This window comes from Ricinus communis, chromosome 2 (assembly GCF_019578655.1).
Source record: "Ricinus communis isolate WT05 ecotype wild-type chromosome 2, ASM1957865v1, whole genome shotgun sequence".
Classification (NCBI taxonomy): Eukaryota; Viridiplantae; Streptophyta; class Magnoliopsida; order Malpighiales; family Euphorbiaceae; genus Ricinus; species Ricinus communis.
This window is the reverse complement of record NC_063257.1, coordinates 5,640,857-5,711,001: the sequence shown is the minus strand read 5'-3', so window position 1 is coordinate 5,711,001 and position 70,145 is coordinate 5,640,857. Positions and strand designations below refer to the sequence as shown.

Here is a 70,145-nt window from a genome sequence, read left to right as displayed (position 1 = left end):
GATGATTTTAAATCTCATAAGCTAATTATGATATATTTTCTATTAAGGCAGTAACTTATTAGGAATGAAATAAATTACACGTGCAACTCAAGTAAAATTGGAAGAAAAATTGCAGTACAATGTATGGGGAGAAGTCATTTAGTTGGTGTGGAAGATGAAATTATCAGTCGGAAGAGACTGTCTGAATTGAATTGATTACAATTTTACTTTCGAGAGTGCATGGCATGAGAGAGGCAATCTCAATTGGTATGGCAAAGACAGTTGTATATGAAGTTAATAACATTAATTATGGAGCTGTTAGTATTAGGGAAATAATAATGGGACTATTGAGACGTGTTATCTTCTTCGAGCAAAGTCAGTGAACATTACTCTTCTGACCCCTTTTTTGACTTTTTGCAATTGGCCAATGGCCACAGCTTCGCGTCCAACAACTATCAAACTTAATCTTTGCCATTAGTTTTAGTTGACAAGTTGCTAGGTCGGCTAACTTTAATTTGCATAGCATTTAGCAATCATTTCTCAAACCTATTTCTAAATTATCTATACATAATTATACACAAGATTTGCATAAAAATTTCAAATTGAGCTACATTTCTGCCCGGATACATTTCATACATTAAAAATTTTTAAATATAACTCGTGAATTTTAAATATGTTTTCTACTCATAGCTTATAGATAAGATGATAATAACTCTCTAATTTAACTAAAGTTTGAATTTTAATTTTAATATGTAAATATATTAAAAAATTTAGATAATTTTTACTATCTATAAAGATTTTATTCAACATGCTCTAAATATATTATATAAAAATTATTTTTTATTATTTTTTAATTATTCATTGGATATCTTATTTTATTTTAATAAAATTTAATTTTTATTACTAACATTAATATTTTTTAATATATGTATTGGTGTTATACCATATCTTGTCTCATTTTTCATTTTGGTGCAACCTATATTATACATATACTACAAGTTTTTGGAAACCAGAAAATAGAGTAGGTTTCTCATTGGAATGCGGATGGTGTATTTTTTTTTTTAATTTTCAAGTTGAAATATATGATCTAAACCCATTTATTCTATTAACGTTTAAGATAGGAAGAACAATACTAAGCATCAGCTAGATTCATGAATCGGTCACAAGAAATAAGGTAGAGAAAGGAAAGTTCCAAGAGCAAGGGCCAGTGCGTGGTTATTGCAAAATCAGAAAACCTCGTAATGGATGAGATCAAAACACAAACTGAGTAGGTCCCTTCCCAGGACACTCCCTACCCTTAATATACAATCCCTACGCCATTACCAAACTCCACCAGTATGCCTCTTTGACACCCACCAAGTCAACTCCACGCGTCACCATTGGTACCATACTAAATTAAACCCTTCATGCTCCATCTCTCCACTTCCAGCTGTACCCATTTTTATCACCCTATAAATACCCTTCTCTTCACTTCATTTCATCACTTCCAACACAAACACTCACTCAATGGCTTCTTTTTACGGTTTCAGTCTCACCATTTTCTCTTCTCTTCTTTTGATATTCTTGACCTGCAACCCTACCCTAGCCACTACAAGAAAACTCACAGCTTTAGTTCAAGAACAGCCTCTGGTTCTTAAGTACCACAACGGCCCTCTACTTAAAGGCAACGTTGCCCTTAATCTCCTTTGGTATGGCAACTTCTCTCACATTCAGCGCTCCATTATCGTTGATTTTCTTAACTCTCTCAATTCTGTTAAAACTCCATCACCTTCTGTTTCTTCCTGGTGGGAAACTACTGGGAAGTACAGAGGAGGTCCTTGCACCGTCGCCATAGGGAACCAAGTTCTTGATGAGAATTACTCTCTTGGTAAATCACTCAAATTGGCTCAGCTCCCTGTTTTGGCCTCCAAAGCTGGTGCTCGCGGTAAAAATCCAATCAATTTTATTTTTACCTCTGATGATGTGGCGATCGAAGGGTTTTGTATGAGTCGGTGCGGGACTCATGGGTCGGGTCAGGATAATAAGGGAAAGTTTGCTTATGCTTGGGTTGGTAATTCAGTGAGACAGTGTCCTGGTCAGTGCGCGTGGCCTTTTCATCAGCCGATTTATGGACCGCAGAATCCTGCTTTGGTTGCTCCTAACGGTGACGTAGGAATTGACGGTATGGTTATAAATGTGGCCACGGTTTTGGCGGGAACAGTGACGAATCCGTTTAAAAACGGTTATTTCCAGGGCGATGTTAACGCGCCGCAGGAGGCAGTTACCGCGTGCACGGGTATATTTGGGAAAGGAGCGTACCCGGGATATCCAGGGGAGGTTCTGGTGGATAAAACGACAGGAGCTAGTTACAATGCGTTCGGAATCAATGGGCGGAAATACCTGGTACCTGCTATGTGGGACCCACAATCCTCCACCTGCAAAACCCTCGAGTGAATAACTGAAAAAATAAAAAGATATATATACAAAAAAACCCTCAAAAGTTTCAAGTTTTGTGTTGTATCTATATGTACTTTAGATGTAGATATCGAGCAGAAACGTAGCTGGTGATACTTTTTTGGATGCTATTGTAGAATGTTGAGTACTGTTTTTAATAATTAAAAAGTTTAAACTTCTTCTGAGTACCTTATAAAGAAATGCACCAACAAACACAACCTTATAATTCTTTTAACTAATCTGTTAATTGTGGTGATATATTTTAATCCCCTGAATACAGCATTAGAAACAGAAATGACATCTTACCAACAGCAGCAAAGGAACACATGGCCAGTGAATTTTGGCTTAATGGTAGTTAAGTCTTTTCTGGTTCGATATATAATGTTTAATCTCATACCAGAAACAGATACATAAATTAAAACCATTATACGTTCGAGCTTAAGAAGGAAAACCTCAAAGATAAACTACAAGCACTAGAACCTTAATGTGTAGGTCTTCAGTACGCAATTTATTATGCTTCGCACATGCCTCCAGTTATTACTTGCCAACACGCCCCACCAATGCCTAAAAGCAAATAAATTGAAGGAGAAAAAGCCTTCAAAACCACCATGAAAGTGTTAAGCAAGAAAAAGGTCCTTTAACATCATCTTGAAGTTTGATTTACTTTTTCTTTAGCGGGTGGTGTTGTCTCTCACTTAAGAAATCATGACAAGTCTTTTGATAGATGAAAATCCAAGCAAACGAAAAGCTTCAATAAGGGAGTTAAACTACTGGACATGAAAAAGAATAAAAAACAAACTAAACAGAAAGGAAAGGTCCCTTACTCGCACTGCATAACGGAGAATTCTACGGGTATAAAAAATGAATAATTTTTACCTGTATACACTGCATTTTAATATTAAATTATTTAAAAATAATAAATATATATTAATTATTTATTAGTTTAGTATATACATATCTCAATCATTTATGGGCTTCCACTTCCTGCAACCATGAGGCCCATGTTAAGTCCACCCTAATCAAACCTTCAAAATTCCTGTATTTTACAATTCAAGTTTTGTAGGTGGTAGCCCGAATGGAGAACCCAAATCCCCTCCACGTCGTCACAGCTCACTAGAGCAATGCCCTTTTCTGGACAGTAGAAAGAAGAAAACTCCTTACCTCTTCTTTCCTCTCCGCCAAAAACCACCAACATGGAAGATCCCCAAGGCCATCGCCACCACAATCAAGAGTCGTCCACCTCCTCGTCACCGTCATCATGCACCACCACTTGCGTCAAATGCGGCGGTCCAACAACTTACCCTCCGCCACCCCAAACCTCATTTCCTTCAATGTCCCCGCCTCCAACATACCGTCCAATACGATCCCCAGCTATAAATCTCCCTCCGAACAACAATACCCAAGCCATAATCCTCGCTCCCGTCCCTCAATCCCAAAAGGTTCTACCCATTTCACCTCCTTACAACTTTCAAATCCCCTCCAAAAAAATCCAAACCCCTGAAGATATACGCCACTTCCACAATTCCGTCTCCTGCCAAAACTTCCTTGGATTTATTGTCGCTCTCTCCGAATCCATCCGCGGCCACAAAATCTCCTATCCCTGTCATCAATCACTCACTATAAACACATTACTTTCCATTCTCGAAACCCTAATTCTCTGGATTGACCAAATCCCTCCTGTCCAACAATCTGCCCGTTATGGCAACGTTTCGTACCGTACCTGGCATAACCGTTTAGAGGAAAGTAGCGAGTCATTAATGCTGCAATTTTTACCTGATGACCTTAAACAATCAACGGTCGAGATTATTCCTTATTTCACTGATAGTTTTGGTAATTCGAGTAGGATTGATTACGGTACTGGTCATGAAACGAACTTCGCTGCATTTTTATACTGTTTAGCAAGAATGGGAATGATTAAAGAAGAGGATTACCAAGCTGTGGTTGCTAGGGTGTTCGTTAAGTATCTTGATTTAATGAGGAAATTACAATTGGTTTATTCCTTAGAGCCTGCCGGTTCGCATGGTGTTTGGGGGTTAGATGATTATCATTTCTTGCCGTTTATATTTGGTTCGTCGCAGTTGATTGACCATAGGTATATGAAACCTAAGTCAATTCACAATGAGGATATTTTGGAGAATTTTTCCAATGAGTATATGTATCTTTCTTGTATTGTGTTTATTAGAAAGGTTAAAAAAGGTTTGTTTGCTGAGCATTCACCTTTGCTGGACGATATTAGTGGTGTGCCTAATTGGAACAAGGTGAACAGTGGGTTGCTTAAAATGTATAAAGCTGAAGTTTTGGAGAAAGTGCCTATCATGCAGCATTTTCTATTTGGTTGGCTCATTAAGTGGTATGTGATTTTTTTTTTTTCTGCTGCTTCCTTTTTTTTCTTTTTGTAGTGTTTTGCGAGTAATTGAATTAGTGTGTTCAATTTGGTTTTATTTCCGCAATTTTAGTGCAATTCTTTGCTGCATTGTCTTTCTATTAGTGATAGTGATAGAGTAAGGTTTTCTATAAATTGATGCTTGACATATTTGATTACTTAGCAGTATACTTAACTTTATTACTACACTTGGTTTGTGGAATTCATCATCTGTTAATTGCTGCTCATGTGCAATTTTCTTACATTTGTGGATGGTGAGTGTTTATAACCTCAGGATTGATGACTATGTGCTTGTGTTTATTTGTGATATCATTTGCTAGAGCTTGATACATTAGATGTATGGTCAAGTATATATTTTTAGTGACTGAATGTATTCATTTTTCTTTCCTTTTCGTAGCTTGTCTCGCTGTTATCATTTCAGAAAAGCTAAACACATTGAGGAGGAACTGATAATCCCATTGTAGAGTAGAAAGGTTTCAGTTTTTCTACTGTATATCCGATGTCTAGGCTGCCCCATTAAAGATGCCTCTAGCTTTTATCGTCCTATACAAAGTAATTTTATTGAGTTACCAGAGTGAAATTTACATGCCCAAACCTCCAAATCAAAGACTTTTAAGGTTAACTACAATACTATGCGACTTCATTAGGCATATATCAAATGGAATTCTGTTTCTCTGCTTAGATATGTGTAATACTTGAGATATTTTAAACTATCTCTATTTTCAGTTTCCAATTATCCCATTTGATTGTAAAATCTGCCCCTTGTTTTTTCAGAACACTAGAATAGAGATTATACTCCTGCTTGGTTCCCTAATAGTCTACCTTCAGCCTTAACTCGTGTCGTAGGGCAATCAAGAGTCAAGTTTTGCTCGATAACTTTAGTACTCTCTACATCAGTTTTCAGTGACCTATTGACTGATTTTTGTTGAGGCATGGAATTGAGTTGCCTTGTATGCAGCACCACACAGCAAGTGGTACATGATCTTTTGTCACATTTCAGTCCACGTCATCTACTATCATATAGTTGAAACCTCTCTTTCTTGCTTGGGGCATCATGGGCAATCTAAAGCTCTGATAATCAGCTTGTTGTAATGCCTTTGGTTTCTATGCGCTAGGAAAGCATCTTTCATTAGTCTTATGTCTCTTTGCTTGGAGCTTTGAACAACACAAGTAATCTTTGAGGCTCTAATAGTTAGTTTAACTTGGCCTTAGATATTGTTAGTTAATATTTGTGGATTAGCTTTTTCAGTGGATATTATTCTGCCAAATACCACTTATAAGCCTAGATGCCAAGCTTCTGGTTTATAAGAGCAAGGTCATGAATGTTCTGCTAATCATTGCGGGTTGATATTGGAGTTGCCCATTTATATGAAGATGGCAAAATACCGATCTTACCAAACTGGGAATATGTTCCGAATAGGGATTTCTCACCCTGTCTATAATGTTTCTGCCCCCACCTTCCCCAATAATTATTTATATTGCCCTGCATTGTCCCAGTGCCATTCTTACATTTATTATTAACAAATTTTTAATCTCTGGATAGATATCCTTGAAGATTGTTTACCTGCATGGTAAGTCATAGGCATGTTGAGTATATATGTCAAGATCCGGTGGACAAAATAGTACCATTCAGAGGAGCGGGTTTTGCTTAACTTAGCAACCCCATGATTGTTATTTCTTTTTCCTTTTAAAAGAAATTAAATGGCCTTTTGATTGTTGTTCTCTGGTTCTATGACAAGGATCATGTTTCATGTGTTTTTGCTGTGACTGCATTATCATGATTAGGTTGATGTATTTACATACTCAACAACTCATCATTGGAAGCATTTTTTAATGCTACATTTTAATCTGATTGGCTAATGATCTGTTATAATAGGTGCTTTTGTTGTCCTTTAATTGTAGCAGATCTTACTATTGATTTATTAACTGATATTTTGTTATATTTCCTTTCTTCCAGGGAGTAGTATCTGATTATCAGCTCTATAGGAACATATGCTACAAAATCCAAAGAAATCATTTGTTACTTGATCTTACCTAGTGTCGTTGCACTGCAGTTGCTGGTCGCCAAATTTGGAAATATGATAAACTTGTTACTTTAGAATGCATTTGAAGTTTTTCCTGCCACTTTAAACTGGCCAAGCAGATGCAGTGCGCCTGCCTTTTTGTTTTGACTTGCATTTGTGATAGTACAATTATTTTGAATGGTTGATGGAATGAAATTCTATCTTTTGGTAGAGCAAATAGTTGAACAAGTGGGCATGGGTTTTCTTCCCATGGTTGTGAGGCCAAACTGATATGGTAATCAAAGTGGAATGCTGCGCCAAGCATTATAATGAACAGTACCGATATGCCCATAGGACTTGCTGTTTTAAAGGAGTTGGCTTTCACGACCATTTGTTCGGCAGGATCATTAAATAAGATTATTCAACAGCACGATGAGAAATGGAAGCAAATGCTGAAGGCCATTGTAACGCTTCAATATGCGTCTTTTACTGGTTGGTAGCCATTTATAATGTTATGGATTATATCATTGGTGTAGGGTATCTAACTTTCAATTCGCTGGAAAGGAAGGAATTGTTTCTTGATGTGTTAACTTTTGGCTGTCATTGCGTCTATTTGACGGCTTAATTTGCAATAAAATTTTAATGTCCAAAAGGATCGAAAAAATATGGTCAGATCAAGTCATTCCAAGTGTCAATCGAGAATTGAAGATAAAAAGTGTTGTTGCGATCCCATTTGCTTCCAGTGATTGTAAATTCTCTGCTGATGGGGCTTTATATTGTATCTTTAAAGGATGCAGGAGAAGTGGGCGAATTTGCTAGGCCGAAGAAGATTTTAAACAAATGACAGATTTTATTTTATATTTTAAAGGAAAATTCTTTTTTTAACCCTTTAACAGCAAGTAGAATATACAAGGACTAAACCCCTCTATTAGTCTGTCAGCTTTTACTGTCCATCTGTAGCTCTCTGCTCTGAGTTTCTGCAAAAACTGGGACTCTCTGCCCCCACTGTCCAAACTTAAACAGAAGCAGAAGCAACAGTTTGGAGTTTCTTTCGTGTAGAAAATTACCTCCATTATCTTTCTAGTCCTTTTCCATTTTTCACCACTTGAGGCTTTATTGCTCATCTTCCTCATCAGTGATTTTTAATGAAATAAATAATAGCAAACCGCTGTTCATCACTTGACTTATTATTTGCTTCCTTTATTGCTTAGTCAGTGAAAAATATCAAATCTGAATTCATAAATATTATTAGAACAGCTGAGGTCAAACTTTCAACATACACTAGAAAGAAAAAAAAAAGAAACCCAAAATGACAATAAAGAATTTCAGACAGAAAACTGAAAAAATATACATTTCCTTCAGAGAAGACTTTACACATTTCTTCTGTATTTTGAAAGTTCACAAAAAGGTACTAGGAGGGTATATATATAAACATTGCACTGAACAATACTTCAATAACATTCACAATAATTTATAGTATGATTGCCTTTTGCTTTAGGTGCCAGAATTTTCAAGATGGGATCAAATTCCAAATCACTTTCTACATGACATGATGTTGGCATAAAAGAAAATTGAGCCTGATGGTCCCAACTACAATCATATCAATCTAAAGAAAACACACAAGTACTGTCTAGCTCTTGTACCCTGCAGCAATTTTGCACTCTAATTTAATTAATTGACACTAAATGCTCTTGCATTAAAGAGAAGCTTGAAGTACTAACTTTTTATGGATGGTGGTTGAGTCAGTTGCAGAAAACAATTTCACCCAAAAAACAATTGTTTAATGGTTTTCTTTTAATTTTTCCTTTTATTCTTCAGGTTGAAAAAGTGATTGTTACACTCAACCCACGTCTACTTAATATTTAACTAATTAATACTTATTAATCTTTTTTTAAAGAGTTCTTTCATACTAATTGTTTTTTTTTTTCAAATTAAAAATTCTAACTATCTCCTATTTTCATATTTAAATTCTTTTTATTTTTTTATTAGAATAAATGTAATAAATTTTGTAATATTTATAAAAGAGTAATTTAGTCTAGTTATTTTATATAATTAAGCATATTAAATATTTTTTTAATTTAAATAAAATATTAATTAGTACAGAACAAAGAAAGTATTAATTATTGACGGATGATATAAACTGATTGACGAATCAACAATTTTATGGTCAATTGATGAAGCCATACATAAACAAGTTAATGGGAGTCAGATGATGCAGGTTGCATTGGGACCTGAAATTCCAAGTGCAATGTTGAAACAGAAAAGCTCGGTTCTTGGTCCAACACTACATTAATGGGCCTAAACCAATCTTGTTCAAAAATCCTCCGTGTTGTCGGTGGTGACCCTTTGCACGAGGCCCATTTGGAAATTGTAACAATCAATCTAATGGCTAACCAGAGCCCTTGATACAACTGTCATTGGCATGAGATTGACACTTCCGAGTTCAAGAACGAATAATAAAATAAAAAGCTTTCATTTATTGTGTCATTCTCTTCTCCTCTGATTCATTTTCTTGATTTTCTTTTTATTATTTCCTTAAAAAAAGTGTGTGTGTGTATATATTCTTTTCATGTACATTACATAGGCATACTTACATACATATCTATATCTCTCTCTTTCTTGCTTCTTTTTTAACCCTTTGTTTTTACTGTTGGGTTTTTGCTCTTTGTTGCTTGCATTGCATTGATGCTGTTCAGTTAGGTGGGTGGATGGGACTCTACTAAATTTTGTAGCTTTCCTGCTTTCTTTTTTTACCCCGTCTCGTTCTTCTTCTTTCTCTCTCTCTCTTTCTTTCTGGTTTTTCTTTTTCTTCCCTGTGTTTGTGGCGGATAAACCGGTGAGTCTGTTTCAGAAATCCAAATCCCAAAGAAAACAAAATCTTTCTTCTAAGAAGAAAAAGAATACCCATTTCTTTTCCTTTTTTTTTTTCTGCAGGTGTATGTATTTGCAAATCTATTTAGATTTCATTTTACTTTCTTTCTCTTTCTTTCTTTCTTTGGGGAAGCTTTAAAAAGCAAGAAAATCCAACTCTGCTAATCTTTTGTTTTCTGTCTTTCGCTGTTCTTGATTTCAGAGGATTTGGAAACATGCGATTTTCTCTTCTTTTCTACTTGTCATGCGTTTTAACCATGCAAACTTTACATGCAAATGATGTTTCTAAGCAGTTTTCCTCTGTAGTTGTAGGGATCTGTCAAAAGGTTCTTAGTGGATTTCTTGTTTGTTCATTGATTGACTGTTCATTTCTTGATTTTTTTTGTTCAGATCAGTTATTTTTAGTTTTCTCTTTCATTTCTATCAATATTTTGGTACAGACTTTGTTATTATCGGAAAATAAATTAAAAGATATTGTTGGCCTGATTTCTTTATTTGTTATACTGATGTTGAATGGTTATTTATCTCCCTTTTTCTCTTCTTCTCATTTTTGGTAATTTGCTGCTCCTTCTCTTATCTGATCTTATCTCTTTGCTTGTACTCTATCTGTCTACTTCTATGATTGTCAAATTCTTGTTCTTTTTGTGGATACTGAAAATAACACATCTTTTACCATTTACCATTTATTAGTGAAAATTAATTTTTTTTATTACTGCAGATCTCTTGCTTATGCGCTTTAGATTCTTGAATTCTGCACATTTTCCGTGTAAATTATGACATTCCTATAAATGAAACTTTCGTGAGAGACTAGGACTTTTCTATTTGAGTTTCTGACCTTGGATTATGTGCGGTGGCAGTAAAAATGGAAGATGGGAGTGAGTATCGCTGTTGGGATGAGCTGATACCTGATGCACTTGGGCTAATCTTTAGAAATCTTTCTTTGCAAGAGATACTGACAGTGGTCCCAAGGGTTTGCAAATCATGGAACAGAGCAGTTTCAGGGCCTTACTGTTGGCAAGAGATTGACATTGAGGAATGGAGCAATAAGCGCCAGCCTCACCACATTGATCGCATGCTTAGAATGTTAATTGCTCGAAGCTGTGGTTCCCTCCGCAAGCTCTGTGTTAGTGGCATCCCCAGTGATGCTATTTTTCCGTTCCTCGCAGATCAGTAAGCTGAACTAGACTCATTCCTGTTCTTCCTTTGTTTCAGTCTTCATATTCCATCGCTGAACTTGTTATAGAATCTTGTAATCTGCTTGTAGTTGTCGAACACAGAGAGTCTAATTGGTAATCTCGATGACCTTTTTTTTGTCTATTTTTGGATTTAGGTTTTGTAATTGCAGATGAGAAAACCTGGTCTTGTTTTGATGCTTAATTGGTTTGTTGTTATGTCAAACTGGGGAACTTTCTTGTTGTAATTGCAATTACTGGATAAGGCAAAGAACTGGCTTTTTCCATCTTAGGATTAGTGACCTTTAATGACACTTAGTAACATTGGTATTTCTTCTTTATTTTTTTTGCTTGATTTTGCAAGTGCTGGATCCCTTCAGACATTGCGGACGCCAAGAAGTGAAATAAGCGATTCAATTGTTGAACAGATTGCTGGAAGGCTTTCAACAATCACTTTCTTGGATGTAAGTCATTGTAATGAAATCAGTGCTCGTGCTTTAGAGGCTATTGGAAAGAATTGTAAATTGCTTTCGGGCTTGTGCCGAAATGTGGAGCTATCATCTTCAGCAAACCAGCTTCTGCAAGACGATGAGGCCCAGGCCATTGCTAGCACAATGCCTAAGCTGAAGCATTTAGAGGTGGCTTACCATCTTCTTATAAACACTGAAAGTGTGTTGAAGATCCTTTCAAGCTGCCCTGAGCTCGAGTTTCTGAATTTGACAGGATGCTGGGATGTGAAATTTGATAGGAATTTCCTCCAAGAAAAATTCCCAAAATTGAAGGTTGTGGGGCCTCATTTATTGGATTATTACGATATGAATGACTGGGGAGATTATTGCTCTGAATATTCAGATGCATATTCAGATGCTTCTGAATACTTCGCCTGGGAAATCTTTTCTGGCGACATGGAAGATTATGATGATGATGATGACGATGATAGTTATGATGGGATGTGGGATGATGAGCAAAGGCTGGAAGAGCTTGAGCTAAGGTTTTATGAAGGAAATGAGGATGCCGGATTATATGGTTGGCCTTTATCTCCATAGTTCATGTTTCCTTTTCTTGCCTCTGTTCAGTTTTCTATTTCTAGCACTAAATGCATCTACCTAGTACTTGCTTTATGCACTGCGAGTATATATATATATATGTTTCAGTAGAAATGAATGAAGTTGTATGCTTTTGTGTCACCCTCTTGTTGTTATCTAAAGGATTGTCTTGTTACATGAAAATAATTTGAGAACAGGATGGATGCTCCTTAATCCAGTTGAATGGCCATTGACACTGCCACTATGTTTGGTTGGAAGGGAAAAAATGGAAAAGTAATAGGAAAAGAAAAAGGGGGGGGGGGGGGGGGGGGTTAGGATTGGAGCATCCTTTTGTGAAGTATCCTAAATTATGTAATAAAAGTTTCCTCGGCTGATATTTTAGAGCAGAAGAATTGGCCCACCTGGATATTTATAGATGGTAATTATTGGCATGTTTATTGATGACTTAAGTACCCAGATTGCTAGCCACTGAGCAAACAACTTTAAACCCAGCCATTCAATTTCAGTGGCGTCAATGCCAATTGCATTTGTATTTCGCAGGAGTTATGAGTAAGTTTTAGCTTCTGTACAGTGGCATCAAGGCCAAAAAGGGAGCTTAGGCTTTTTGACTTGCTTGTTTAGGCTTTGTTCACTTTCATTATCCAAAGAGGAGCACTGATTCATGTGTTTAGGCTTTCTTTTTTATCATAATGCATATCTTATTCTTAGTGATTATCAGAATAAAAGGTGTCCAAGAAAAAAGAGAATGATTAGGTTAAATAATTGAATGCATAAGTCAATAAAGTTCAAAATTGTGCTTAATATATTTATCACTCTCCGAAGATTTCTCAAGTTCTTATATTAAATATCAGGATGAGATTTCAGATTACTTTGCCATTGCTTTAGGCTTTTGCAGCTGTAAATCTTGACAATAACTTCACTGCTTACTCTATTATTAGATGAATGGCATAGATATTTGGATAATGAAATAGAGATGTTAATTTTTATATTTTATTATTACTTTTATCATCTAACCATTGGAAAACAAAGGAAAATTTGATGCTCAGGAATGTTAACATATAAGATGTCGGTTTATTTTATATAGTTTTGTTAGTTATATAATTAATTAATTAATCCAAAACAAATGATATCTAATTCTCTCATCTTATCAGTAAATAAATAAATAAATAAATATCTAATTCTCACACGAGTACCTAACTAGTCACATGATTCCATGTGATCCATCTCTTTGGATTTGGATCTTCTACTCTTGCCATCCATTCAAATACTTCTTCTCTTGAGATGTGTGTTTTTGTCCACAAATTTTAATAATAAATCATCACTGATATTAGGCCAGCATTCTGAACCTATTTTCTACTTAAATTACTTAAACCCACATTAAAAACCATCGAATAATTGTTATTTAGCTAATGTGAAATTCTACATTTCTAGTTATTATTTTGAATGTAGAACAAAGTCAATATCAAAAATTTAAAATCTGAATCTGACAATCATAAAACAGTAATACTGATATGAATCTATAAAAGAAAAGAACAAGAAGAAAGTGACAAACATCTTAAATTCACAAGATTTATAAATCATTACTGCACAGCCAGAAGAAACTTTTTGAAACAGGATGCTCACTAGGAATTAACTAAAATTGTTTTGACCCAAATTTTGGAGATTTAATTAAAAGCAGCGAAGGTCCTTCAAAATTATATTCACCATAGACATATAAATAAAATTTAGCAAAGGGATTGTTACTTCTAAGGGCAAACTGAAGGAATATATGCATTGGCAAGTGGACCGTATCTCTCTCTCATTCACATTCTGGGTTGCCTCATAATGCTTCATTATAAACAGACAATGGTCCCCCCCCTCTCTCTTATTATTATTCTTACATATAATTGTCTGGTTGCTTCTCAAATTCTAAACTGTGTTAAAATATGGCCAAAAGATTACTTATTGAATTCCAACCATATTTTTTGGTTAAGTGGCATCTAAAACTCCATGTCAAGCACCCATTACCACATAGCTTTTTAGGACCCTAATATCTTTATAGTCTAGATTTAGAAAGACAAGCAGAATTGAATAGTGAGCTTTGTATCCAAAATCACCATTAGTTGAAAAGTAAAACATTTCAATATCATGGCAATTGATAGTTTAATTTAAATCTTTGGATGGAATGGGTACTTTCTCTGTCTCTATCTTCCCTTCTCATCTACTAAAATTTCAAATCGTGCACCTTGAATATCTCACCAGCGCCACTCCTGCTTGTTCTTAGCTCTCCATTTCTATAATTGATGCCACTAATCATAATATCATTTTAAAGAGGTTCAGTGGATGAGCTAAATGTTTTATTATAATTAACATAAAGCATGCAAACTCTTTGAAGAAGAAGATAAAAGAGTTTTCCATTTTTACTGTGGACAAAATGGAGCAATTTCTTGTACAAATAAATTTTCTTCTTTTTTTATTTTTAAGAAGAAAAGAAAAAAAAAAAAAAAAAAAAAAAGATGTTGCATAAGAGGACACAGTGGTCCCTTAATTAAAGACAAGATGCAATCATCAATGAGAAGATTCGCCCCTTTCCTCTTTCTATTTTCTTTATCTGTTTTCACTATCACATAAGGACTATACCCAAAGGACTCTGATCTCTGCTTGTGAATAAAAAAGGAACTCAGTTTACTACCTATCTGAACTCTGTTCAAACACTATGCCTAAACGTACAGCTTTCTTTTCTTACTCTTTAAATTCAATTTTGTTTATGAAATGTGCACAAAAATAAAGAAGATGGATATATTTTTTATTAAAAAAATTCTACGTATTTTATTTTTCAACTCAATTCCTAATATTTCTATTGGATGTTTGTGTTTTAATTTCTTTTAGCATCGCAATCACCTGATCACTATATTAATTTCCTTAATAGTCTGCTAAATATTAAAAGAAAAAAAATCAAGCATGACCCTATAGTTGAATGTTTATATAAAAAGAATTATAAGCTATCTTTTGAAAATCCAAGACTATTTAAATGCTGGGGTGGAGAGGGAATTTATGAGATTTTCCAAATGATAGGTGCTTACTGGTTAAATGGCAAAAATGAGGAAAGAGGAGACAAGGTGGGCTTTGCTTTGAGTTTGAAGTGGAACGAGGAAGGTCGAAGTGGGCCAAAATCTGATTTCATTTGCCGACGGACTCAGCACGGCAATGCGACTTGATTAACCACAAAATCTCGTGACCTTGTTGCGTTGATGTTTCTCTCTGTAATTAAGGATTGAGACTTGTCAGCGGGAATGAGGGGTTAATTAGGGTTTGTATAAGCGGGCCTACAGTTAGTTTTGCTTCTAACTTTACACATTTGGACCTCATCTCAAGAAACTTGATCTCACCAAATAAATTTGAAAGTGACTGCATTGTATTTTTCTTTCTTCTTTTAAACTATTAAACTACCACTCCATAATAAGAAGACTTATTTACTCTCTCTCTCTCTGCTGTGAAGGTGATAAACTCCATTGGATAAAGAAAATTGAATTTTAACATATTTTCGATTATCACATCGTATAATACAATCAGGTGGTTCTATTATTCACATTTAAATTTTAAGTTTCTTTTTCAAACTTTTTTATGATTTATCCATTTTTTTAAACCTACCACATGATTTAGACTCGTATCAAAACCTTCATTTTTCTTAGATTTTATATAAAAAGACAACATAATCGATATTCATCTTCTTATTGTTTAAAAGCTATATTACACCTTATTTCCTCCATAAAAATAACTCTACAATTATAAAACTAGTAAAATTTGAAAAAAAAAAAGTATGAAAACCGATAAATTTTATTTTTTAAAGATCTAATAAAAATTGTATTTAATAAATTTTTTATCTTTAATATTAATAATAGCAAACTAACTATTTTTAAATATTCTTAATTTTTTAAAATTTTAAAATTTTATTAGTACAATAAATAAAAATTATTTTAAAAATATGTATTAATTAATTTTAGTATTATATAATTTAATACTATAATTGATATTTACTATTTTTAGGATTAAAATTTTATCATATAATTAAAGAGTTAATTTATTATTAAATAATAATATTAGAAATATAATTTAAAATGTTATTTTTAAAATTAATATAATAATCTGATTAAAAAGTCAATTATTAATTAATATAATATTAAAATATAATTAATATGATACTTTTTAGAGTAGAATTAGTATTATTATTTGATTAATAAATTATTTATTAGTTAATATAATATTAAAATATAATTAATATGGTAATTTTTAGAATAGAATTAGTATCATTATCTGATTAGAAAATTATTTATTAGTTAATATAATATTAAAATATAATTAATATGGTATTTTTTTAGAATATAATTAATATCATTATCCGATTAGAAAATTATTTATTAGTTAATATAATATTAAAATATTATATTAATATATTTCTTTTAGAGTTAGGTGTTTAATTAAAAATATAACTTATTAATCAATAATTTAATAGAAAAAATTATTAATTTACATATAAACTTGAATCTTCTGTGTTAAAAATAGTACATATGTCATAATAAAAATTATACATGTTAAAAATTAAATACATGTATCAAAAAAAATTAGATTTCAGAAATTAGTATATATATAGATTGATATCATTTATTTATTGTTTCTTTACTATTGAATATAAAATGTCAATCTAGTAAAAATAATATGTGAAAAAAGTAAATACTTTTTACTAAGAAATGATATAGTAATTTTTTTATTAGTCGATTATTTTTAATTTAATATCTTATTATTTTATTTTTTATGAATCTATTATTTGACATCAGATATTGCCATGGAATACCTGATTATTATCTAATTTCCCTGTACAATTACTTAAAAACTGTAAAAAGGAGGAATTGCTTTGATGACCATTTGTCCATTTACAAAATATTTGATTTTAAAACATTGATTAAAACCACTTGCATTGTAGCAATCATTATTTTAAAAAAATATATATATATATATATATATATATATATATATATATATATATTTTCTTTCATTTAATTACGAGCTTATAACGGCCTTGCAATTTAAAAAAAAAAAAAAAAGGTTGCATGTTTTTTATGATGAGATACAATCATAATCAATACAATTATATTACAAATTTTATGATGGTCTGAAATTTTATTTAGGAATTGCTTCTTATTACATGATATTTAAATTCTAACACAGGATTAACCATATCATTTGAGTTTTATATTATGATAAATAAATATTTATAATTATTTTTTGAAATTATAAACAATATACGCAGCTATTAATATTAAGAGTTCTGCTGTACTGTTTTCATTTGAATTTACTATGTAATAGGAACTTAATTGAGACTTTTACCTTTATGACATTCTTAAACTTCCCTTCTTCTTCTTCTTCTTCTTTTTTCTAAAACAAAAGAAAAAAAGAGTTTCTAAAGCACCAACCAAGACTTTGTTGATTTAAATAAGCTCTTTTCCGAAATCAAGACAGTTTTGTTTGCTGAGAAGTGTCTAATTTGGACATTTCCAAAGCCACACTTTCTTCTTTGATTAGAAATATCATTACTCAATTTACTCTTTTAGAAACTCTTATGTGCTACTTAGCTAAAGAATTCTTTTTTCTTTTCCCTACGATTAGAATTTTGCATTAAGGGACTCAATAAAAGGACTCAGCTAATAAACTATTAAAAATTATGTCATCTCTATAATGAAAAAAGTCTTGATGTTTATATTCAATAATATACATATAAAATGGTAAGAATATTAAGTCTTAAATGTGTAATTGTGATAAAAATTTAAATAAATTTTTTTATTATTCACAAATGTTATGTTCCATCTGTAGATTATAAATTAATTAAACTAATTATAAATACTAGATAAAAAAAAACAATATATATGGCTAATAAATAAATTACTACTGTCATATTTTTAAGTGCGATTTTGTTTTTTGGATTGAAACAAACAGTGAGGCTACCAACCCCTATGGAGTCTGTATGAATGCCTGCTTCAGTTTTTCAAGAGAAAAACAAAGGAAATGAAATGGACAGGTGTGTTTGAAGAAAGGGAAGTAGTAATAATAGATAAAAATAGGTGGGTGGCTTGAGGGGGAGAATGGTGCGTGAGAGTGGAAGAGGGTAGGTGGGTGTGTGTGACCTCTGATTTCTAAGTTTAACCCCACATAATCGTGAGGTTAGCTTTAAGCTTTTCCTCAATTAAATCAAGGGGTCTTCTTGTAATTCCAGCTTTTTGTTCTTTCTTACAGACCATATAGACATCCACCTAATTACTTTGGGTAGGTGTAATCTGTTTCAAAGGCCTCAACTTCTTTTCTATTTTTTAATTTTTTTAAGGCTTGGCTGTATTTGGTATTTTATCACTATATTGGTGTTTCCATTTTTACGTAATGTATTCGACATGGATGAGGTGTTCTCATTACTTGTACGTAATTGAATTAGCCAAATAAAATTTAGTAGAGTACCTAAAATCAAATATGCGATAATAGGCCTCTCGTGCCTCCAATTTCTTTCCATGTCTAAATATGATGTGTGGAGATCTATAATTAGAAATCAAACTCAATGCTGTGGTTGGACAAATAAATAAACTTGAAGAAACAAGTTGTGCAACTAGTTTTTAGTACTGTTAATAAGAACCTGCAGTAATTATTATTATTATTATTATTACAACAACAAAAAATTAATAATGGTATTGGACAATAAAGATGGCTACATTTTCTATTAGATTTGAATTTGATGTCATACACACCAGTTACCACATTAACCTATATGGGAATATTCGTTTTTATTCTGGTTCTTTTTGTCATTTACACATGTTTTTGTCTGTCTTGAGTTCACCAGTCAAGATTACATGAACAATATAGGAAGCTTGTAAGAAAACAGCTTAATGCTTTTCTCTTTAGTTCGTTCAATTTAAACTAACAATTACTTTCATTTTCTTATTTTTCATCAAAATCTTTTACTATGTTTAATCATTTTTAAACCGATGTTGTTTTTATTTTATTTATATTAATTAGTTTTTAATAAATGAATATTTATATATTTTAGAAAATTGTATGGTTCATCTATAATAAAATTAATAAATTATTTTATAATAATATGGATGTTTAATCATTTTCCTATAAGAGTAGTGAAAAAAATAAATGGATCAAATTTAAAATTTAGAGATTCGAAATCATTAAAGTTAATATATACAGACAAATAGAATATATATTTTATAAGATTATATTTATTATTAATATATATATATATATATATGTTTACTTAATTTTATTGAGATATTTTTATATTTATTAATATTATATCCATATTTCTTCTAGAAAAATAATCAATCTCTTCTTTATGTATATAAGAAAATTATCATATCAATTTTTTTTTAAAAGAACGACATAACCCTAACGGTGTGTTGATAAATGAGATTTAATAATAATATGTAAATCCATAAAGTAAAAAGGTTTCTAATGCTATATTATAGAGAAAAATAGTATATGCGTTGGTAAATCAAATCTTACCAATTAAAATGTATATGAATTATATTTTTATGTTAGGAGTAAAATGTAGATAAAGAGAGATGTTACATTTGATCAATACTCTTTATACTATTATGTGAAGCTTATATTTAATTTAATTAAAGTCATTAACAAAACCATTCAGCTGTCTCAAACTACGAACCCTACTCACAAACAAAGCTGCTGCCGCCGCCGCTAAAAGAAAAGTGGCGATTAGTAGGTGAAGAAAAGAAAAGGTCCCATAATTTATATTAATCAAACAAAACAAATATGAAACTTGACTTATTCATAAACGAAAACAAATTATACAAATCCAAATATGCCCCTGGTTCTTCAACAACCACCACCACCACCATCACGACTCTCTTACCAGACACAACACACACACCCCCCACCCTGGCCCATTTCATTTCCTAACCCAACAACAACAACACCCGAATATCCTCCCTCTATAAAAAACCTTCTCCTCTCTCTCTCTCTTCCTCTTCAGGGACCTTTGAACAACCTTCAGAATCCCTCTTTTTTAACAACAAGAACAGCAGCATTTCAAAAAATTAATAGAAATGTCTTTCACGAGCACCTCCATTCTTCCTACCAATTCCTTTATTTCTTCTATCAAACCTCACCAACCTTCACCGCCGCCATCTTCCAGATCCATCCTCCATATCTCCGCCGTGCACTCCGCTGAGCCCTCTAAAAACCCAATCGGAAAGCAACAGCAGCAGCAACCTCTAAAAACATCTGCTGCTGCTACTGCTACAACAGCAGCAGCACCGAGTTCCAATGTGGTTTCTGGGAAATGGAGTATTGATAGTTGGAAATCGAAGAAAGCTTTACAACTCCCCGAATATCCGAATAAAGAAGAGCTTGAATCAGTTCTCAAAACGCTTGATGCATTCCCTCCGATTGTTTTCGCTGGTGAGGCTAGAAGCTTAGAGGAAAAGCTCGCTGAAGCCGCAATGGGCAATGCTTTTTTATTACAAGGTGGAGATTGTGCCGAGAGTTTTAAAGAGTTTAATGCTAATAATATTCGTGACACTTTTAGAATCCTTCTCCAAATGGGTGCCGTTTTGATGTTCGGCGGCCAAATGCCTGTTGTAAAGGTGCTGCCTTTTTTATTCTATTATTACTTGTTTCTTACTTGTTCTGATCAATGATTTGAATAAACGTTTTGTGTTTTCTTGGTGTGATTATTATAGGTGGGAAGGATGGCGGGTCAGTTTGCGAAGCCAAGATCAGATCCATTTGAAGAAAAGAATGGAGTGAAGTTACCTAGCTATAGAGGGGACAATGTAAATGGGGATGCTTTTGATGAGAAGTCGAGAATTCCTGACCCACAAAGAATGATTAGAGCTTACTGTCAATCTGCTGCTACTTTGAATCTTCTTAGAGCTTTCGCTACTGGTGGTTATGCTGCTATGCAGAGAGTTACTCAGTGGAATCTTGATTTCACCGAGCATAGTGAGCAAGGAGACAGGTATCATATTACAATTCTATTTTGGCAACTTGAATTGGTTGGCTGAATCTGGTATTAAATACAAGTACCCAGGTAGAGACAAAGTGAAATAATTCAATTTGGACGAATTTCTTTTTCTCTCTCTTTTTTTAAGCGTTCGTGCTATTAGAGTTTTGGTTTGGTTGTGTGCTGTTGACATCAGATGGTAAAATTTACAGACATGATCTGATTGATATTATCATTACTGGAAATTTTCATGTTTATATCTGAAATTTATGTATGACGTGTTCCAAATTTTTGTTTTTGTCTATGACTGGCCTTTCAGAATTTGCATGGTTGGAATCTAATATATCCTTTCCACATGTTTGTCCGTATGCTTTGTTTTGTAACAGTAGTTATGTAGATCCAAATGGGAATCGCCATGATCATTAGACTCTTATTTAGTTCTTAGAACAGTACCCCGTAAATTCATTAATTTTGGTAGTGTTACAGAAAGGTCACGACTGTCAGATTCTTGTAGAGGGCTTCTCTGCCAATTTTTTCTTTTGGGTACCTTCTCAAAAACATTTATAGCTGATTGTATGTAGAACTGGTTTAGAAAAAATTTATACGGGGTGGCTAAAATTCTATCAAAATTTAGCAGAGTTAGGGTGATTGTTTAATGATGATTAAACTTACAAATTTTACTGACCATTAGAGAAATTGAGCCTGACATGAGACCCTATTGTTGCAGATAATTGTATAGCTTGAATGGCTGTGAGCTTAAAATTCATAATGATAATATTTTAAATTTTTTCTTGGTGTGGTAGGTACCGGGAACTTGCTCATCGGGTTGATGAGGCTCTTGGTTTCATGTCTGCTGCTGGTCTTACTGTTGACCATCCAATTATGACGACAACTGAATTTTGGACATCCCATGAGTGCTTGCTTTTGCCATATGAGCAATCACTTACCAGGCTGGATTCAACTTCTGGCCTTTACTATGATTGTTCTGCTCATTTTCTTTGGGCTGGAGAACGTACTAGGCAACTAGATGGTGCTCACGTTGAGTTTTTGAGAGGAGTTGCAAATCCCCTTGGCATTAAGGTTACATTCTTCTCTAATTTATCTGATTCATAAAGTTGACAACTGCTATTTTATTGCTACAAAGATTAGGCTGACCATATGAACCGAATCCTTTATTTTAAAACTATTCATGAAGTAGGTTTGCTGGATTGGTTCTTGGTCAAATTATTTTCTAGTCTGCCTCATTTGTATCTGATGATGATTGCAGTTGGTGCTTATAATATTCTTATACAATTATCCTCTTTGCTTCAGGTGAGTGATAAGATGGATCCAAATGAACTCGTTAAGCTCATTGAGATTCTGAATCCCCAGAACAAACCAGGGAGAATAACAATCATCACAAGAATGGGAGCTGAGAACATGCGAGTGAAACTTCCCCATCTAATCAGGGCAGTCCGCAGGGCTGGTCAAATTGTCACATGGGTCAGTGATCCTATGCATGGAAACACCATTAAGGCTCCTTGTGGTCTGAAAACTCGCCCATTCGACGCCATCAGGGTATGATGCTTGTATTTTTACTTGCCTTGATAGCGTGTTGTATACTTGATAGATTCTTTTTAAGAGGCAGCCTACTTCAAGTAATGAAATAGGAACTAGGAAATAAAAAGAAATTATTAAGTAATGAAAGAAAAATCAAGTAATGGTGGACTAGCATCGGAAACAATGAGAAATGAAAAGTTATTTCTAGCATCCAGCAATATCATATGTGAAATGCTATAAATGATAATATATTTCTGAGTAATAAAGTAATTATAACACTACTCTTCCTTTAATTTATTAATATGTATTCCAAAGTCCAAAAAATGACAAAGTTTTGGTTGATGAACTACGTGTCATAGTGTTGTTACTTATTCCTTACATTATCCTTTTGCTAATTTGGTGGTATCCCAAAGAAGAACCTTTTCTTTGCCATGATATACTTCTTTATCCTGTTTTATTGCCAAATTCTAGATTATCCTTTTGGTACTAAATCAGTGCTTGCGATTAATATAGTTTTTAATTATGTACTAGTAGATGGGCAATCCACAACTGTTGAACAAGTTGCCCTAGCTCAACATTTCCATATGCTCTAGCTTTGAAGATTAGACCGCTTGATTATGTAGGAATTGACAACTCTGAAGGCAATTAAAAGCAAGGCGTGGTAGGTGGGAAAGTGACTACTTTTTTTAAGGGGCCTAAGGGCAGAATAGGCCAATGAGATAACTTAAGCATTTAGTCAGTGGTCATTCAGTGGGTAGGTGGTTATATGTCTTAATCTGCAAGTTGACAAAATCCAATTGCAATATAAGAACACTCACGTCTTAAATGCGATGCTTTCCACTATGATCTAATTCCGGTAATTGTGGACCTTGGTGACTGGCCAGGTACCGAGCAGTGGTTGTGAGGTTCATGTCTTTTTTATGAAATACAAATTTATTGTAGATAAACTTTCTTGTCAAATATTTAACAGTCCGGCTTGAATGTAATTGCCTTCTCAAAATTATCTAATGTGGTTTTATCTTTTATTATATTGGGCACAGGCGGAGGTGAGGGCATTCTTTGATGTGCATGAACAAGAAGGAAGCCACCCGGGAGGAGTTCATCTGGAGATGACTGGGCAGAATGTGACAGAGTGTATCGGTGGATCACGTACGGTGACATTCGATGACTTGAGTTCACGCTACCACACTCACTGCGACCCTAGGCTCAATGCCTCACAATCTCTAGAGCTCGCCTTCATTATTGCAGAGCGCCTTAGAAAGAGGAGGATCAAGTCGCAGCCTCCTATTGCCCCCTTAAGCCTGTAGAAAGAATGGATTGCAAGGCTCACCAATATGTTTCTTCTTTTTTACCCCAAGTCATTAAACCCTGTATTAATACAATACACCTCTTTAATTTTGAGTTAATTTATGTTGTGCTGTATGTGTATACTGGAAGACGATGATGTTTGAGACTTCGCAAAAACGAATGAATAAAGGAAAATCTTAAAGCTGCATCTAAAGATAAATTTTGTGAGTTAGTTGGTTTACGTCTTATGCAATCTCTTTTGAAGTATTGAATCTGAACGCTGCAATCTGGGTTAATTTTTAAGTTAACCCATTCAAGAGTTGAAAATTTTATTGATTTGCTTAAAAAAAAAGGGTTTGGTTAATGGTGACTGTTGGTCAAACTCGTTGAAAGTTTGAACCATGATCCTGAGTCGGAAGCTGCTGGTGCTAGCAAGCTGATATCTCTCTCTCTCTCTATCTCTCTGCCTCTCTATAGACCATTAGAACTGTATGGCTTGCTTGTTAAAACGGGCGGCCTCTATTTTAGCATATACCTTTTTTTTGGCCCAAAAATAGATAGCTCTTCATTAATCAACAAATATCATTACAAACCAAAAGAGTCTTGGAGCCACATTTCCTGGGCCAAGAAGTTTGAGCAAAGAAGCTCATTTACAAGGGCATTTTGGGGCGAACTATGGCCATCCCACTGCAAGATCCAGAAACATGATTAAATTAAAAGAAACAAAAGTAAAGAATTCAGGTAAGTTTTTTTTTTTTTTCTTTTCTAACGAACTTGAGGTAAGTTTTTTAAGTGCCCCAGAATTGTTTCTACAAAAGGGCGCGGTGCATTCATTCCATTTATGCCATACACAATAGCCTTGCAGTCCCCCTCGAACCAGACCGATAATAATCCCAAGCTAGTAGCAGATTGAACAGCCAATCGAAGCCCTGAAGCTTCCAAAAGGGTCGGGTCTTCTATTAGATTAAACCGATGTGCTCATGCAAGGACCGAGTTTTCGCTACTATTACGAGCCACAGATCCAACAACACCAAGTTCTTTAGGCTTACATAACGCAGCATCCCAATTTACTTTGATGAAGGGTTCTTGAGGTGGTTCCCATGTTGGTGTAGGTCTGACTTGCTAGGGTTCAAAAGGATTAAGTGTATGAACTATATCAGAATTTCTGCAAGCTTGAATCTGCTCCCAAAGCTGAAGTGATTGGTATACCACATCCCTAGGTTTCATTGCCTCCCCTCTGAAGATTCAGGCATTTCTTGCTTTCTAGAGCATCCATAGAGTGCAGCACGCCAAGGCTGTGTGCTCCAAGAATGAATACGAGGAAGCTGTTTGTAATTCTTTTACTAGTGATTGCCAAATATCCACCATGTTTGCTCCTTGAACATAATCAGACTAAGTTCAAACTGCTTTTGCAAAACCACATGTGAAGAACAAGTGCTACCTCGTTTTTTTTTTTTTTTTTTTTTTATTATTATCTCCACAGCAACCTGTACACAATTCATTTTGAAGCCTAGCTTTCAATTGAGCATCCTTTGACAACTCTTTAAGAAGCAATCTCCACATGAATACCATGAATTTCCTCGGGATGTTTAAGCTCCAAAAGTGTTTCAACACCCTCCTTTTGTAGTGTTTCCATAACCTCCTTTCTCCTTGGAGCTTTCAACGAGTTGGCGATAGAATGTTCCAGATTTCACATGGTATTTACCATTTTTAGAAAAACCCCAAATCCATATGTCCTTGCTGCCGGAAATGCTGGTGGGCATAGATAAAATGGGTTTGCTGTTTTCCACACAAAAGAAGCTTTGCACCAGAGGTTCAATCAACTGCTGAACCCTTGAAATCAGACATCCAGGCGGCAGTGCAGTTCAAACTTTAAAAAGGAAGGTGGTCGGTATCCACGAGTCATTCCATATCGAGATAGAACTTCCATCCTTGACCAGCTTTCTAGCTCCCTTCTCTAGGACTTTCCCCCCCTCTAACAAACTTTTGCATTCCCAAGATGCCTTATAATGGATATCTACGTCAAAGAAAGAATGGCTGGGAAAATATTTTCCTTTAGAACTTGGGCTAATGACTCTGTTGTGCGATTAGTTTCCATAACCTCCTTTTCTTTAGTTGTTTACTCACCATATCAAATTTCTTGTCCATTTATTTTTGTTATTGCCGGTATATAATTTGACTATTATTTTCTGTAGGTTTTATCTTATTACAGAAGTTGGTCAGTGTGGCATCGTCTGCTGCGGCCCCCAGGTTGCTTGAGCTCTTTGGAGCACCTAGATTGTGCGGAAATAAAATAAAATAAAAATGCGATCGGTGCCAACATGACACAGAGATATAGAAATATGAAACTTTTTAAAAAAATTAAAAAAATTAAAGACGAAACTCTATATATATATATATATATATATATTTTAATAATATTTAAATAAATAATAATTATTAATAAAAAATTAAAATATAATAAATAATTATTCTAGATGTTTTATTGTATTATTGTCTTTACCACTATTAAAAATATATATTAGATACAACTAATATAATTAATATAATACATCATATTGGTATTTAATATATTCTTAAAATGGCATATCAAAAAATAAATACATATATCTTTAGAATTGTCGGCAAATTTTTACAACATCCTTAGAATTGTTAGCAAATATTTAGCACATATATTAACATCTCTAATAACTTTCATCCTAAAATTGAATATGTATCTAATTGTTGCAAATTTAGTTTTGTTAGAGAGCTAATAGAGAGTGTTGCATTTTAGATGGATCAAAGCTATTTAGATAGGTCAAAATAAAAGAACAACTGTTATTTTCTTTCTCCTTTACTATTCATTGTTTCCGACAATATCAGCCTACGACAACGCTGTAGAAGCAAATAAATCAAGACTGGTATTAACTATTTTTAGGACCGAATAAAAGTCTTACTTCAACATAATTGACCAAGTATTACTGTAAATTGTTATCCAAGTGTTATTTGTTTAGAAAAAACAGATATTTCAATTAAAAAATGAAATTATAAATACATTTTTTATACTGTGTTTTAAAAATAAATGACAATCAAAGATAAATATAAAAGAGGTAATACAAATCATAAAATATGAATGCAATAACAAAAACTAATAGAGATTAAGCGCAAATAAAAGAAAAAATATTTAGAAGACAAACTTATAAAAACTTGAGGATTTTAAAAGATGATTCTAACAATGAGCAGAAATTAGGAGGAGCAATAAAAATAAAATAAAAAGTGGACCAAATTTATGAAAAAGTTCAAAAAGTATCCGGTCCCCTATAACCTTTATCAGTAGAACATATGCTCTTTATCATTTGAAGAAAAAGTAGAGAATATATAAATCTTTTTTATTAAAGTGAGAAAATAATATTTTAAAGTATAAGAATAAATCTTATACTAAAATGTTTGCCGTCCCATTTAGTGAAATCGCACACAAACACGTAGGGCTCAGCATTTATCGGTCCAATTCAGTTATCTATAAATCATAAGTACGATACTAAATCTCGGTTCTTTTAAAATTGAAGGTACCAGTATCGTACCAAACATAAATGGATCCGTACCGTATTGTACTAATTTTTACGGTTAAATACAATTCGGTTCGGCGCTATTTTTGGTTTTAAAAAATTTTAAAAATACAACTTTAATCAAATACATTTAGAGAAAATATGATTACCAACCTAAAGAAAGTAGCATGTAAAATTTGAATTAGAATTGCAATCACATTCTTGAACAATCTGTTTTGCAATTCAATCACTCGCAAGTATAATAATTCATTAAATGTTCAAATACAAACCATTAAAATATATGTTACTGCAAGCATAAAATTATTTTACAGATGACAATCATTAAAATAAATAAATTTACAAACTTTATATAGTACTAAAATATAAGTTCAAAATATCACAGGAGCTCCAGAGTTTTTTTATAACTTAATTTTAACCAAAATCAAATTAACATACTATATACACTATACACAAAATTAGCAAAGGAATATGATTACCTCCCTTCAAAATTAGCACTCCATATTTAATTTTGGCATAAGGGACTCACCAATTTCAGAATTTTGAATAATTTCTGCAATAAAAGCAAAAAATTATATCAATAAAACTTAACAGCTTCAACAATAAACCAACATATGTAAGAAGTAAAGAAATGTTACCTCACTCTGTGCTTTCAATCTCATCTAGTGATTCTTCTAGCTGGATAGGTTTATTTGAACTTCTAAGCCAATTTTAACAACAAATGAGGACCTCTGCCATTGTAGAAAGTAAAGAACTTCTATACTGATCTAGAGTTCATTCTCTACTATTAAATGCAGATTTAGAGGCCACTGTTGAAGCTTGGATAGCCAATACATTGGCGTGCAACCTTGGACAAGATAGAATACCTTACTGAATTCACCTTCCGCCATATGCTAAGATATCGAAATCAATGGTGAATTTTTCTGCAAATGCTTCGAAGTACCTATCCAACTTATATTTTTTAGATAAATTCTGCTGGACTTCTTCCTTTAGAAAGAACTTATCAATGTCTTCTTTTGTTTCCGCATCACTTGACCCATTATCATATGCAGATTTCTCTAAGCTTCCTACAACATCACCCATATATAATTGGTCCTCAATTATCTTGTATTCATCCACCATCAACTCTAAAGCCGTTTTTACCTTTTTTTCTAAATTTTATGCCTCACCTTCACTATAATGAATGGTATACTTAGCTTTCAAGTACTTTAATTTGCACCTAGGATCCAAAACAATAGCCATAAACAATATAACATTTATTTTATTTAAAGAACCCCAATATTTGTCAAATTTAGCTCGTATTTCAATGGTTATTCACTTAGCTCACTATCCTTGCTAACTTTAGAAGCATCTAGTTCTTTTAAAATCTTGATCACCTCCAAAAAATAAAGATTTGAAGTAGAGTACAATGTGCCAGATAGTTTACAAGTAACATCATAGAATTTTTTAAGAAACTTTATTAGCACCTTAGCTTTAGTCCAATCTACTTCACTAGGTAAATCATCACCAAAATCAGCCAGAAATTTAGAGTCTATGTTTTCCAACATATTAAAAGTCTTTTGATAGCCCAAAGCACAATCTAACATCAAATAAGTTGAATTCCATCTAGTTAGGCAATCTAACTGTAAAGAAGACTTATTCTTTAAATTTTCTAACTCGCAAGCCTTCTTAAATAGATCCATTCTTTGAGGACTACTTCTAATGTACTTCATAACATCTATAATTTTTTTAATGGAAACTTGAGATATTTGAAGTCCATCTTTCACAATTAATTAAAGAATATGAGCAAAATACCTCATATGAATTGCATCTCCATCCAAAATAAATACATTTTTCTTTAATTGTTGAATAGCAGTGTCATTACTAGATACATTATCAACAGTTATGCACATGACCTTTTTTATACCCCACTCCTCCATACAAGCATCGATTGCATTACTTATATTTATACCCCTATGACTCTTAACAACACAAAAATTTAATATCCTCTTATGCATATTTCAATTAGCATCTATAAAATGAGCAGTCAAACAAAGATAGCTTAAATTTTGCACACTTGTCCAAGTGTCAATGGTCAAAGAGACTTTTTGACATTGTGTTGCAATAATAGCTTTCAATTTTTTCTTCTCTTTAGCAAACAAAGTCAGACAATCCCTCATAATGGTGAATCTAGAAGGAGTTATAAAAAATCAGGTACAACAACTTGAATAAACTCTCTAAACCCTTAACTTTCCACAATTCATCTTTAATTATCATTCGAACTAATGCTTTCTTACAAGCTTCTTGATCAAAACATCAAGCTCCAATATTAGGACTTTCTATATCCATAGACTTTAAGAATGTTAGGGTCTTTTGCGATTTGTCCTTCTTATTTTCTACATCAATCAACTATTGCTTATGAGGAAATTGTTTGCAGGTTACTCGCAAGTGTTTTCTAAGACCTGAAGTTCCCATGGCACTACCACCTCAGTAATCCTTAGCACGCCATAAATACCTAACTCTACTAGTCTCTTTATCATTAGGGTTCTTAATTTTCTCAAAATGCAACCACACAAATGACCTAGTTTTACTAGGAGGGGGAGTTGGTGGGTTAGCGGTGTTAGTACCTTCATTAGTAGTGTCAATATTATGCATTTCTTTTTCTGTTGGTGGTGGACACAAATGTTTACTTGAACAAGCAACGATACTGTTATTGCCAGCAAATGAAACATTATTTTTCGATAGAGGTGAAACTGAAGCTAAGCACAAGCCATCACTGTTTGAAGAAGTAGGATCAATTGTTTTCCTCTTTTTAGTGCTGGATAGTTGGCTAACTCCATGTTTTAAAGTTAAGCTAAAGCAATTGAAACAATTAAAAGTGATAGCCGTGTATCTGTTTAGAGATCACAAAATAAATCTGCAAATTCTTAAATGGACTGGTGGCAAATAGATTTAGTTTTAGCATTTAAAATAATACAATGTAGGTTAAGCAATCATAAAACAAACAAGAGAACTAAATAGATAAAATCATCCTCAATCATAGGGTCTCGACTTTAAATGAGTCATTTACTTAAAGGAGTTACGTCGTCGACTTTAAATTGGACAAGCTTCAAAGAGCCATGACTTTCTAGCTTGACTAGTTTTTCTTATTATGCTTAGTATTTTCGAAAGTCTACTACTACCAAGTACTAAAGCAATTCCGAAAGAACATTGTTTTAAGACTTTTATGGGTTCTTTGATTTAATTCGAATCAAGCTTCAAGCAAAATTTCTTTTATATCTATTTTATTTATGGTCCTTGTTTCACCTCTCAGAATTTTCTTTTGTAGTAAAAGTTACTTTCCTTAATATACAGCCAAAACTATTCAAAACTAAAAATTTACAGCAAGGAAAACTAGTGTATCCACACCTCTATACAAACTAATAGGAAAGAAAACTCAAACGACAATTTTAAAAGGCTCGGATAAATACTAGCAAAGAAAATAGTAAAATAAAGAATTCATACTAACAAAATTTCTTCACTTTACAAGACTTAGCAGAACTATTGAACAATATCAACTACTTGTAAGGCACCAAAAACAATGATGGTGAGCATTTAAAAAATAAAAAATAAAACAACAAAAACAAAAACATTAGAGAATTGTGGTCAAATAAGATTTTTCCATTTATCTCATAAACCAAGGACAACATAATAAGAAGAAAAACAATTATTAGAAGAGTAAAAGAAAAACTTAAAATTCAAAGATTTTATCTAGCCAACAAAAAAAGATCTGAACTTTTTTTAATCTATCCAGCGAAAAATAAAAGTAAAAATTTAAACAAGAAAGAAAAATATCCTGAACTGAGCAACAGCAGCACAAGCCAAATTGATTTTATCCCTTTGCACGAAAGGGAACATGACGAGGTCAAGAATTTTTCCTTAGGATTTTTGTCTTTCTAAATTGAAAATTAAGAGGTGCGATAATTTAGTATTGTAGACTTGTAGTATTTGGTTAGTAAAAGAGGTATTAGGGTTAAGTTAATAAATAGTAAATTATAAATTTAGTATTATAGTAATGTATACTAGTATAAGTATACTATATGATATATTAGTACCACGGAGAAAAGCTAGTTGGATAAACAAGACAAGGATCGCCCGCTCGGCAATGCTACCTTGGGGAGGAGACAAAACACTTTAATAAAACATTAAAACTCATATTAAAAAGCTTTTCCGATATATGAACAAGATTACCATAGAAGAGTTGGTGAACATTGTTTTGACTCATAGCTCTAAGATGACTAGCATGAATGAGCCAGCTTCAACACCACCTAGACTCTTAATCATAGATAGACTTGCATATATATAACTTATAATTTTTTATAGAGCATAAAGTATATTATAATATTATAGTTATTTTGAATATATATATTTTTTATTTGAATAATAATTACTTAAATTATATAAAATGATAAATATAGGATAATTTTTATAGAGTATAAAATATTTTATAATATTATAGTTATTTTTAATAAATATTATTTATATAATATAAATAATTATTAATAAATATATGTAAAAATTTGATTCTACGAATTGGTCCGAATCAGTACAGAACGAATCGGTTTTTACTAAAGAACCGATAACATACCGTAATAGTAAAAAGATTTGGATCAGTTCAGTTCGGTTATAAAAAATTTCAGTTATTTCGATTCTTATATTTTTCGGTACGGTTATTCGATCCAGACAAAAATCACCGAAATCAATGCTCAGCGCTACAAACACATGCATGCTCAGGCATATAATTTAAATATCAAAAAAAAAAAAACACCAAATCTCAGTACTTAAAAAAGTGAAAATAGACTTTCTTTCAAAAAAAAAAAAAAAAAGGTCTGGTTCTTAAAAATGAAAATGGCCGTTTTGCAATAATTAATTTAAATCTTAGGTGATTTTTTCATATTCAAATAATTTGTATTTACAAAAACAATTTCTATCTCCCTCTAATCTGTAATTTTGAACTATTATGAACAAATCTTTTTGAGAAACACTATTATATGCAATTACGATTCAAGAAAGAATTTACTTATAAAATCAAAGTTTATATATACATTAATCCATTTTTTATATGCATTTCATTTCCGAACAAATTAAATATGCTCTAAAATTTTGAAAATATTTCATGAAATTTTCTCTTTGATTGTGAAAGAAAGCAGGAAGAATATAAGCGTAAAATTCTTGTCCTTGTTCTGATTCTTTCTTTGTGTTCTGTAAAAGAACTTTAAGAAAAAGAAAAGAAAAGACAAGGAAATTGAGTTGCACGTGTGGCGTGAATCTGGCGCGCACAAGGTTTACAAGTAACACGGCATGTAGATTTGGAATGCGTCGCGCGCTTTCTCTAACCGGCAAAGTCTCCGCGTTTTCTATATTCTCACAAATCTGAATGCAAAACCTTTATTATTAAGTGCCCAGGCAGATGAACAAATCCAATATTTGTTAAAATTATTATTACTGATCTGTTTAATCAATGGAGAATTGCCAACTCCAGGCTTTTGATGTCAAAGATCGCAGGCCAGAAGCTCTCGGCAACCTCAGAGTCCTTCCTGATGAGCTCATCTGTGCTATTTTGGAGAATCTTACTCCTCGAGATGCTGCGCGTCTCGCTTGCGTCAGCAGGTTTCTCTTCCCCCCCTTTTCCTTTTCTAATGTTTTGGATTTTCACTTCTGTTATTGGATTATATCTACAGTGATTATATTGACCAATTAATTTTTCTAGAATTGGACCTGATTGATCTTGCTTATGAGCCATTTCTTAGAGGAAATGCGCAGTGCCCGAACTTGTGTAATTAACTCTCTGTTTCGTCTAGTCGTTTGTTTGCCTTTCTCGGAAAGTTTACAACTCCAAGAATTCTAATTCAGTAAATTCTTACGTTTGAAAAGCCTGTAATTATGATGGATTCGATGCTTTCAACTTAAAAAGAGCAAGTCATTATGAAAAAAATGAAGTCATGCCCGAAATGACATTGTCTTGCAAGAATTCAATTCAGTCGAACTCTTGCACATGATTTATTCCAAACAATGCCTTAATACTCATCAGCTTTTCCCTTTTCACAGTGTGATGTATGTCTTATGCAATGAAGAGCCACTCTGGATGAGTTTATGTCTTAATAGAGCAAATGGTCCGCTTCAGTACCAAGGCTCCTGGAAGAAAACTGCATTGCATTTGTATGTATTATGGTTCTTGCTTCTAATTTTCTGTTTTTCCTTTTAAAACAATCATTGTCTAGATTCGGAAAAAAACCTCATATTTATTTATTTATTAACGAACTATGTAACTTGCTTTTGTTTATGTCCTGTCACATGTAATATAGAAGATGCTTGTATCTTTGTTTTCGTGTCCAGAGAAAATGTTCCAGATGAATATAAAGAATGCTGCGGAAGACCACGTGTATTTGATGGTAATGCTATTGTGGCACAGTTTTCTTGGTGTTATATGGTGACTGTAACTTCTGGGGTATGCTTATTCAACTCAAGGGCTTCTGTATGTTTATGCAGGTTTCAGCTCCTTGTTCTTGTATAGAAGATTATACAGGTGCCATACCTCACTTGGTGGATTCTCATTTGATACCGGAAATGTAGAAAGAAGAAATGACCTCTCTTTGGAAGAATTCTCCCATCAGTATGATGGGAGAAAACCGGTATAGTGCCAATACCTCAATCTTGTTTTTTGCAGATTAATTGGAGTTTGCAGCATGTTATGCTAACTGTTTAAAGCTTTTTTCTTTGTCCTTTGTCTATCTTTCTGTTCATTTATTGGAAACTGCTTCTTGTACTGATCTCATACATGGGTTTTCCATCTGGACTAGGAGCTCTTAGTCAACTTCTCTCGTTTCATATTTATCTATGTTCATTTGTTTAAATGATTTTTAATTTCTTTTTTTTTTTCCTTTTCCAGACACAGGTAATCTTCATTTAAGTAATTGATTCTTTTGTGTATTTAGTTCACTATCTTTTTTCTAATATGAAAAATGAAATAAAAAATGCCAAAGGATTTTTTTGTAACATGAAATTATGAGATTAATGCATCAGAATTCAGAATTGTGAAGCCTACTGTCTTTTGTTCTTATCATTCTTTCCGCTTCAAAAATCATGGGAAGTTTCCATATGCCGCTCGTCTGTCTGTCAAGTGTGTTTTTTGGTATTTTATATTTTTGCCAGAGTAAGTGAAAACTATTACTAGTATTTTACTCTTTTAGTTCTTGTTCATGTAACGCGCAAACCATGTCACAGGTTTTGCTAGCTGGATTGGCTGATGATTGGCCAGCGAGGAATACATGGACTGTTGACCAGCTGTCAAAGAAATATGGAGATACAGCTTTTAAAATTTCTCAGAGGAGCTCAAGGAAAGTTTCTATGAAATTCAAGGATTATATCTCATACATCAACTGTCAGCATGATGAGGACCCCCTATATATTTTTGATGACAAGGTATTGCTTATGCCTCTGTATGCATGTGTTTCTTTCCATTCATTCTTGCAGCTCAACTTTCTATTCCTGCAGTTTGGTGAAACCGCACCAGGCCTATTGAAAGACTACAGTGTGCCCCATCTATTTGAAGAAGATTACTTTGAGGTCCTAACTAGAGAGCAGCGGCCACCCTTTAGATGGCTTATTATTGGGCCAGAGAGGTCAGGTGCATCTTGGCATGTTGATCCAGCACTCACCAGTGCCTGGAATACTCTGCTATGTGGCCGTAAAAGGTACATCACATGCTTAAAATTGTGAAAATAAGAATGCATATATAAACACTGATTCTTCCCTGTTCAACGAGCTATTGCTACTGTAACTCATTATATGATAAGTGTTATCTGATGGTAATCTAGAGTGGATAGAATTATGTGCGTGTGTGTAGTTTTTTGTTTTTTTGCTGTCTATGTTTTTGCATTACCAATGCTTAAAATTGAAGCCAACTCTTTCTTAGGAGGCAATAACATTATTTTTGCTTTTTCTATATATCCATTATATTAGCTATATTTGATGTGTATTCCATGATGCATTATGTGACTTCTCTCTCTCTTTTCTTTTACCAAAGAAAAGAGTATAACATAAGGCGAAAAGTGATACTGCTGAAACTAGGACTACTTATAAGGCAGGTTGAACCTAATGAAACCTCAGGCTTAGAGCAACCTTTTGGCGTGCTTGATTTATTCATGTGAATTTGAACTTAAGTGTAGTATCTGTTGCTGCACAGCCAGGAACCTTGTTGACCTTATGTAAGATCTGAGGTAGGCTACTTGCATGTATGTGGCATGAAGACAGAATGCAGGCAGTTTGCACAGAGAGAATGTGCCTTGCTAAGGCTATGTTTGTTTTAGGATATGGAAAAGTGGAAGGGTTTGATTTTCGAGAACCCTATAGACTAGGTAATATTTCCCTCCTATTTTTTACTTAACCATAAACTTTTCATAAAGCAAATCCTCCCTACTATGCTTCCTCTTAAACAAACATAGCCTAACTCTAATTTTGTCTTCCTCCATAATCAAACCATCCCGTCTGCTAAAAACACTAAGACCCTGCTTTTAGTTTCGTCTTTAGGTTGCTCATTTCGCAGACGTTCAGGCAGATGATCAGCCATGATGCTTTGGCTGTGTTGGTAAAGAACTCAGCCTTGTCCATTTTTAGGCTAGGCTGATAACCAGACATTTCATTTCTTTTGCAACAAAATGATTCCCAATCTTTTTGTTACCCTTAGTAGAGCTGGGATTTGACTCGTCTTTTCTGAAATCTTAGGTTTATTGGCTCCACTGGTACATAAAAAGGAACTTTCAGTTTGAATGAGTAAGTTATGCCATCATCGCAGTTCCCATACTCATTTTTTAATTGGTGAACTTATTACCCCCTTCAACCTTAGAACAGCCTCCTTCTATGTTTACGTGTTCATTTGAGCCATGCTTAGGTAGTTATTGTCATTCCTCATTTCCTCTTGATTTTAGTATCATACTTGTTCAGAAAAGTATTGCTATCCTTGAATGTCAGGGCTCAGTTCTGCGCCCATTTTTATTTTCTCGATTTTAGTCATTCTCTTTATATTATAATTCTCTTCTATCATGTGTCTTACCTACTTAATATGGCTCCAAAAGCTGATGCCACGTCTCCCTTTTGTTTGATTAGGTGGGCTTTGTATCCTCCTGGTAGGGTACCTATAGGTGTCACAGTACATGTAAATGACGAAGATGGTGATGTGAATGTCGATACTCCATCCTCACTGCAGGTACTTCTTGAAGACATTCTAGTCCTTGTTGATTCTTCTTGTCCATGTTAAAGCATTTTACAATCAAAATTCCTATGTGTGTTCAGTGGTGGCTAGATTATTATCCACTTCTTGCTGAAGAAGACAAGCCAATAGAGTGTACGCAGCTACCTGGGGAGACTATCTTTGTTCCAAGTGGATGGTGGCATTGTGTGTTGAATCTCGAAACAACTGTTGCTGTTACACAAAACTTTGTGAATTCGAAAAATTTCGAATATGTATGTCTGGACATGGCACCTGGTTATCGTCATAAAGGAGTTTGTCGTGCTGGATTGTTGGCTCTTGATGAAGGAAGCTTGCAGGATGTGGAAAGGAATGTGGTGAATGATAAAGATAGTCAGAGTTACGCAGACCTAACAAGGAAAGAGAAGAGGGTCCGAATTCAAAAACCTAGAGAAGACCCAGAATATGAAATGACAATTGATGGTGACTTTAAAAGTTATGAGTGTTGGAGACATGATTTTGCATACGATATAAAATTCTTAGGCAAGTTCTTGGATGAGGACAGGGACCACTACAATTCCCCATGGAGCCCAGGCAACTCTATTGGACAAAGAGAAATGAGGGGATGGCTGTCCAAGCTTTGGGTCCAAAAACCAGAAATGAGAGAGCTTATATGGAAGGTACTAATATCTCTAAGTAACCTTTTCCTTTGCTTGCAAAATAGGTAGTTCTACCTTTCAAATCAAACTAAGAAGCAATTTTGTTTAGGCAAGCCATAATTACTCTATGAAGCAGGTAGTTCTAGAAATCTAAGATGACCATCTCATTCCTTTTTTTTCTAATTTACCCAAATTAGCAGACATTCTCTGCGTTCCATTTGTCTTTCGGGATCTTTATTTTCATCTGGGGCGAAACACCTTTATGGCAAAAGAAAATTTATTTATTTCTAATTTTTCTCTGAATTGTCTTAGGGAGCATGCCTAGCTCTAAATGCTGGCAAATGGTTGAATTGCCTGGCAGAAATTTGTGCATTCCACAATTTGCCTCCTCCCCAAGATGATGAGAAGCTTCCTGTTGGCACGGGTAGCAATCCAGTAAGTGTGTTAAACCATTTAGTTTTCTTGTTAACTGTTAGTTACTATTAAATATGTTATTTTTCTGTTTTAGTTTCTCTGAAGCTTCCATTATTAAGTCCAAGCTGCCACTTTATAGTTTATATTCAATCTCTCAAATGCTAAAAGCAAGAGTTATTTGAGGTCACAGCATGGAATGATCACCCAAAATAGCTAGCTGGAGTAGCTTTTGATATCATTAGGTCTCACAAATTTATAAAGGATCTTTTGGTTGCACCATTTAATATCGGTTGGGCATGACAACTTTCGCCATTCCAGGCCCAATGCACTTGCCAGGATAGGGCATGTAGAATAGAACAACAATATTTTCACACAGTTGAGTAGAATAGAACAGCCATGCACCACCAGACGGCATGTCGGTTAGGAGATCTTCAGGTTTTATTTGTGAAAGAAGCTGGTCATCTGCAGCAAGTACTAGTAGTTCAACATCATTTGGCTATTCCATTTGTGTATGCTGGTGTTATTTGACTCGAATGTAGTTTCTAGGTTTAGCAACAAGGAAAAATCTAATCATGAAAGAAGCTTCTGCAGCTAGTGGTTTAACTTTTATTTTTAAGGCATGGGGAAATAAAAGTGTTGATTTATTAACATCTATTGACTATGTTGTCACATATTTTATTTGTCCAGAGTTATCGACTCTAGGTTTAGATTTGTAGGCCAAGAATGTGGGTTTAAACAGTACAGTTATGTAGTAATTAGAAGTTCTCTTTGAGCCATTGGTAACTGTCCTATTGTGCAACAGGTATATCTCTTAGCTGACCATGCAGTTAAAATCTTTGTTGAAGGAGGTTTAGAAGCTTCAATGTATGGTTTAGGCACTGAGGTATACTCTTCATACATTCCTGTATTAGAATATTATATCATATATCAAGCACATAATGACATAGCGTTGTTTGCAGCTTGAGTTTTATAGTGTGCTTCATAAGGTGAACTCCCCTCTGAGAAATCATCTTCCTGAAACTTTGGCAAGCGGGATCCTTTATCTCGATAATGGAACTCACAGAATTGTTCCTTGGGATGGCAAAGGAGTGCCTAGCATGATAGAAAATTGTGATTTTATTCCACAGAAATTCAAAAACGATGAGTTCCCTTTCGGCGTGTGGGCTAAGAAACAATACGAATGGAGAACAGCTGGAATGTCAGTAAATGAGCAGACAAATGCAGCTAGGTGCACGCAGATGTGGCCATTTATTGTCACGAAGCGATGCAAAGGAAAAATATTTGCTGAATTGTAAGTAGTAATTAGTATGATAATTTCTTCTTCTGGTCTAAATACAGGACAACTTACAGATTTGCACTGTGCTAGAAGGAGCATTTTTATGTGATCTTGTTGTACCAACTGAATAGATGTCATTTTTTGGCAGAAGAGAGACACTGTCATGGGAGGATGCTCTAAATTTGGCTTCATTTCTGGGAGAGCAATTGTGTAACCTTCATCTTTTACCCTATCCACCTTTTAACAAGTCAAATTTCTCAGAGATTGAACAAGAAATGGGATTTACCTGTGCTAATGGTTCTATGGAGGAGCTTTCCTACAAATCAGACATTCCTGCAGAATGCAATATCTTTATCAGAACTCTATCCAAGAAGAAGAAGGACGTCATAAGCCGCTTGAGAAATTGGTACAACCATGTGTAGCAAAATAAATTTATTACCTTCTAAATGCTAGTGCCAAAACTTTGTCTGATGACTTAGCAACCCTCTGAAGCATTCATTTACATTTTGCAGGGGAGATCCAATTCCAGGAACTCTGATACAGAAAGTTCATGAATATATCCCTGATGATCTTACAAAATTGTTGGAACCATACCAGGTTTTTTCTCCATATCCCACCATCATTTTTTTCCTCATGTTACCATCGTTGATATTATTTCAATCTTTGATAATACATTCATTGGAAAAACATTTTGTAGTAAATGCGCAATTAGTCATTGATAACATGTTTCTCTTGACTTCAGAACCAAAATGGCATGAACTCAATCTGTAAACCTTGCTCCTGGATACACTCAGATGTTATGGATGACAATGTTCACATGGAACCAAATTGGGTTAGCCCTTGCTTGAATGGAAACAGTGCAGATGCTTGTCTGGTGGATAGCGGTTCCAATGGCTACAAAAATGGCAGGGATGATAAATCATGGCGTCCAGGCCACATTATTGATTTTAGCAATCTTTCTATTGGTGAGCACTAATTGAACTCAAAACATCAAGTTTTGAGTATTTGTATTTTATGTCTCTCTGTGTCCTGCATGTTAAAAGTAGCTGATGTCAGCTCATCAAGAGTCTTCACCTACTCAGATATGTATACAGTTGAACAATTCATCTTGATTTCTTCTACAGGTGACCGGATTTATGACCTGATACCTGTGTACTTGGATGTATTTAGGGGTGATACCAGTCTGCTTAAGCAATTTTTAGAAAGTTATAAACTACCTCTGCTGACAGGCAAGCATGAAGCAGTAAAGGGCACTGACAAGTTTGCACGGCTTTCATACCGTGCTATGTAAGTGCATGATTTCTAATGAATTTTTTTATTTGTTTGACTTTTCTTTTTCATTATCCTTTTCGTTTGATGTTAAAATTTCATGTCTGAGATATTAATGCCAACATATATGGCACTGATCATCTAATGTGTGTACCTAAAATTGGTTGAAGAAATATCTGAGTTTAGGTGTCCTACATGTCTGGTATATCTTGTAGGAGATTTGAATTTATCCACCATGATGAGAGCTTCTGTTCTTGAATAATACAATACAAGTTAGATAATTTCATCTAACAGTTAATGTCCATTAGGGCACACTTGAGTAATTTATGGTTGTCTTGGTGATTATCCCTTGATAACAACATGCTGTGGCTGATCTCGAACGTGTTTAGCGCCTTGGGACTTCACATAAACTTGTGAACACCAGAAGTTTTCTCATGTGAGCATGTTTTTCTGTTGCATTTGTTGAGTACGTTTATTCTCAATCGGGTATAATTCATTTGTACAGGTGCTACTGCATCTTGCATGAAGAGAATATCTTGGGGGCCATATTTAGCATATGGAAAGAACTCCGAATGTCACAATCATGGGAGGAGGTCGAGCTGACAGTATGGGGAGAATTAAATAACTATAAGGGCATCGCTTGAGAGGCTGCTCCTGCTCAGCTAACTTGGAGTAACCGGAACTGGATATATTGATGATCTCAAATATTTGCATAAATCACAGGCACGCCATTCACTGGCATCATAAAACATTAAATCGTTATTTACTTTTAAACTCATTTCGTAGCTGTTATAATCGTTGATTTATTTGTACTCTTTTCAAATGATACGTTTCACATGTTCCTCTTAGCTCTTACACACAGAACTTTGAGGCCAGTTGTCTCATTCACAAAAATCTGTGTAATTTTCCCATATATTGGAAACCACAATCAAAGGAACAGCAGTTAGAACAGCAATCGTATTATTATTACTATCATGTACCAGCTACCTATGAATATATAAAGCCAATTGCTTCTAGCAAGAAAGCAATTTATAAAATATATAACGAGACGTTATCCGAAAATGACATGAGCAAAAGCTCTAATTTGTGTTAAGGTCCTATAACATTTGGACATAGTAATTTTGAGCTGGCAAATCCAGAAAATACAAATACAACCGAAATCATTCCTTTCACCCCATTGAACTCAATTAACGTGATAACTTCCATTTATCCTCCTCGAGATGTTTACTGAGAAATCAGGAGAATATTTTGAAGCTCATCACAACCCAACCCGCTGAATTTAGTTTCTACCAAACTACCTTGTACAAAAAGGTAAGCCAATAGTGTTTCAAATGGGCGGCACAACATAGGTGCAATACTTGAATAACAACTACGTTTAACTAACAGTAAGACGAATTTCCTACAGCATTGAGCGCCCAGTGAACAGAAATTCAGTCAACCAAATTTGAAACAAGACTAACCATGGCTTATATAGCAGGCAATGCAAATAAGAATAACTGATCTCTAACGCAAAATTCAATAATGTTTTCTCACGAGTATAGGAATTTGTCAAGATGGCACAAGTAATCCAATAATCTAAGTAGGATCAAGGCGCTTTAATAATCATCAAATGAAACACCGCAAGGGTATGGAAATTCAGATAAACAGACTCGGCAACATTTCATCTTGGCTACGAAAACTGATAGTCAGAGCAAAAAAACACACAAGAACTAAGCTGTAATTGATGGCTTAGAAGCAGAAGAGAGCCTGGACCTCTTCTTAGCCAAGCTCTCACTACGTCTTTCTCTCTGCTCCTTCAATCTTGAGGCAAGTAGCTTCTGGTACTCAGCAGCCTCAGCCTTTGCCTTGGCAATTCTTTTTTTCTTGTCAGCAATTCTTGCACGCTTCCTTTGCAAAGTCAATGGGGTAACCAACCTTTGAATTTTGGGTGCTTTACTAACCTTCTTTCCTGCAAAATAAGAAAACCATTGCTCACAAAGTTAAAACCTTTAGGGAAGGAGAGAAAGAAAAAGATTTCAGAATAAAAAACAAATATCTAACAGCAAAAGAAAAGTGAGAAACCTACCAGATTTTGTTGTGAATGATCTGCGGTAAGTGTTCACATACTTGCGAACATCATCCTCCTTTGATAGATTAAAGAGCTTGCGAATCTTTGAAGCTCTCTTGGGACCTCTCATTCTTGGTTTTTCAGTGTCAGTAAGACCAGGCAGATCATTGTCTCCCTTCTTCACGATTACTAAGTTCAAAACAGAAAGGTCTTGGCTGACAATGCATCCACGCACGGACTTCCTCCTGCGCTCTCCATTGCGCCTTCCATATCCACGAAAGCAAGGTGTTCCTACCCAACCGACAATGAATGGCTTCTAATAATCAAGTACAGTAAAAACAGACTGGCATAAAGTTTCCGTATAACACAAGTAAAAACCAACCTCTGTGAAGCAAGAGACGGACTCGGCCAGGGGTCAACACTCCCTGCTTCATTGGGAACCCTTGCTTGTCACAACCTCCCATGATTTTGAATACATAACCCTTAAACTCCTAATGAAGAAAAAGAAAGAAAACAATGAACAAATATAGCAAGCCTTTTAAGGCATTTAACATATGCCAAAACCAAACTACAAGAAGATGCATACCTCTCCAAGAGCATCTCCGCTGACCTCTTGTGAGATCCTCTTGTCAAAAAATGCCCGACTAAAAAAATTAAAGAACAATTAATAAGAGAAGAATGTAAAATTGATAAAGGAAAACTAGTATCAAAAAATGAACATACATGTAACAGTTACAAAGTAATGATAAAAATTTAGGTCGAAAGAGCTGCTGCTACAGATCTTATTACACAGCAATTATGACAAAATGTATTCAAGAATAAAAGTGAATAAATTCTTAAGCTGACACTTCATAATATCAAACAACCTAGGAAAAATATCTAACTACTTTACCTACAAAAATTAAATCCAAGGCATTGTATGAGCGTCTAAAAGAAAAAGCTAAACGGAGAATGAAACTAACACAACAACAACGCAAGGAAACAAGTACTTACAGCTTCTGGTCATCGTCAATTTCAAGCTTCTTTTGGCATCCCGTAGTAGGGTTAGCGATATTGAACTGCCAAAACAAAACACAGATACGAGATCAAGATAATCCATCAAGTTTAACTCTTTATTTTCTTTTAGTGTTTTGATTTTAGTTTGATTCATTGAACTGAAAGCCAAAACAAATGTTTTGAAAGATTGAAACCTTCATCTCGGTCCGGTACGAGCAGAGGCGGCTGTGTCCAAAGTGAGAGTGTGTTGCTCTGCGTTACGCTTTGCCTTCTGCCTTCTAGGGTTTTCCGGACTAGGTTAACTTGCTATTTATAATGTTTTCAGAAAATTTTAGAATAGATCGCGTTTATTTTAAGCAATTTGCGCTTCTCTTTTTGAGGCCGTACACGTGGCCTGTTAAGAAATGTTAGGCTGGGGCATTCTTTAATAGTCGATTGGACAACGTTGATTATTTTATGCCTGGGTCGGGCAAATATGTGCTCGTTTCATTATAATCCGAACGTCGTTGGCTGCCGTTATTAAACTAATTAATCTGCCGTTTTGCACCATACGGATATGTAGACCTTTCGTTTATAGTTCACGCCTCTGGTTATTCCATTATAAAATTAAACTTTATAAATAAAATTTAATATAAAATTTATATTTTTTATTTTTTATTATAAGTAAAAATAACAATAAATTAAATATTTTTAATATTTTTAAAAATTTTGATATTTTTAATATTTTTATTAGTTAATTTTAGTATATATAAATTTATATTATTAAAATCATTAATAATACTATTTAAAATTAAAATTATAGAATTAATTTATTCAAAAATACAATATTGAAAATATTAACTAAATATTATTGTCCAGTATAAAATTAATTTATTATTTAATATAATATTAAAATATAATTAATATATTTTTTTAACATATATATTTAGTTTAAAACGTGTCCGATAGAGTCCTTATAAGTGGCAAAACACTCTTTTAAGAGTTTTAATATAATTAATATATTATTTTTTAAAATAAAAATTAAAATTAAATTATTAATTATTAAAATATAATTAATATATTATTTTTTTAAATTAAAATTAGTGTTTATTTAGGAATGTAACTTATTAATCAATTAATTAATAAAAGTATAAAATTAAACATAAACTTATCACATGTGTCAAAAATTAATACATATGTTGAAATAAAAAATTTATTTATCAAAATATAAACATACATATCCAAGAAAAATTAATTATATGTATAAGCCATTTACGCCTTAAGATTATAGTTGGAAAAGTGTGTTTTTATTTTTAAAATTCATTTTTTAAATAAAAAGAAGTGAATCCATATATTTTAAATAATAAGTTTTTATAAAATGGTTTGTGAAAAATAAAAAGATAATGTACTAAATTTTAAAATCATACCCTCCTTTATTAATACCTGACAACAATCTGAAATCTAATACAAACTCGAATCACTTCTTAAGTTATTTCTCCACTTAACATTCTATCCACTCTTACCTCTGACCTTCTCAATTCAATTCAAATTTCTAAGTGCTCAAGTGAGCTTTCTTCATTTAATCTTCTCTAATTCTTTGTGCGAACCAACACTACGCTGAGCTGATCTAAAAATCCAGTTTAAAAACCCTGCATACATTTATCTGATCAATTACTTAGTGCTCACCACAAATGTTGTTGTTTTGTGGTGTCTCGTCTACTTTCTCTGATCAGTATCTTCAGAACGTTTCTCTCGTCCCTGAATCCATCTCACTGATCAATTACTTGGTGCTCATCCAATCGGCGGATTTGACAGCATCGGATGTAATAATCATTTTGGCCCAAGAGGAAAAGCGGAAACAAACACTTTAAATTATACCATCTCAAGTGCCTAAAGGTTTCATTAGAATCGTAAGAGTGATCTGATAGTGGCATTTTCATAAAATACTGATTCTTTGCTCAGTGGAATATGCATCATCCTCCTGTCTGACTATTGGCCCAATCACGAGGGTCATATTTGCACCTTTTCTCATTTTATCAAGTAGAGGTATTTTTTTAGATGGATATAGACATTATTTTCCTACCTAATACCCATTTTTAAAGGAACCCAATTCATCACTGTCACAGCTAGTGCTTGGTGCAATACTCATGGAGGCAGAGCAAGGAAGCAACAGTCGACCAAAACAGCAGGAGAACAGCAAGCATATCAAGATACTTCTGGTAGTCTTAAACTGCCTTTTAATGTCAATTGATCAAGTTGGAGGTCCACTGCTTATTAGGCTCTACTACTTGCATGGAGGAAAGAGGAAGTGGCTCACTTCTTGGTTACTTACAGCTGGCTTTCCCATTCTCATTCTCCCAATTTCCTCATCTTATATGATAGCTAGAGCTCGTTCTCGAGCTCCAACTAGTAGATTACTACTCACACGATGGCTTTTTGCTGCCAGTGCCTTCATCGGGTTGCTTCTTGGTCTCGACGGCTATCTCTACTCCTTTGGTTTGTCTTATCTTCCTGTTTCAGTTTCTTCTCTTCTTGGTTCTACTCAGCTAGAATTCACTGCAATTTTCGCATACATTGTGGTCAAGCATAGGTTCACCCATTACTCGATAAATGCAGTGGTTCTGATGACCTTTGGATCTATTATTCTTGGCTTTCACATGAATGGAGATGTGCCAAATGGGGAATCTAATGGAAAGTATGTGCTGGGTTTCTTCATGACCGTCGGTGCTGCTGCTCTTCATGGGTTTATAATGCCTGCAGTGGAGTATACTCACATGAATGCTGGCATGCCCATCACCTTTGATCTTGTCATGCAAGTTCAATTCCTTATATCCATGTTTGCCACTGTTTTGCACTATTCCCATGATCATCAACAAGGACTTTCAGGTAGATGATAATGATCGCTGATAAATTATCTGATTTTTGTGCTATCAATGTTAATTATTTAAAGAGCTTGTTGTGAATTTTTTATCTGCTTTAGGCTATACCAAAAGAGGCTGAAGAATTTGGTCTTGGGCAGGCAAAGTACTATACTATACTTGTTGTAGCAGCAGTTATAATGCAGCTCTTAATCATAGGAAGTCTTGGTGTGATCTTTGCCTCCACATCTCTCCTTGGAGGCCTCGTGTCATCTCTTCTAGTTCCAGTCCAACAGGTATTTGCTGTAATATTCTTGCATGAAGTCTTCAATGCTGAGAAGGGCATGGCCTTGGCCATGTGCCTATGGGGATTTGCTTCTCACCTATATGGAGCATACGTGGAGAGCTCTAAGAAGCAAGCGAAGAAGAAAGAAGAATCCAATTGTGAGGTAATTTAAGTGGCTGAAAGTGAAACATCATGTCTTTAATGTTCAACTGCAATGATTAATCCTTATGAGCATCAAAGACAAAAAGTATTTTTATCTAATGGAATGTTATGTACCTAACAAGAAAATTGGATTGCTCTCCCAAACATATCACCATTTTAATTGGTTTATTTTGTTTTGATGTGAGAATTACTCCAACACTCTACCAACCTGTGTCAGTGTGTCCCCAATAATGACCCATTCTCTCCTTATAACAATTAAAAAGCTCAGCAGATCTGAGTCATATTATTGTATTGATAGGATGGTTCTGATTAACATATAAGAAGCAGCAATTGAGCGCTACAAGTGTCTATTGTGATTATTCAATACCAGGCAAGCAAAAACTGATATTATATTCCATTGCACAGCAAATGATTTACAAAAGGGGAAGGATTTACACACAAAAAGGGGACTCATTCGCCACGTAGCTAGACAAATATTGCACTAGTTTAATGCTCGTAAATTATTGAAACAATACCTCGAAAACAGGATTTGTCTGTACAGTTAGCTCATAAAGGGCACACGAAATCACCACTTGTCTCAATATCTTCGCAATCTGCATCAGCATCTGCGTCATCTAGATCCATGCTGCCTTCTAGCAAATAGTTTCCGCTCTTCGGAAGCACAACAGCTTTTCTTGCCTCTTGGATTATAGACACCACTTCTTCAATGTTTTGAGATGGATTATTCACATCATGGCTTTGGCAACTGCCTCCTTCCATAAGTTCTATGGGCAAGTTCTTCAAGAACCATGGATGATCTTTTATTTCTGGAATGCTTATTCTCTGCCAACAAACCAAGTATAGCCATGAGCAAAGGAAATAAAGAAAGCATGTGACAAGCCTAATATTTCCATGACCAACTTGCCTTTTCAGGATTCACCACAAATATTCGAGATAAGAGATGCTTGCACTCAATAGAAACTCTAACATAATCTGGAATTGAGTAGTGGACACTCAGTATCCTCTGCAATAAGCAATGATTAATATAATAAAAGTTGTTTAGCAAGAACTCTGGAATAAACTTTGCAGACCTTTAACCATTGGCAAATATTTTAAAAATTTGTGTTGTATAACCACTCACCCCAATTGTTTTCCTGAAGTTTTTTGGATCGTCAGGATCTTCAAATGGATATGCCCCAATCAGCATCACATAAAGGGTAACTCCACAAGACCAAACATCTGCAATCTGTAAATCAAGAGGATTAGGTATGATAAGGATGGGATCCCAAGTTTCAAGCAATGAAAAAGAACAAAGAAAGATAATATATGTTACCTTTCCATCATATTCCTTTTTGGACAGAACCTCAGGTGCAATGTAAGCTGGTGTTCCTACTGTAGATTTTGGTTGAGAATGCAACACAGTTGACTACACAATACGTCAAGATAATCAGTAATCCAGAGATCAATAAACTTATGTGCAGGCTGTAAGTAAAATGTTTACCTTTGAATACCCAAAATCACATATTTTGACACGCGGTGCTGTGCTACCATCTAGAAGTGTATTTTCAAGCTTAAGATCTCTGTGACAAATTTGCTGGAATACAGAAAACCCTCTAGTCAGATGCTGTAAAAGATTATAACACCACGAACCTACATTTAGAAAAGATCAAAACGAATTGAAGAATCAAGAGATGGAGTCCATACCATTGAATGACAGTAGCTGACTCCTGATATCAATTGCTGGAAGAAAAACCTTCCCTGATTCAGTTAGACACAAAATCCTCAGAATATATATCATAGATTAAATTACATGCTAACAAATTAAACTGAAATTTAAAAAAGTAACATCAACTAAATTCAAATGCTGCACATTTCATTTTCATCGAGTATCCAAAGTTTGTATTTTCTGGTCATGAAGTTTCGGATCATACTTTACCTCATCCTCACTGAATCTACCAGCGTTAGATATCCTCTCAAAGAGCTCTCCTCCTGCGGCATACTCCATGACTATTGCTAGATGGGTAGGAGTCAACCGGACCTGCAACAATGACATCTCAAGTTAAAGACTAAAACCCCCTTTCAAATATGATTCAGACTAAGGAAATCATACTCCATGGAAACAATTTAGCAACGCAACGCCAGCGACATAGCTCACAAGACTAGTTTGATTCTCAAGCAAATGAAATAGAGGAAAGTAGCACTCAGTATAGTTAAAGGGCCATTAAAAATTCAGTAACAAACCTCTTTGAATCTAACAATGTTGGGATGCTTTAGAGACCTGTGGTTCATAATTTCCCTTTGCACATGTTCATCGATCTGCAACCACAAAAGAACACCCCTTATCCATCTCTTATGGCAAAAACACCCTCCCGAAATAATATATTTATAAAAAAAAAAAAAAAAAAAAAAAAAAAAAAGATAGCCCAGATGTTATCAAAAATAGAATTGAGTTTCTCAAATTAGCCACAAACAAGTAGAAAAAAGAAAGAGAGAAATAACGGACCTTTTGGCCTCTCTCGATAAACTTAACAGCAAAGAGCTCTTTAGTCCATCTATCTCTAACCAGCTTGGCCACCCCAAAATTTCCAGACCCAATATCTTTCAAAATCTCATATCTTTCCATAGCTACCAGTTAGTACTACAAATACAATACAAGCAAGTTTCAAAAACAGCTTTCTCTTCTGTCTACGAACTTCTCTATTCTTTTTCTTCGCAACAATTGTCAAGAAAACTTAATAGATATTAAAAAGAAAAAAGCAAATTCTTGAGAGGTGGTTAAGGTAACAGTAAGCAGTGGTCTTGACTTTCAAGTTATTGACATCAAAGTCTTATAAAGAAGTGAAAGATGTAAAAGAGAGCCCAAGTGTTTAACTATAGCTACTAACATCAAAAGCAGGAGAGATAGAGATGACAACGTGTAAAGAATGGTGAAGGTTGGATTTGCCACAGACAAAGGAACAAAATAAAAAATAAAAAATAAAAAAAAGGCAAGTGAAATTGTCAGACGCTGAATTAATATCCAGAAGCGGTTTGTGGCCCGTTTGGAATGTGCAGAAATTGGGTTCCTCAAGGACAAACTATCATGTAGAATTTCATTTCTCCAAAAAGGCCATGCTTTTGAGAGGTACATGCCAACATTTGGCATTGATACTTGCCACGTGCGAAGAATTATAGGCCCACGCACTTGGTTTAGGCGGCTTTCAATGAGAGGTTTAAGATTATTCTTCTTTTTAAGGCCTCAAAGAGTCAGGAATCAAGACTTAGTCAAACTCAGACCAGGTAGCTCTACTAATTGAACTTATTGCTTAATCATCATCTCTAATTTCCAATATCATCTAAGAAATCATATTGTAATTATCTATTTCATATATATGTTTTCCTTTTGGTGATTTTGTTTTGTTATTAGTCGGTGTCAGGGTTTATTTCTTATACATTTTCTTTCTTTATCTAAATTGATGAAAAATATAAATTATTTATAGAGAAATCGACTTTGATTTTGTCATTTGCTTTGCTTTTAGGACGAATGGACCCCGAGTGCATTAAAAATGCATCGTTTCTTTTATTATCTTATTTTAGCCAATAAAGATTACCTTTATCAATGATATGTAGAGTCAAACATAGCTACGTCGCCTGGAAGGTCTTTCTCTTGGAGCACAGACTAGAGTGAAACATGCAGGGGATTCATTTGAAGTAGTAAAAACCAATTGCCAGCAGCGATCATGCAATGATTGAACGTAACAGAACGCAAGCACTTAATGTTAATAGAAAGATAATCTGAAAGTTCATCTCATTACTGTCAAATTCATGACACGTATATGTACGACAACCTTGAAGAGAAGAGGAATGGGGCAGGAATTCAGAGAAGCAGTGGAAGGTCTTCCAAGCTCTTCAGAGGTGGGCACGTCCAGGACAGTGCAGGGAGTCGATACAGTGAAAGAATGAAATAATACATCGGTGAATCGGATATAGGCAATTTATATTCACAGTAAGGCTTTACCTTGACTTCCAAGATGAATCAGTGTTATGCCAGTTTTTCATGCAAACTCTGTTTCCGCTACTTAATTATTATTAACCGAAGATAGAAACGTGATTAGTTCAATAAAATCATTTTGAGTACAAAATTATTGGGATTATATTAATTATTCTCTGCTTTGTATCATAAACTCTGACTAGATTTGATGGACTATTATTCAGCATGAAGGGCACGTTTGGTTACACCGAGAATGAGAAAATAAAACACATTCCTAATAAGATAGATGTTTCTATGGCTTATTTAGTACATATACATCCCTGTTCTTCTTTTAAATTTGGTTATATTTCACCAGAGTGGAATTTATATATTAACAAAAATTTTATAATTATACTATCTTACCACGTCTTACAAGCGAGTTCTTTTTTTTGGGAAACTATTTTAATAATTATAAAAGTTACTTAGTTTATAAAATTTATTGAATTAAATTGTTTTTTTAACATAGAATTCTAAAAAAACAATCCTTTGATCAATTATTGCAGTGGCAACGGGGAAAGCGCATGTATTAAAAAACAATTAGAGGTGCTTGAAGTCTAAAGGATTATCAATGTGATATGTTCATAGACTACTGTACTAGGCCATGGTCTCAAGGTCTCATCTTTTTTCGTTGAGTATCTCTCTCTTTCCTTCTCTAGTATATTTTTATCGGACTTGTTACCGTCTAAGTACACTTGAAAATTTTCAGGCTCACAAAGCTCGATAATTTTAAGGGCAAGCTTGAGAATATATTTTTTAAACTTGTCTAACATGTTTAGTCCGATTCAAGAACTATAAAATAGAATGTATATTAATAGAAAATTTAGATTTATATAATCGGGTTTGATCATACTTTTATCCAAACTTAAAAATTTCAAGCCCGACCAAGTTCAATCCAAAATTTAAACAGGTTTAACTTTTGTTAAAGTTTTCAATAACAATTGCTGATAATTTAGGCTACCAGCATCCTCTCCAATGGTCGTTATGGCCATACTCTTGGATATATTTTTATGTCTATCTATTTTTTTAATTCTTATTTATGTTTTAGTATTCTTTATTGGGTATATTATTGGTTTTTATTTTTTTAATTTTAATAAATGATGGTTTTCTTATTTGGCTTTGAATAATTATAGTAGTGCAGTGTTGTTCGCCACTTGAACCTGCCCAGTGTCATATGGGAGTCGGTCATTTGATTTACATGAACAATAGTCATATCCATTTATATCGACTTGATCAACTTTTCTATGTCATTAGAACTAGAACCTGGAAAGTGGTCAGACTCTCGACGATGAATCAAGCTGCATTCATCGATTCTCATTATTTTGTATGGGTGTGCTTCAATGGCTTAACCTCTTTTTCTTTTGTTGCTTTAGTTTGAATTTTTGGGGTGTTCCGGTGTTTGGAGGCTTTTGATTAGTCTTTGCTTTGCACCGTGGTGGAGCTTAAAAAGAAGAAGAGGGTTGTTTTGGTTGGTTCGTGTGAGTTTCATGAACCTGTTAGCATTTTTACAAACTTTATATGCCGTATAGCCGCTTATGTGTTGGGCTATAAGTATGGTTTCTTGGGTTGTTTGGGCTTTACCCACTTATTTTACAACCCTTTAATTGTTGTCTTGAGTTGTGATTTTGGGTCTTGTTGTTCAGTGGAGGGTAGATCTCTCTTAGGCCTATTATAATTAATCCAACATTCTCTTTTTATTGTTAAAAAAAAGTCCAACAAAATCTATTCAGTAAAAATAAGGAAAAATATAAACAACTATTATATCTTAGTGAAAATGAGAATCGACACTATCTTCTTTTATTAACAGTAGAATAGATAAGATTTATTGATAAAAAAAAAAAGTACTTCGCAAGGGCAAGGGTAAGGGGTTCAGGTTCAGGTTAATGTTTAGACATTTGTTACCAAAAAATGGGCATGGGAATTGAGAACCTATAAACAAAACAGAAACTAATGTTAATGGGCAATGTTGAAGTCGAGACTTTTTCATATTTTGTAGGTGATCACAGTCTTTTAAATTTTGACAATAAAAACTAAAAGGCTTGTGTCGTGCCCATTGATAATTGCATATATAAACTACTGAAGGAAAAAAAAAAAAAAATTAATTCTGGGTAATGAATTTATTAAGTGGTACTAATCTGGCAGCACAACAGAAATAAATACTAACGAATATTCCCTTTATTTTAATCAAAATCTGAATTTAGGTTGGTAAACGATTTTGGCCGATTTGCATTCCAGGCTATGTGCAGAGACCTAATTTTAAATATTTTTCATGGTACATCTCGCATCGTTAAATACTATAGGTCTTCTAATCCCATCGAAAACTCAAAACACTATGCATACTTTTACTTTCGATTTTCTTTCATATGTGATTAAAAAAAGATTTAATGAAATCACTTGCACACAAAAAGAAAAAAGAAAAACCGGAAATTTAAAATAATAAAGAGCAACAGCAATTGTGCTGTGTGCCTCATCGAGTCTTAAAAATGATAATACCTTCAATTTCTGTGGTTGACTGTTGAGCAAATATTAGGTGCATTAGAAACTAAATAAATTTTTGTTGTTGGGCCTTTAGAACTAAATCTCAATTCCCAGGGCCTTACTTACCAGCAACTGAGTTTATTATGAATTTGGATGTTTGGTAGATGTCAAAAGTAGTTTATGGCTAACATTCAACAGTTTTAATGCTATCAGTACCACATTGTGATTTTTGTTTTTTATTAATACTCACTCCTTTTTATTCATTGAAATTGTGCTTTTAAAAAATAAAAGCAATTACTATTCCATTATTTATTTATTGTTATTTACTAAGTAATATATGCTCTTTTATTTTATAATCTGATATCATAATATCTAAAATGCATGATTTGTTGGCTTATCAGCTCCAACTATTTATGGTTGCGAATCTAAACATGTTTCAAAGTAAATTTGAGAATGAAATTGTTTTTAGCAAAGCGATGGTCTTCAACAACCCATTAATAAATAATAAGACTTCTAATAAGGGAAAACTAAAAGAAGAATCTAATAACTAAAATGGAAAATGATATCTAAGAAAAACAAAATTGAAAATGACCTAAAAAGAATACAAATCACAATGGCACGGGCAGTCATGCTTTTCAAATTTCAAATCCTCCAATGAGCTTAAAAATAATAATAATAATAATAAAAAAGAGAAGCCTTTTTCTCTCTTTAGCTCAATCAATCTCCGTGTTTGCCAGCTTGCCTTTTTTACCTGCCAGCCAAACAGTACACCCACACACCCTAAATCTCCCCGTTCTAAAATCCAACGGCTCATGTTCCATCTCATTAGGAAAAGAAATATACTAAAAGAAAAAAAACAAAAGAAAAACCACTCCATCTTCTCCAACGCAATCATCGCGTCCCACTAGTCCCCACATTTCTCTCTTAAAACATAACCACTCGCCTCTCTCCTTCTCTTTAAAGAAAAAATACGCTAAATAAAACCAGATCTGACCCTCCTCTCTCTCTCTCTCTCTCTCTCTCTGTTTCTCATTTCCGTTTCTTCTAATTGATAACAATGGCAGCACGCGAAGAGAACGTGTACATGGCGAAACTCGCCGAGCAAGCCGAGCGCTACGAGGAGATGGTAGAGTTTATGGAAAAAGTCTCCGCATCGATCGATAACGAGGAACTGACAGTGGAAGAAAGAAACCTACTTTCGGTTGCGTACAAAAACGTGATCGGTGCACGACGAGCGTCGTGGCGTATTATATCGTCGATTGAACAAAAGGAGGAGAGCAGAGGAAACGAGGACCACGTGTCATTGATCCGCGATTATCGGGCTAAAATAGAGTCAGAGCTGTCGTCGATCTGCGACGGGATCTTGAAGTTGCTCGACACTAGGTTGATTCCTTCTGCTGCTGCTGGTGACTCTAAGGTTTTTTATTTGAAAATGAAAGGTGATTATCATAGGTATCTCGCTGAGTTTAAAACTGGCGCTGAGAGGAAAGAAGCTGCCGAAAGTACCCTCACTGCTTACAAATCTGCTCAGGTTTCTTTTTCATTTCAGATCTGTTTGTCTTTCTGGTTATATGCATTTTTGTTTGTATTTCTAGGTGCGTATGATTTATATATGTTTTGTTATTGGATTTAATTAACATTGTGTGGATTAATTAGGTTCTTCTTAATGTTTATTGCAGGATATTGCGAATGCGGAATTGGCTCCAACTCATCCAATTCGTTTAGGATTGGCTCTTAACTTTTCTGTGTTTTACTATGAGATTTTGAATTCTCCTGATCGCGCTTGCAATCTTGCTAAACAGGTTTCATAAATTAATTACACTCTTTTTCTATTTTCAATATTTTCCGTTCGTCTATGATGCATCGCGCCATAGTGGTATACCTAGGTTTGACTAAATGTTGTTGAATTATATGAATGAACCTATGATTGATGTTTCTCTGTGTGGTTGACCAACAAATTTACATTATTTAGCTTGTTGGTTTTAGCAAGTTTTTCATTTCCAAAATTAAGATCGCTGTAAATAATTTGACGCTGTTTATGCAGATTTATGATGTTTTGTTTGTTGCTGTTGTGAACTTATAATTATTATTAGGCTTTTGATGAGGCAATTGCTGAGTTGGATACCCTGGGTGAGGAGTCATACAAGGACAGCACTTTGATTATGCAACTTCTTCGTGACAATCTCACTTTGTGGACCTCCGACATGCAGGTAAAAGGACGCATTTAATCTTGGTCTGCTATTGTTCGCTTTATTATGTAAATTGTTTTGAAATGTTTGTTTTTTTGGGGTTTGATTCAGGATGATGGTGCAGATGAGATTAAAGAAGCAGCACCCAAGCCTAGTGATGAGCAGCAGTAAAGCTGCTTTATTGCAAATTAGGGTTGAACTTCTCCATCCTATGTTTTTATTAGGAGAAGCTGCTTGTTGCTAATTTGCTTGCTATTCTGAGTTTCTAGGTATTCTTGTCTTGGTTATGAATTGTGGACCAACCAAGCATTTGTTTTTTGTTTTCTTTTTTCCTTAGTTTGTCATGTCAATTTGTGTCTTTGAATGTGCCTTATTTTCTTGATGCTATTGAAGCTCTTATTTCTGCTCCTGGCGTTAAATTGCCGTGTTACTCCTAGTAAAAAGAATGACCGAGTGTTTAGGTCCACGAGATTGCAGTTGATGCACATCTATATTTACGATTTCAGGTTGAATAGATTTTATATTTTATATTCTTTGTGGAAAATTAATATCCCATCTGAGTTGAGTTCATTAGAACCGCTTATGCACACTTCCCTCTGAACCGCTTCTCTTGGATTGTTATATCTCTAAAATTTGCAGTTATTGCTGCATGAGATCTGACTTGTTTCATTTCAATGGAGGAGAGAAGAGATTTATATGGCTCTCTGGGATAACGATTCGAGTTGTGGGCTTCTATTTCTTTTGTTAATTATTGGGAAGATGAACGGGGATTGGTTTGTCGTCTGCAATTTGTGGTTTTTTCTTTCTTTCAAAAAAATGTCTTCTGTTCGTTTTACGGAACCGAGATTAAGCCTGTTCCCATACCATAGTCAGAGTGGTCCATCTCAGATTTATCCGCAGGTCTCGTGGTTATCGCCTTGATCGGAGTGGAACAAATGAGTTTGGGCCCGTCGGCGTTATCCATTTAAGTGACTGGATTGTACAGTGATGTGACCCCAAGCTAAGGTAAATAACAGAATTTCAAAGATAGAACATTGACCAATGCTACCCTAACCCACTAACTTCTTTAAATTACCTTTAGTTTTTCTAAAAGGTAGGTCAATCACCTTCGGTGTAATTTTTCTCTCTTTTGTTATTTATTGCTTTTAAGGGGTAACTATAAAATTGACAATCTGATAGATTTATATCATTGACGTTTTGCTCTAGTTTATGGAAATTTATATCATAGTGGGTTTCACTTGTGAAATGGAATACCGCCAGTCTTTGGTAGTTTTCTAAGTGCGGACACCAAACATCAAGTGTGATGCCCACTTAATTTTCACTACTTATCACTAGCATGAGCAGGTCGGTCAAGAAATTGATGATAATTTCTTAAATTTAAGTGAATTGCTCTTTTTTCCAGTGCAAAGAAAAAGTGAGTTGCTCTTTTAAATTTATGAAGTTGTCGACTAACAGCATCGGATATATAGGAGAATAAATTTAATACCATATCTTTGCATAATAGGTGAAATGTTTAGTATTTTCTATTAAGATATTATGTTATAAAAAACTGAATAATTTTATCTTTTGGCTACAACTTTAGTCATTTTCAGACATTTTAATTAAAACATATTGTTTATGTTTCAGTCGAGACTTGTTTTATATATTTTAATTCTTGTATTTCCAATTTATAACGTAAACTCCTAACATTTTATATGATAATTATATTTGGACAATCATATTTTATTCTTTAAATTCATAATTAATTGAATTATTTAAATTTATAAAAATAATTAGAAAATGTAAATAAGTAATGACTATATAATATGGTAACTTCTTTCTTCAAAATTCTTTTATAGGCTATGGTAATTACTAAAGTTATTGTATATTAAAATTATTAACTTCACCTAATCGAAATGAAACATTGAAATAGGGTGACATTGAGATACATTAATAGAATAAGAAATGACGAAAGGTGTTTAACAGATAAGAAAGAGAATTTATTTAGGTGGATGACATTAAAGTGAAGTTCAAATGGGCAAACATATACGAGTTGAGGGCGTATTCATACATTTGGCAAAAAGTGATATCATTGACCTCTAAAGGCATTTGGAGCTGGAGCACCGAAAAGTTGAGGTACAAAATGATTAAGCTTATTTTGATAAGAATCTTTGTGTTGCTTCTCCTTTACAATGTGCTCTGCCGTTAGATAAGTAATAAGTATAAAAATACTTTACCGTTTTATCATTTGATAAATTTTTAATATATAATTTTTTCGAATAAAAATATATAATTAAAAATTATAGTTAAAAAAAATATTATTGTTATTAAAAAATATATTAAATGATAAAGATTTAACTGTCGTTGCTCTGACCAACCGTCATTATTATATCTTTTATATTTAATAATATAAATATAGACTTCAACAACTCAAAACATCATCTTGACCGTTAAATCGGTTTCATCAAATCAATAAATTTTTAAACTGTAATTTAACAATTAAATAATAAAATTAGAAATTATTAAACTCCAAACTCAAATTATCAAATACATGCAATTTGATAATAATGATAGATAAAAATGAAAGTTGACTGAGTACTTACAAATCGAGACTATTCAACATAGAATATCTTCTTTTATCACAATTTTTAACCATATATCTCTATTTGCTGTGAAAAATATTAAAAGTTATAAAATAGTGAAATCAAATTATATTTTTTTGTACTTATCCTTATAAAATTTAGAAGCAAAAATACATAAAATCTTTAAATTTTCTTACTAAAATGTAACGACTTTAAAGTAATTGAGTTAAATTTTTAAATTTTAAAAGACAAAACAACCTTGAAATTAACCTTGTCTATTTAACCACTATCCATTTTTAATTAAAAATGATGGTATTGATATTTTATTATTAAAGTGATAGATAAATAATGATTTTATAATTTTTTTGACTAAAATTTACACTTATACTTCTTCACATGAAAGAAAACATACGTTGAAAAGAGTCAGTGCCTGAACTCATTAACTAAATTTTGTACCATTATATAGTAAAATAGACAGAGTTAGCACTAGAAATATAATTATTATATTTTTAAAATTTTAAAATATAATTGAACTATTTCTAAACCTTAAATTTTAACTTTAACCAAAATTTCAAAGACTTATTGGTGACTTCTGCCTAATATAAAAAGTATATATTACTTTGTTACTATTTTCACATAAAACTCAAAATATATAAGAATCATTTAATAATTAAATAAAACAAAAAGAAAAATAAGTAGCGGAAACTGCTCTGTCTAGTCAATTAAATTGAATAACGATAACTGTATTTTTAAATTCTTCTCCTTTTTGGAGTTAAAAGGGGCAGAGCAGCAATGGCAGAGTTGGATTTTGTTAAGCGAAAATGGTGTTTATAGGACATCATAGTAGCATACAGCGAGTATAAAAAGAATTCCATATTATGTGCATAATAATAGTATGGACAAGAAGGCACTCCACAAAAACTCAAGGGTTACGTGCTGCCCATTGCAATAATCTATTGCTTCCCTGGCACTACCCTTTACTATCTCTAGCAACTTTGGTTATGCCACCCTTCTATCAAGAGCCGCTACTCTGCTACTAGTACTACATCTTCTCTGCTTCTCAAAGGTCTAATCACTATATTCTGATCAGGTATTCCTTGGGGAAATGCATGGATTCTTATCCTAAAGGTTCAGCCCCTTGAAGTTAAATGACTAAACATCTCTTCAACTGAATATGATTACACCTGATACGAGTGGAGTTGTTAGCAAAGTATTTATTTCTTCCTCACGATGCACACGTGGGTGCCCTCTCCTAACATGAAAATAGTCAATTTCTTTTACACCAATCTCATAAAATGTTGCCCAGAGAAATGCTTGCAGCATCTCTATGCTGTAAAACAATTAAATCAGAGACGAAATACACAACTTCACCCTCGAGGGGTTCCTATGCAAAAGCCCTACTATCTGGTAACTCCTATATCTTCATCTGCACAGTTCTGCTATTTACAGGTTGCCGCAAAGAGAAGCTGAAAAAGAAACTCAAACTACAAGTCTACAATCTTTATTCTTCATATTCCTGCATCATAAGAATGGGACCTGACAAAATATTACAGGCAAAGGATCATAGCATCCTTGATTGACCGCACCAGTAATGGATCCTGAAATGAGCATGCTTTTCATGCTAATTCTTAATTTTTGGAACCTCAGCTTAATTAGTTCGCAGCTTTCAGGAGTCTAAAAACAAAAACAAAAAAATTAAAGCAAAAGGCACCTGCGAAGTAAGGATCACCAAGACCATTAGCTAAACATAGCCGACTCAGTACAATCAAGAGAAAAAAAGGAGCTCGGTTCACAATATTCCATTGTAAGAAAAGGTGGACAAGATCTAGCATGGAGCAAAATCCAGTCTTTTTATTGTTCCCCCTTTAAGCACATAAAGCATAAAAGCACATCTCATCGAACCAAACCAAAGTTTGACTGTTATCTATCCCACACAAGGACAGCACATGAAATAGTTCCTTTTTCTTTAATGCATCTTCCTTCACATCAATATCAACAGTGCACTGAAATCAAATGAGAGACAATTCCTATAAAACTGTTGGAAGCTGCAAACCTACACATTAATAATTGCTTTGGCGGGAGAGGACAAAAAAACAAAAGAAAAAGAAAACTGGGAGGATGGATGGAATAGGAGGAATGTATACAAGGATGGAAAACAAAAGAATCCAGTCAGATGTAAAGCATGCATCTAGTAGTAGCTACTGTTGATAACCTAATTTCCCAAGGGGCAGTAGGAGGACTTGCCCTTGGATAGAATAAAAGAAGATTAGGTATTCCCAGTATAACCGGCAAGGACGGTGGCAGAGACCAAAAAGTGCAGAAGAACATAGGAGATGTTATTTGTGTGCCCTGGGGATGATTCAAGTTGCAATGTCTAATCTTAAGAGAAGATTCTACAGCTAAATGACCAATCTTGCTCTATCCCCAAGAACTGCCCAATTTTAGGGGAGAAAGATAAAGAAATTGGGGAGAGAGAGACTAGGACTACAGTTGAGTTGTGAACTCCTGCAATCAGAAATCAGCAAATATTTGTGTCCAGATATTTTTTCATGCAACTGACTACTCAGTGTTCCAGTCATAAATTATGAAGCAATGCAATTCAAAAAAAATAAATGAACCAAATAACATATTAGTTGAATTTTTCACTTCACACATGATGCGTCCAAACCTTCTAAAGTGTAGGCAACTTGGATACCATAAACATCCATTAATAGAATCAACAACTATCAGGATAAAATTGTCAATCAAACCCAAATAAAAAGGTGCAATGTCCTCTCAAACTATTTTCACTAAAACAAGAAACATGGAGTTCAAAGAGCAACACTGACGTGCCCATCGGCCAAATCTTAGCAAGAACTTTTCAAAGCAACATATCACGTGATAGTCTATTTTTCCCCATGTCCATTCAGAAATTCAAGTAATCGATTCTCAATTTAACAGATATAACCAATCAATTATAGTACTTTCCACAAACCCAGAAAAGCTACCAGCATTAAACTCTACTACTTGATAAAAGAATCTGTTACCACAAACCTGCTTCAAACTTATGGCACAATTACATATTTTACTTTGAACTACATAAGAAAGCAAAACAATAACTAGTGTTAATAAAGGCACAACAGCATAGATACAAAACATATCTACTCAAGGTAAGGGCAGCAAAAGAACAGCCAGCATCATAAATATATTGGATTTTCAATAATTAGAGCACATAAACTAATTAATACAACAAGATTTCCACAAACATCACATGATTGTGCTGAACAATAATTCAGTAGACTGCAATCAGAAGCACAAACAAAAGAAATATAATAGCTTTCTTGTTTCACATGTTTTTGTTTTTCATATCCATTTACAAAAACAAACAAACAACCTTCTAAAATAACACCAGTGTTGGGACACTTGTTCAAATCCAACCTCTGGCAATAACCCAACTAAGATCCCCCCAAAAACTATATACAAAAATTGAAAAAGGATATGCAATTAATTAATGCCCTAAAGACCACTAAACTAAACTTCCTAAACTCTAAAACGACAACGTTTTAGTGAAAAAACAGAACAGAAATGCGCTTACCTGAAGAACAACATCAAACTCTCTCTTTCAAGTCAAAGCCCCCTCCATCTAGGGCTTGGCACCGGTAATGTCGGCGACAATGGAAACGCAGACGGTGACATCAATAAACACGGAGAAAGCAAAGGATGCGGTGATCGCGGCGAGTTCAAGCATCCGAACGGCAGCGGTGATGTCGGCAACTGGAACTGCAGCGGCTGTGACGCCATCACCGGAGGCGGCGGCGCAAACGGTTGCTGTTGTTGTTGTGGAGGAGGAGCTAGGTTATTCCACCGAGGAGAAACCAGCGGTGCTAGCGGCGAGAATCCCGAAAACTGCTTATTATTAGAATCGGCGGAGGCGGAGGCGGAGATGGAGTTTTGAAGGTAACGCATATAAGCAGAAACAGGAGATTCAGCCGCCGCGTGAACTGCTGGGAAAGGCGGCAAGGGTGAGAGAGGAGCGGATGGGCGTTGGATAGGCATAGGCATAGGCATAGGCATAGGAGGGTTCATAGGAGCATGAAGAGGTGGCTGCTGCTGAGGAGGGAGGGCGCTGTTTAGCAAAGGAGGAGGGCGGTTGCTAACATGCGCGAGGGGAGGAGGGCGTATCCGCTGCAAGCGAGAGCTTTGAGGCTTAGGTGGGTGAATAGGTGGAGGTGTAGAGTACCTTTCATGAGCTGGAGATCCGGTGAGTTTCTGCACCACGTCTCGGAAATCATTCTTGTTTATATTGTACACCGGTGGCTGCTGCTGCGATTGTGAAGCTTGTGGCTGATTATGATTAGTAACAATATTGCTGCTAGTATTAGTGGCAGTACTGTTAAAGGATTGATGATGATGATGATGATGATCAAAAGGAGGTTTTCTTGGGATGATGGGTTTAGAGATCTTATGAGATAGTTTATTAAGGTTTTTGAGGTACTGATCTTTATTGCTATTGCTATTGGTGTTGGTGTTGCTATTGCTGCTACTACCACTGGTGATGGTAGAATCACCAGAGGATTGACAGCTTTTATCCATTAAACTTACAGAAAATCACTTCTCTCTCTCTCTCTAGATCTATTTCTAAATCACCTGCTGTGTATCTGTTATCTAATATCTAGAAAATAACAGCAGAGCTCTGTTTTGTGTGTGTGTGGTGGGGATGTTATCTTCTTCTTTCTTTCTTTCTTTCTTTCTCTGGGGCACCTCACTGCTTAATATAATTGATTTTTCAAGATTAATAATAAAGCTCTGTTTACTCTTCTTCTTTTTAGTTTTTAGACAGTGAGGTTTGTCTTTTTCTTTTTTCAATAATAATAAAGGCAGCATGTGTTTGTCTCTAAACATGGTTTGGTTTTTGTTTACTTGTTTTTGTGTTTTGTTAAAAGCTTAAAAGGAGAGAGATAGGACATGACTAATCGAACAAGGCACTTCCACCTTTCTCCATACTCTCTTACTTGCTGAATCTTATCTTCTTTTCTTATTTTTATCATTCTTTGCTTCATATGAGTGTTTTTTTATTCTTCTTTTCTTATTAAATTTCTGGTCAAATAAACTAATTAATGCTACCACTCTAGTTTGAGGCTTCTTCTTTTCCACCTTATTTAGTAATTATTTTTTTGCCTGAACTATTAGTTACGTTATAAGTTCGATCTCAATTATTAATGGGTCCTCCATTTTCTAAAATTTATTAACTAGTTCTTATATTTCGTTTCTGTTGGCTTTTCCATCCCTCTATCAAAGTTTTTGTACTTCCGTGGTAGTCAAAGATTGAGAAGCGGTTGCTCAAAACTCTATGATACCCTTTTACACACAGGTAAAGTTCATGATTTCCTTTTTCATTTTTAGTTGCTACCGCGACCCACTGTACTGTCCATTTAGTTAAGAAGGATTTCTCTTGGTGACTGTTATAATAGTTAAAGAAATTCAAAATTTATATTTCATTCTTGAAACATAAAATATTCATATATTATTTATCTAATAATTGAATATACTATTTGAAAAGTAGTCAAGTCATTCTTAACTATAAATAGCTTTTATTTTAAATATTCTCTATTTTAAAGATCCGTGAATTAGAAAATGACATTAAAGTATTATGCATGATTACACTAGAGATAGAGATAAGTACTCGATTATAAGGATAATAAACAATCAAAGTATATGTATAATTATCTAATTTTGCAGTATACACCAAAATCATATTTTTGGAATGAATTTAATTTTAGTTTTCAAAAAAGTATAAAATAAGGTTCGAGATTTTACAGTTATGTTTAAACAGATATTCGAATTTGTTTAAATAATCTTATTTATGTGATGAAAAAAAAATATTTATAAATGATTGTGTAGTTTATTTTGATTCTTAATCGTGTATTTATTCCTGACTTCTTTTTCTTTTTAGTATTTGATAGGCAAGATTTACTGAGTGCTGCATGCATTTCATAACCCCATGCTTAGGATGTTAATTGCAATTGATGCCAAAACGTATGCAGATTGTGTCATAGATTTGTGGAAATGGTTATAATAGGTTTATTTTACTATTCTAAGCGATATACATTATATGTGTATAAGTTTTATTAATTAAGACGAGCCCTTTACATAATGAATATTTTATGAAGAATTATCCTACAAGTTATTGTTATTTATTTTACTTAGAAGTTATGGTTTGATGTTAAGTAGTACTATCTTCTAACCTTGTTACACTTACCTAGGATGTCAATGCAGTTTGGTTAGAGAATGTGCCCTAGAAATTGCTCGCTCTTAAGATAATGATGTGGATGTTTGGGGAATTATCTCATTCATTATAAATGTTGGCTGATGATCAGTTTTAATATTTAAGCTTTAACAAATATTTTATTTTTATTTTTTTAATATTCAAATACTTTTAACTTTCAATTTAATTGAATTTTATGTTTTACTAATATTTAAATATTTTTTGTTCTTGATTGAAGATACATGTTAAGAAATATTAAAATATTATAAAAAATAAATTTAAGTATTTATTAGATTAAATCAAAAGTACTGAATAACTAAAGTTAAGATATATAAATATGCATTTGACCAACAAAATAATTAGTTCTGTTATAGCTTGGTGAATTCATTTTATATCATGCTGACATTTTTTTACTTTGCAATTAAATTGAAGTTTTCAATTTTATATTTAGAAGTTTCTTTTATTATGGGAAGGGAACTTGAGATCTCTATCCGAATTCTATAGAATTTTCCTATTAGACTAAATATTTTATAAGAATTTAAAATAAGTGTTTTTTTTCTATTTTTTAATATTATATTTATTTAAAATTTTTATCTCATTTGTAAATGAATTCTAATTAAAATTTATATTGCGATTGAATTTTAAATTTATTTATAACTAAATTTATATGTCCGAAGTGTTAAATAATATTTATACAATTATAAATAATAAAATAAAATGATAAAGTCGACTTATAATATATATTGAGTTATTAAGGCAGCAAAACCATAAAATCCAATAGAATGGGCATATATGTGGCCTTTTAACAATATATTTGACTGCAGGGACTAAATGACAGGGAAAAAGAAAAAGAAGATACAGGAACCTCGTAATTCGAATTTGAAACAACAGGTCCTGACTAATAATTATGACGTAACCTCAGGGGGGCAGATAGTAATTCACCCTTTCCTTTAACACCACATGCCTCTCTCGTCAAACCAGCTGACTCATCATATGGCTCAAATTCGTTCTTCTTTTTTGTATATCTCAAAACAAGAACATGATCACATAATTAGGGGTTAAGACAAAATTCAACATTCGGCCCTTTATTCTTTTTTCAAAATAAAACGTTTTCTCTAAATTTATTTATTTTCCCATGATATCATAATTAATGACGTTCGCTATTTCCAACTCAGAAATAATTGTACTTGCCAAATTTGTGTTCGTATTCTAAGTAAAATTATAATTACATTTTGTGTTGGATTTTTGTTTGATGGTCAAACTGCCGTTACGCATTGGAGTTGGGCGTCAAAGTTTGCAAGGGAAAAGCTGAGTTGGCCTCTTCCTCTCACATGTCTCCAGCAGCTTTCTCAACCTTCCACATCTCCCTTTCTTTTCCTTAAATTTTCAGTGTTTTTCATTTTATTTCCCTACCAATTGAAAAGGCTTAGATACTAATATATCTGCTCTTATAGAAAATAAATAAACATAAAGATATTATTATTATTTATTTTTTAATTAATACTTCAAATATTTATTTTTCATTTCATTGATTATTTTAATATAAAAAAATAATAATCTATCTTGCAATCTTTTCCACATGAATATGTTGCAACTGTTATTTTGGTGACTTGGCATAATCATCAGGTAACCATTTTTTTCTTTAGAAAATTCCTGAGTTACTAGTTTGGTCAACAAGTTTTATTTTTCTTAAAAAAGGACTATTTTAGTCAACAAAACTCACATGCCTCAACCTAATTGGATTCTTTCCTACTTCCAACCAAAAAAAAAAAAAAAAAGGGATTCTTTCCCGTTAATCCTACCTTTTTCTGTAAAAATAAAATCCATAACATACAAGTAAATAAATAATAGAAAATAAATGATCAATCAATTAATTAATTAATTAATTATGAGGTTGGGCACTTTTGAAATGCAAACAGGCTATGATTTCATGACTTTGCTTTTTCTTCATGTTTCGTATGAGTTTTGATCATTGAAGAAAAGGAAAGGAAGGATTCTGCAAGTACCGGTGTCCTTTTAGATGCATATGCATGCATCAATCTTTCATTAAAAGGAAATAAAAATTCGTTTGCAAGCAGAAGAAGATGCCATTAATTCTTTCTGTTGATGAAGCCTGCAAGTCTATTGTTTCGCCGTCTAGAATGTTCTTGAAGGCGCTAATGAAATTTAATACGGTATTTAATTGAAAATAAGCTAAGCATAGTAATAAGATTAGGAACTGTATGATTTATACAATTTGGTACGCAAGTCCATAAGATAATATAAATTATGAATTGCATTTAAGTGGACTATCATAATGATTTGAAAGATTGACAAAGGTACCTCAACATCTCTATTTGTTTCAAAAGAAAGAAAGCAAAATAAGGCGAAAGCAGATAAACAAACAGTAGTAGAAATCTAAAACTTAATTTTAAAATTTATAACTATGATTACTGGTAATTCAAATATTATTGAAGTGTATGCTAACGATGCATGCAAGAACACAGATTCTCTAGCAACTAAGAAAGAACAGCCAATTTCTCACCAAAAAAAAAAGAAAGAAAGACCAGCCAATTAATTGTATTTTAGAATACAAGTCAAGAATCAATGGTTGTATTTATTGATTCATTTTCAATCAAATTATGTTATTATATTATTTTTGCATATTATTAAATTTAATTTGACTGAAAAAGATTGAATTTTATGTTGAAGTGATGTTAAGGATTCAAGTGATATATTTTAAATATCAGGCAGTTAATTGTATTTTAAATACAAGTCAAGAATTTAATTATACCTTTTGCAAAAACACAAAATTATATGAATGATGGGTTGAATATTTTATTAACACATTCATACAATTTTACTTACTTATTTTGGTTTAAATCTTCAAAATAATTTTTCTGCATCAGTTTGCTGGTTTATTATCGCTCCATTAATTTAATGCATTCTAGAATCAATTATAGTTAATAAAATAGTAATACTTATCTATGAATTGGTTGTTAGGGTTAGAAAGTCGCTTTCTAAAAGGTGTAGAAAGCTAATCTGTTCACGGGTCATATTTTTTGGGATTAATCAGGGCTTATTTGTCAATCAGAGGATCATAGCCACTGATGTTTTAAATTTAAAATTCGTAGAGAATTTCTCAAATGCACAGCGCAGGCATTTTGTTTGTCTTCTTCGTAAATTATACAGGAAATTAAAAGAAAATCTATAAACATGCTACGATTTACATCCCTATCCGAAAATATTTAGGTGGAGTGGTGTCATGGTCACCAAACGCTACGTAACGCAATTCTGTTTATTTATTCAACGAGACTGGCAAAAATGTCTCATCGAATAGTCTCAAACGATGTCACTGCTCGGGTGGCACATAAATATTATTTATTAACTGCTATTTAAAAAAAATTCCTTAGCTATTTATATTATTGCCAAAAAAAAAAAAAAATAATTATAAAATTTAAAATATATCTTTTAATATTGAATTATGTGTACCGACGAAATCTAAAAGTAAAATTGCTAGATAAAAAGAGTTATTAGGGTAAAGTCCACTTGAATTGAATTTTTAGTCTAATATCTTTAAACACGAGTCTAATATCCCATCAGATTCTCTATAGACCTAATAAACGAGATCTATTAATAAATTAAACCAATGTTTTTTAAAATATTTTATATATTTATTAGAATAGAGTATTGTATTAAGGATTAGACTGATATTTCGATGTCACAGGGGTTCGCAAAGATGCCAGATAAAGGTCCATTGGGACCTGACCATCTTCTAATACTGTGTCCTTTTGCAATTAAAATGCAAGCAACTCGAGCGGTACAAGTATCAAATAATATGCAAAAGCTTACTATAAAGTGGCTTGCTTCTGGTTTGTAGATTATGTCATTAAATCAAGGCGCAAAGTTGTATTCCAGCAAGAACTGTATTATCTCTTAGTACAAACAAGAAACTTCAGCAGATCGCTGTGAAGAAAACTCAAAAAATTCAGATGGAAATATTTAGATATTGATAAATCATTAACAAAGCTATGGAAGTAATACTATTATGATTGACAATTATATGGATGCAGGCACGGTAGAACCAAGGCCGCAGTAGGAGCCACTGTCCCCAGCAACAAATTTGTTAATTTTTTTGACCTGTAAATATAGATGTTTTATATTACATTGCTATTCCGAATCTTAATTCATTGATCCGTTCTTCCACTGTTATTTCACTTTTTAAGTTATTTTTTCTTTTATATTTTGTCCCTTCTAACTTCATTTTCTAGATCCGCCGTTGGGCATAACATGGAACGGAGGCAAGCTCTACGGTAGTTATTTTTGGTTATAAGAGCTGCAGAAATGGACAACAATGAGGCAACATATACAGTAACTTGACATAATTAGTTGCCACTAGAAAATGTCCTTTGGCTGTTTGTTTTCTTACAAGGTAGATTATTCTTTGTCTAGTTATAAAGAGCTTCTCATTCATCTAATTTACGAATAACTAAGTACATATAAAGTTCGACAAACAATGGAGATCTCGTAATGTTAACAGGAAACTGTCGAAGATTAATAGAATTGGGAGGTCAGGCTTTAAAGCAAACTATTATTAGGGAATTTCTGTAACATGAATAATCTCAACAAAGATTAACTGCAGTCTACACTCCAGGATCCTTGGAATTCTTTAAGGAAATCTATGAACGGCCAAGTGCATTAAGTCATTCATGTCTCTGTTTGTGTAGCTGATAATGACAATGACAACAATTAGGCACTGATTGAACATAAAATGAAAAAAAGGGGCACAACAGGATTGTCAATCTAATCAGGTTTAATTCTACCCAATGCACATTGTTGATGATCAATTGATTAAGGAAATGACATATTGAAGTGTCGATGATTGCTTTGAGTGCATTAGATCGGTCTCATTAATGACAAATGCATTCAGAAGTAGCCGAGAGGTTTGGTCTTGTGGATGCACTCCTACCCGAACATATGACCTACTATATGTAAGAATGTATAATACTGACACGTGAGACGTATTAAAGAGAGAAAATCTGAAAGCTGGTGCAAGCATGGTTCTGTATAAGGCATAAAAACAGATGTGCCCTTTGGCAGTTTTTGCTGTTCCATATGGTAAGTAGAGAAATTAATCTTACTATTCTAAACAGTAGTAAAGTTTTAATAGATGCAACTACCCCAAATGTTGCCAATTAAGTGAATTTGAATCAATGTTGTTATGTGATTAAGAAATAAACAATTTATTACTGAAATTCCGTATAACCAACTTAATGAAGAAATTCTCAAAGTGAGTATTCATACAAAGAGTTATAACCCACAAACAAACTCTAACAAACTAACCAATTACTAAGTGTCACGTGGGCAGAATTAAAACAAACTTGTGATACCAAAGAAACTAATTGATGAAATCATACCAGAATAAATGAAGTAAATAGTCTTCATCTCCCCTTAAGTTGGAACATGGGGATCAAACATGCCCAATGAAAAAGCTTGAAAAAATGAGGACTAAAAAGAGCTTTAGTAAATACATCTATCAGCTGGTGTTGAGTAGATATATGCTTTGGAACCGCAAAACCAGACTTGTACTTATCTCGTATCAAGTGATAGTCGATTTCCAGATGTTTGGTGCGTTCATGGAAGACAGGATTAGCCACAATATGAATGACAGCCCTGTTATCACACCACAAAGAGATGAGAAAAGAGATAGGAATCTGGAAATCAGCAAGAACATAGGCCCACTATTGTAATTCACAAACTGAGGAAGCAAGGCTCCTATACTCTGCTGCAGACGAGGAACGTGAAGCAATTGTTTGTTTCTTAGTTTTATAAGAGATAAGTGATGATTCAAGGAATAAGCAATAACCGACGATGGACCTTCTTGAATCCGGACAAGAGGCACAATATTCATCACCGTATCCTTGCAAATTGAGTGAGTTCTGTGAAGAGTAGAATAACCCTTTAATAGGACTGCCTTTAAACTATCGAAGGAGATGCAATGCAATTTGCCAATGATCTTGTGTAGGCTGAGCAACAAACTGACTGAGTTGTTAGACAACATATGTGATGTATGGCCTAGTTAAAGTTAAGTACAAAAGCCTACCAACAAGTCTTCTTGTATTTACTAGGTGAATCAAAACTAGAGCCAGATGTAGTAAATTTCTTTTAGGTAATGCAGTAACTGCTGGTTTAGCACCCAACAAACTAATATAAAAAAATGATATATAAAGTGTAATTTCTTTGTGAAAAATAAGTTCCTCATGTGGTACCAGCAATTTCAATCCCAAAGAAGTATTTGGCATGGCCTAAATCTT

General features: G+C 33.7%; 10 protein-coding genes across 14 annotated transcripts; 7 read left to right on the top strand and 3 right to left on the bottom strand.

Annotated features, from left to right (window-relative positions):
* The first annotated feature begins 1,350 nt into the window (after positions 1-1,350).
* On the top strand, positions 1,351-2,600 carry LOC8281673 (protein EXORDIUM-like 2). Its single transcript, XM_002513902.4, has one exon. It carries the CDS (start codon positions 1,486-1,488, stop codon positions 2,410-2,412), a length of 927 nt encoding a protein of 308 aa, XP_002513948.1. The 5' UTR covers positions 1,351-1,485; the 3' UTR covers positions 2,413-2,600.
* An 817-nt stretch (positions 2,601-3,417) lies between these two features.
* On the top strand, positions 3,418-7,388 carry LOC8281674 (serine/threonine-protein phosphatase 2A activator). Its single transcript, XM_015716119.3, has 2 exons — positions 3,418-4,762; positions 6,753-7,388. Exons 1-2 carry the CDS (start codon positions 3,606-3,608, stop codon positions 6,757-6,759), a joined length of 1,164 nt encoding a protein of 387 aa, XP_015571605.2. The 5' UTR covers positions 3,418-3,605; the 3' UTR covers positions 6,760-7,388.
* Positions 7,389-9,320: 1,932 nt separating this feature from the next.
* Positions 9,321-12,028, top strand: LOC8281675 (F-box protein FBW2). 3 transcript variants are annotated; one of them, XM_048370762.1, is made up of 3 exons: positions 9,321-9,498; positions 10,527-10,839; positions 11,206-12,028. In XM_048370762.1, the coding sequence occupies exons 2-3, from the start codon at positions 10,532-10,534 to the stop codon at positions 11,885-11,887; spliced, it is 990 nt and encodes a 329-aa protein (XP_048226719.1). In that variant the 5' UTR covers positions 9,321-9,498; positions 10,527-10,531; the 3' UTR covers positions 11,888-12,028. The 3 variants fall into 3 exon arrangements, with proteins under 3 accessions (XP_048226719.1, XP_002513950.1, XP_015571570.1); XM_002513904.4 differs by having other exon boundaries at positions 9,494-9,634; XM_015716084.3 differs by lacking the exon at positions 9,321-9,498 and adding an exon at positions 9,747-9,995.
* Positions 12,029-19,820: 7,792 nt separating this feature from the next.
* LOC8281676 (phospho-2-dehydro-3-deoxyheptonate aldolase 1, chloroplastic) lies at positions 19,821-23,910 on the top strand. The gene is made up of 5 exons (XM_002513905.4): positions 19,821-20,517; positions 20,614-20,891; positions 21,680-21,956; positions 22,188-22,433; positions 23,456-23,910. Exons 1-5 carry the CDS (start codon positions 19,978-19,980, stop codon positions 23,720-23,722), a joined length of 1,608 nt encoding a protein of 535 aa, XP_002513951.2. The 5' UTR covers positions 19,821-19,977; the 3' UTR covers positions 23,723-23,910.
* An 8,481-nt stretch (positions 23,911-32,391) lies between these two features.
* LOC8281677 (F-box protein At1g78280) lies at positions 32,392-41,018 on the top strand. Its single transcript, XM_002513906.4, has 16 exons — positions 32,392-32,872; positions 33,311-33,421; positions 33,599-33,654; positions 33,752-33,894; positions 34,487-34,684; positions 34,757-34,956; positions 36,368-36,467; positions 36,554-37,129; positions 37,421-37,543; positions 38,325-38,405; positions 38,482-38,813; positions 38,947-39,204; positions 39,311-39,395; positions 39,541-39,763; positions 39,923-40,085; positions 40,573-41,018. Exons 1-16 carry the CDS (start codon positions 32,724-32,726, stop codon positions 40,709-40,711), a joined length of 2,937 nt encoding a protein of 978 aa, XP_002513952.2. The 5' UTR covers positions 32,392-32,723; the 3' UTR covers positions 40,712-41,018.
* Positions 41,019-41,554: 536 nt separating this feature from the next.
* Positions 41,555-43,440, bottom strand: LOC8281678 (40S ribosomal protein S6). Its single transcript, XM_002513907.4, has 6 exons — positions 43,305-43,440; positions 43,108-43,172; positions 42,701-42,758; positions 42,497-42,605; positions 42,133-42,405; positions 41,555-42,015 (listed from the first exon to the last, which is right to left on the bottom strand). Exons 1-6 carry the CDS (start codon positions 43,308-43,310, stop codon positions 41,777-41,779), a joined length of 750 nt encoding a protein of 249 aa, XP_002513953.1. The 5' UTR covers positions 43,311-43,440; the 3' UTR covers positions 41,555-41,776.
* Positions 43,441-44,961: 1,521 nt separating this feature from the next.
* On the bottom strand, positions 44,962-49,372 carry LOC8281680 (serine/threonine-protein kinase SAPK1). 3 transcript variants are annotated; one of them, XM_048370790.1, is made up of 9 exons: positions 48,878-49,372; positions 48,616-48,690; positions 48,311-48,412; positions 48,079-48,132; positions 47,876-47,968; positions 47,516-47,800; positions 47,300-47,398; positions 46,911-47,217; positions 44,962-46,355 (listed from the first exon to the last, which is right to left on the bottom strand). In XM_048370790.1, the coding sequence occupies exons 1-8, from the start codon at positions 48,995-48,997 to the stop codon at positions 46,942-46,944; spliced, it is 1,104 nt and encodes a 367-aa protein (XP_048226747.1). In that variant the 5' UTR covers positions 48,998-49,372; the 3' UTR covers positions 44,962-46,355; positions 46,911-46,941. The 3 variants fall into 3 exon arrangements, with proteins under 3 accessions (XP_048226747.1, XP_048226746.1, XP_002513955.2); XM_048370789.1 differs by having other exon boundaries at positions 44,962-46,330; XM_002513909.4 differs by lacking the exon at positions 44,962-46,355 and having other exon boundaries at positions 46,769-47,217; positions 47,516-47,620; positions 47,708-47,800.
* LOC8281679 (purine permease 1) lies at positions 45,237-46,579 on the top strand. Its single transcript, XM_002513908.4, is given in 3 exon segments — positions 45,237-45,934; positions 45,936-45,975; positions 46,070-46,579. Coding segments are annotated over 3 exon segments (1,074 nt in total). The 3' UTR covers positions 46,406-46,579.
* A 4,356-nt stretch (positions 49,373-53,728) lies between the features above and the next one.
* Positions 53,729-55,466, top strand: LOC8281681 (14-3-3-like protein). The gene is made up of 4 exons (XM_002513910.4): positions 53,729-54,389; positions 54,538-54,660; positions 54,952-55,068; positions 55,159-55,466. The coding sequence occupies exons 1-4, from the start codon at positions 53,916-53,918 to the stop codon at positions 55,216-55,218; spliced, it is 774 nt and encodes a 257-aa protein (XP_002513956.1). The 5' UTR covers positions 53,729-53,915; the 3' UTR covers positions 55,219-55,466.
* A 5,432-nt stretch (positions 55,467-60,898) lies between these two features.
* On the bottom strand, positions 60,899-62,628 carry LOC8281682 (VQ motif-containing protein 9). The gene has a single exon (XM_015716109.3). It carries the CDS (start codon positions 62,178-62,180, stop codon positions 61,215-61,217), a length of 966 nt encoding a protein of 321 aa, XP_015571595.2. The 5' UTR covers positions 62,181-62,628; the 3' UTR covers positions 60,899-61,214.
* Positions 62,629-70,145: the final 7,517 nt, after the last annotated feature.

Bases quoted from the DNA above. Each gene is read 5' to 3' on its own strand.
- LOC8281674 (XM_015716119.3), top strand. From the start codon at position 3,606: ATGGAAGATCCCCAAGGCCATCGCCACCACAATCAAGAGTCGTCCACC.
- LOC8281682 (XM_015716109.3), bottom strand. From the start codon at position 62,180: ATGGATAAAAGCTGTCAATCCTCTGGTGATTCTACCATCACCAGTGGT.
- LOC8281677 (XM_002513906.4), top strand. From the start codon at position 32,724: ATGGAGAATTGCCAACTCCAGGCTTTTGATGTCAAAGATCGCAGGCCA. The intron at 33,422-33,598 runs GTATGTATTATG...TTTCGTGTCCAG, and splicing joins AAGAAAACTGCATTGCATTT to AGAAAATGTTCCAGATGAAT. The intron at 39,205-39,310 runs GTACAACCATGT...TACATTTTGCAG, and splicing joins ATAAGCCGCTTGAGAAATTG to GGGAGATCCAATTCCAGGAA.
- LOC8281681 (XM_002513910.4), top strand. From the start codon at position 53,916: ATGGCAGCACGCGAAGAGAACGTGTACATGGCGAAACTCGCCGAGCAA. The intron at 54,390-54,537 runs GTTTCTTTTTCA...TGTTTATTGCAG, and splicing joins CTGCTTACAAATCTGCTCAG to GATATTGCGAATGCGGAATT. The intron at 54,661-54,951 runs GTTTCATAAATT...AATTATTATTAG, and splicing joins CTTGCAATCTTGCTAAACAG to GCTTTTGATGAGGCAATTGC.
- LOC8281676 (XM_002513905.4), top strand. From the start codon at position 19,978: ATGTCTTTCACGAGCACCTCCATTCTTCCTACCAATTCCTTTATTTCT. The intron at 21,957-22,187 runs GTTACATTCTTC...TCTTTGCTTCAG, and splicing joins CAAATCCCCTTGGCATTAAG to GTGAGTGATAAGATGGATCC. The intron at 22,434-23,455 runs GTATGATGCTTG...TATTGGGCACAG, and splicing joins GCCCATTCGACGCCATCAGG to GCGGAGGTGAGGGCATTCTT.
- LOC8281675 (XM_048370762.1), top strand. From the start codon at position 10,532: ATGGAAGATGGGAGTGAGTATCGCTGTTGGGATGAGCTGATACCTGAT. The intron at 10,840-11,205 runs GTAAGCTGAACT...TGATTTTGCAAG, and splicing joins TTTCCGTTCCTCGCAGATCA to TGCTGGATCCCTTCAGACAT.
- LOC8281673 (XM_002513902.4), top strand. From the start codon at position 1,486: ATGGCTTCTTTTTACGGTTTCAGTCTCACCATTTTCTCTTCTCTTCTT.
- LOC8281678 (XM_002513907.4), bottom strand. The intron at 42,606-42,700 runs GTATGCATCTTC...TTTCTTCATTAG, and splicing joins GCGGAGATGCTCTTGGAGAG to GAGTTTAAGGGTTATGTATT. The intron at 42,016-42,132 runs GTAGGTTTCTCA...CTTATTTTGCAG, and splicing joins ATCATTCACAACAAAATCTG to GAAAGAAGGTTAGTAAAGCA.
- LOC8281680 (XM_048370790.1), bottom strand. From the start codon at position 48,997: ATGGAAAGATATGAGATTTTGAAAGATATTGGGTCTGGAAATTTTGGG. The intron at 48,413-48,615 runs GTTTGTTACTGA...TCATTGTTGCAG, and splicing joins ACATTGTTAGATTCAAAGAG to GTCCGGTTGACTCCTACCCA. The intron at 47,399-47,515 runs GTGAGTGGTTAT...TGCTTATTGCAG, and splicing joins ACTTCAGGAAAACAATTGGG to AGGATACTGAGTGTCCACTA.